A 72,089-nucleotide genomic window follows, 5' to 3' on the forward strand; every position below is an offset into this window, starting at 1 on the left:
CACGGAACACATCCAGACACACTTCGAGAGCCGGTCCGACCTCCTCAAGCAGAGGAAGCAGGTGCTGCCATCGGCCGCCGAGAGTAGAAAGGTCGCCGTGCCCCCGACGGTGTCAGAGAACCCAGAGGAGACTACTAAGCCTGGCAAGGAAGAGCAGACCACCAAGACCTCCACCCCAACCACGCCCGCCCCGGTCACCGCCACCATCGACGACGTCCTGTCGGCCCGGCCGGGCTCGGTGACGGAGGAGGCGGTGCGAGGAGCAGCCGAGGAGCAGAAGGAGAACAGGGGACAGTTCCTGTACTCCCTCCGCCAGGCGCAGCAGAGCCGACGCAACATCACCATCCTGGAGGACGAGCCTCACAGCAAGGACGAGACCGCGCTGAGCACGCTGTCGGACTGGCAGGACGCCCTGGCTCGCCGCTGTGTCTGCGTCTCCAACATCGTCCGCTCGCTGTCCTTCATCCCCGGCAACGACCTGGAGATGTCCAAACACCCAGGGCTGCTACTGCTGCTGGGCCGTCTGGTCCTGCTCCACCACCGTCACCCAGAGAGGAAACAGGCCCCCGTCACCTACGAGAAGGAGGAGGACGAGGACGAGAGGATGAGCTGTGAGAGGGACGAGTGGTGGTGGGACTGTCTGGAGGTCCTCAGGGAGAACTGCCTGGTCACTCTGGCTAACATCTCCGGCCAGTTGGACTTGTCCATCTACCCAGAGAGCATCTGTCTGCCCCTGCTGGACGGCCTGCTTCATTGGGCTGTTTGTCCTTCGGCCGAGGCCCTGGACCCCTTCCCCATGCTGGGGCCCCACGGGGCCCTATCCCCCCAGAGACTGGTGCTGGAGACCCTCAGCAAGCTGAGCATCCAGGACAACAACGTGGACCTTATCCTGGCCACGCCTCCATTCAGCCGGCTGGAGAAGCTGTACGGGACGCTGGTGCGTCTGGTCGGGGAGAGGAAGGTGGCTGTCTGCAGGGAGATGTCTGTGGTCTTACTGGCCAACCTGGCCCAGGGGGACAGCATGGCGGCCAGGGCCATCGCCGTGCAGAAGGCCAGCGTAGGTAACCTCCTGGGCTTCCTGGAGGACAGTCTAGCAGCCACGCAGTACCAGCAGAGCCAGAGTTCCCTGATGCACCTACAGGGGGCGCACTTTGAGCCCACTAGCGTAGACATGATGCGGCGAGCGGCCCGCGCCCTGCACGCCATGGCTAAGGTGGAGGAGAACCACTCAGAGTTCACCCTGTACGAGTCCCGCCTACTGGACATCTCTGTCTCACCACTCATGAACTCTCTGGTGTCCCATGTGATCTGTGACGTACTCTTTCTGATTGGCCAGTCATGACAGCAGTGGGGGCTTCAGCTTCGCTTTCTCTTTCTGTTCCCCCGCTCCATTCTCCCCTCCCCCCCTTTTATTTTTGTGTGTGTCTGTTGAGTGTGAGTGGAAGAGATAACTAAGAGCAAAACTGACTGTCCTTTTTTTAATTTATGCAAAATCACCTCGGATTCCACTGTCTACCCTTTCTATCCCCTGGTTCTCACTAAAGGACGGATTTAAGTAGCGGTGGAGTTAATCATTCTGGAATACGGAAACTGACGTGATAAGACCGATCAGATGGGACCCTGGGATGGATGTAGGGTCGGGAGGGAGGGAGGGAGGGAGCTGCCCTGCGGCAAACAACTTTTTTTAATGAAAATATAGAAGAAAACATAACTGTAACCAAAATTGCTGTCTCGTTTCTAGTGAGTTTTGGGGTATATACCCAGGTTCTCCTCCCTTGGGTTTGGCAGGGGGGTGAGCAAGGCGGGCATGGACGGGGGAAAACCTGTTTCTAGTTAATGTACGGTGAACCAGACTCCTGGACTGGTTTGGTATACTGCTGTATATACTCAGCCCTACATGACCCAGGTTATCAGCTGTGAACAGACAGACACGTCTTCAACGGGGAGGCCTGTGCAGTAGATTGTAGGACTTCTGTACTGTACACCTTAAAAACAACTGTAAACATACTGTAATGATACTGTTTCACACTGAGATACGCTGGCTTGGCAGCAAGCTGTCGTTTTTGAAAATGATATCAGTTAAATGTTGAACTGAGAGAGATGACACAAGGCTTTCCCCCCAAAGTATCGTGAACCTTACAACACCCCGACCTCTTCTCTGTCCCTCGATTGTATGACTTGACCGTTATGAAAGAAGCCACCTCTTAGGACTGCTCCTCTGCTGTCCCGACTGCAGTGTATATATGATGTTGTACATTACACCTCTCTCCCTTTCTCTCGAACCCTTCTGTTGAGCTTCACCATTTTTAATCTTCGACGAATTAAGGTTACACTCAAGTGGAAATTCGCCATGGGATTACCTAACCTTTTGACCCCTCACCCCCGACCCACCCGCCTGTCTCTCGCTACAGGGACTCCGCTGCTGCGACTCCCTCGCAATGCCCCCCCGCACCCCCACACACACCCCTGCGACACACACAGATCAATTTGTCTCCAGTACCCCTGAGTCTAACATGACTGAAACCACGTCTGCTACAGTTCCATTTCAGCTCCTACATAAACAACAAAGCAAGACCCCTGATGAAGAAATAAACCGTTTTGAATTTTGTTTTTCCAGTGATATGGATTCTGCATATTTGTATTTCAGACAATGTAGCTAAAGACTTGATGTAAATTCACATCTTTTTCCCTTTTCTTTTGGCTTAATGAATATAATTTCTTCAGTATGAAATCTTTATACTATATGTTCCATGTGTTAAGAATAAATGTACATTAAATCTTCGTAAGACGTTTGATGGATTTATTTATTATGGACTTTTGAAGGCGTCTTATTGGTGGAGCTGCAGTCATACCACCAAGGGTGTATTCACAAGTAACCAAACGGACGCAAACGGGCTGAAACCAGGCAGGAACGAGCTGAACTGAAACACTTGTTTCGGTAAACGTTTTGCCACTACGTCTTGTGGATGTAGTCAAGTTGACACATATATTCTTCCAATGCAACGGATTTCTCTGACATGTATAGGACATCTTCTCCTGGAGGTTGCTGACAGTGTTATGATATTGAGCATACAACTGTACATACAGTCAGTGTTATTTGCCTTCAACTCGAAGGCTTTGTTAGCTACCTCAAATCTGGGCCATTCATGTTAGAGTACCATACATGTTGCTTAAATGTCGATTTTGCCACAAGCAGCACCGGAGATATTGGGCTCGTTTTTTGAGTGGTAAGGCGAGATGAACGTCGAGGGAGGTGTGGACACTCATGGTTTTTCCAACAGCAGGGCTTAGTGCAACATGGCAGTGTTGCCATTGTTTAAAAGTTCTTTATAATGTTGAAATAAACATGTTCCCACATATCACACAGAGCCTCAAGTGTCATGTTCGTTTGTACACGGAACAAAAGTATAAATGCAACATGTAAAGTGTTGTTCCCATGTTTCATGAGCTGAAATAAAAGATCCCAGAAATGTTCCATACGCACAAAAAGCTTAAGCACAAATTTGTTTACATCCCTGTTAGTGAGCATTTCTCCTTTGCCAAGATAACCCATATCAAGAAGCTGATTAAACAGCATGATAATTACATAGGTGCAGTTTGTGCTGGGATAATAAAAGGACGTTCTAAAATGTGCAGTTTTGTCACAGATGTCTCAAGTTTGATGGAGCGGGCAATTGACATTCTGACTGCAGGAAGGTCCACCAGAGCTGTTGCCAGAGTATTGAATGTTCATGATTCTACCATAAGCCGCCTCAAGCTGTTTTAGAGAATTTGGCAGTACGTCCAAACGGCCTCACAACCGCAGACCAGGAATGCTCAGGCAGGTGCGGGCAGTGATCGGTTGAAGAGCATGCATTTAGTTTTGTTTGCATTTAAGAGCAGTTGGAGGCCACGGAAGGAGAGTTGTATGGCATTGAAGCTTGTCAGGAGGATTGTTAACACAGTGTCCAAAGAGAGGCCAGAAGTATACAGAAAGGTGTCGTCTGACATTTGATTTGATTTGTCTGCGTAGAGGTGGATCAGAGAATCACCAGCAGCAAGAGTGACATCGTTGATATATACAGAGAAGAGTCGGCCCGAGAACTGAACCCTGTGGCACCCCCATAGACTCCCAGAGGTCCGGACAACAGGCCCTCCAATTTGACACACTGAAGTCTATCTGAGAAGTAGTTGGTGAACCAGGCGAGGCAATCATTTGAGAAACCAAGGCTATCGAGTCTGCCGATGAGGATGTGGTGATTGACAGAGTCGAAAGCCTTGGCCAGGTCGATGAATACGGCTGCACAGTATTGTCTTTTATCAATGGGGGTTATGATGTTGTTTAGGACCTTGAGCGTGGCTGAGGTGCACCCATGACCAGCTCTGAAACCAGATTGCATAGCGGAGAAGGTACGATGGGATTCAAAATGGTCGGTAATCTGTTTGTTAACTTGGCTTTCGAAGACTTTAGAAAGGCAGGGTAGGATAGATATAGGTCTGTAACAGTTTGGGTCTAGTGTCACCCCCTTTGAAGAGGGGGATGACCTCGGCAGCCTTCCAATCTTTGGGGATCTCAGACGATACGAAAGAGAGGTTGAACAGGCTAGTAATAAGGGTTGCAACAATTGCAGCGGATAATTTTAGAAAGAGAGGGTTCAGATTGTCTAGCCCAGCTGATTTGTAGGGGTCCAGATTTTGCAGTTCTTTAAGAACATCAGCTATCTGGATATGGGTGGAGAAATAGGGAGGCTTGGGCGAGTTGCTGTGGGGAGTGCAGGGCTGTTGACCGGGGTAGGGGTAGCCAGGTGGAAAGCATGGCCAGCCATAGAAAAATGCTTATTGAAATTCTCAATCATTGTGGATTTATCGGTGGAGACGATGTTTCCTAGCCTCAGTGCAGTGGGCAGCTGGGAGGAGGTGCTCTTATTCTCCATGGACTTTACAGTGTCTCAGAACTTTTTTGAGTTTGTGCTACAGGATGCACATTTTTGCTTGAAACAGCTAGCCTTAGCTTTCCTAACTGCCTGTGTATATTTGTTCCTAACTTCCCTGAAAAGTTGCATATCAGGGGGGCTATTCGATGCTAATGCAGAACGCCACAGGATGTTTTTGTGAGAGGCAGTCAAGTCTGGAGTGAACCAAGGGCTATATCTGTTCCTGGTTCTACATTTTTTGAATGGGGCATGCTTATTTAAGATGGTGAGGAAAGCACTTTTAAATAATAACCAGGCATCCTCTACTGACGGAATGAGGTTAATGGCCTTCCAGGATATCCGGGCCAGGTCGATTAGAAAGGCCTGCTCGCTGAAGTGTTTTAGGAAGAGTTTGACAGTGATGAGGGGTGGTCGTTTGACCGCAGACCCATTACGGAAGCAGGCAATGATCGCTGAGATCTTGGTTGAAAACAGCAGAGGTGTATTTGGAGGGCAAGTTGGTTGGAATGATATCTATGAGGGTGCCCGTGTTTACGGATGTGAGGTTGTACCTGGTAGGTTCCATGATCATTTGGGTGAGATTGAGGGCATCTAGTTTAGATTGTTGGACGGCCTGTGTGTTAAGCATATCCCAGGTAAGGTCACCTAACAATACAAACTCCGAAGATAAATGGGGGGGTGGGGGGGGAGAAAGTCATTCACATATGGTTTCCAGGGCACAGCTGGGGGCTGAGGAGGGTCTATAACAAATGGCAACAGTGAGACACTTATTTCTGGTAAGGTGGATTTTTAAAAGTAGAAGCTCGTAGTAGAACTGTTTGGGCACAGACCTGGATAGTAGACAGAACTCTGCAGACTGTCTCTACAGTAGATTGCAATTCCATCACTTTTGGCAGGTCATTTTCCGCCAAGACAGAACTATCAGACAACTTTGACTTTTGAAATTCGATCTTGCTCTTTTACAGAGAATGCTGTCCACAAACGAGACATCAACTTTTCTGATCCAGGCGAAATCATGGATATAGCCAATTAATTGTAAATAAAAAAGCTATGAAAACAGACGAAAATTGAGCGTTTTCTGCCCTTCCAGCTGTAGAGTTTATAGCTTCAGTTGGCTAAGTGAGAAGACGTTGGCTTGCTGCATAGCAACCATTTTTGTTAGGCACAGCAACCAATGTTTTTGCAGGGTGTAAGTATTTTGGTTTTTGTCCTCAAATGGAAGGATTAAATGGTTACATTTACTTCTCAAAATAACTAGCGGAACGCATTAATACAGGCAGCACAAGCATGTGTAAAGTAAGTGACAGTGCAGCAGCGTTTGTGATTGGACAGTGAGCATTCCAGGCGGTGTTCTTGAGGTTTCACAGCCTGTTTTGGCCCCATGTTTCTGGGAGCAGGACGGAGCTGAATATCATCCGGTACCTCTCGCGGCATTATAAATGAATTGTTTCCCTGTTCGCACTGTAAACATTCTGATAAAAGCGATCAGCGTTAAATCATTAGTATTGCCAACTCGTTATTTCTCCTGGCCCCCAGAAAGACCATCATGTAAAAGCACGGTGATCGGTGTAATCATCCTATCCCGCCACACTGATTCCAGACCTGCTCTCTTTTTTGTACATAGAGGTTATGGGGAGGCCGATGGAGTAAGTAACTGATCTTGACACAGGTCTTGGTAGTGTTGGTCAGCTATTGAAGAGGTTCCTAAGTAATCACGTTAGGTAGCCTAGGCTAGTTGTCTCCCTACTGAATTTGAATCGTGGCAAAGCCAAATAAAAAAATGGATAAGAAAAGGCAATCGAACTGTCAGTCCCGGAGGAGAGGAGTGAGGGGCAAACTGTTCCTGGTGGTGATGCCTGAGCTAACAGCGCTGCTAATCCCGCCAGTTCAGCATCACCACCGGCACCTCCACTAGCTAGTAGACCTACTAGTGAGTCAGACTCAGCGGGAGAGGGAGACCGGGAGCTCGGAGCAGGTGCAATTTGCAGTTCAAGAACCAGCACAGTAAATTAACATCCTTTGCCTCAGACGTAAAAATAAAAAAAACATCAAAGAGCCCTCAGATTTTTAACATGCCTGAACCAATGTGCATTTGGTGGCAACAAGCCCAGTAAACAAGGCTAAAGAGGACACCCAGGTTACAGTTAACCCTCGAAATGAAAAAATAGACACTACAGCCAGTCTTCACAACAGCACATGGCTTTGAGCAAGACATTGACTTTCGGGAGTTGAATGGACATGACATGGGGAGAGTCATTGTAGGAGGTTCTGAAAACTACGGTAGGACTTTCCTTTACAAACGTGTTCTGTACGGTGAAGGTAATCTGACTGAACATGTGCTTCATATTTTCAGCTAGTCGGGAGGACGATATATTCTCATATGTGTGTTCTGCTGTAGTCTACAGTAATTCATTGTATTTGAAGTTATATTCTGATATTGTGATATTTGTTCTGCATTGATGTCTTGAAAATGATATGAAATTCTTGTAAACCCCACAGCTGACTGTGTGTGCATATGCATATGGCGGGTGTTCTGACTGCAGTGCCATCTAAAAATGTTGCTGTATATTGATGTCTATAAAATGAGGCTATAAGAAATGCGGCCTTGTAAGCCCCGTAGCTATACTCAAGTGTAGGTATACGCTTTGAATGAATCAGCACCATGGAGAGTGCTGTCCGTTTCACCACCATAGACAGCAGGCTACTTGGCTGTTTACTGTTTGCTGCGCTGCCACGTTGTGTTTGACACTTGTTTTCTCAATGTGTTCCGGGTACCTCAGAGCCCCCCGGATACAAATTAAGGACTGGAGCAGGCCCTGCTAGCCCTGGGCTAAGGTTGGTGCTAACCCACTTTAGAGTGTGAACAATCGCTTAGCCCCGGGATAAAAAGCGCTTAGCCCTGGGCTAACGGGCAGTGTGAACTCGGCTAACGAGAGTAGTAATTGTACACGCTGCTGTCAACGTGAAAACCAGTACATTATTATGCACTAGGGAAATAGCTAGCGAGTTGTTTAGCATGTAACACCCTCTAGCGATCATTTGGTGTCAGTGTCGCTCAGATCACACAACAACAACAAAACGGCCGTGTTCAAGAGGGATCAAAGCCTGTATCATGGGTCAATTGTGACTGACAGATGTGCAAGTAATAACGAGTAGTTTTATGATGCAAGGTCCTTTTGTAGATCAGTTTTATCGGCAGGCGCCCGTGGGAAGGTTTTTATATGACAAGCCTGCACGGTCGGCTGCTGTGTCCAACGAGCCCAGCCAGTTCTACTATGACGTCATAGTTAGGGGTTTATGGCGTACCAGGTGATGATGCGGGTTCTAGAATTGCAACTCCGATTCTTGTACTGTCTGTTCATTTTATACCCTGACATTTTTATATTTCATATCATAATGACACTGGAAATTATCCAGTTTTCTTCACCAGAATGAGAATTTGAATTTGATCAGTATGGAACATATGGTATGTAGGCTATTTTCTATAAAGACAGTTATATTTCAGCTGCTATAGTTATTTATTCAATATTCAACTGCTTTTTTTTGTGTCACTTTCTGATTTCTAATTAGGTCAGATGAGACCATGGCATTTGTACAGTGTCTTTAGTTTCATCAATAAAAGTAGTTTGAATTTGGATGTACTACTTACTGTACAAATGAAACCCCAGTAAGGAAAAACAGTGTCTTTATGGTCAGCTGCCTTCTTATCCTATATGCTACATTATTGATTGAGTGGTTTGGTATCCACTGCAGGGTGCTGGTAAGCAGACCAACCCTCACCCTCTGGACCTGCCCATCCGAGGAAAGATCCCTGTTGTTTCTGGGGTGTCCAATGTCTACCACACAACCCGGCTCTGTGAGAGGGTAAGCAGCACTAAGCGCTACTGTTAGCATCACTAAGCACCACTATATCTATTGCTAAAATAAGCTTGAAAATTGTAAAGGGTTCAAGCTATCATTTCCTGTGTATCTGCATGTTTTACAACCAATGCCTAGACTCATGAAATAGCCTACTATTATTGATGAGATCGCTCCAATTCCACTTGACTGGGAGAAAGATCAGAGAAACGCATCACTCATCATGTCATCATTTCAGTTGTTCCAGCCGAAGAGTGACTTTGACCTGACGGACCCCAACGGCTACCTGTTGAGCTCTGGGTACAGCAGTCTCCATGACCCCAACCTCAGGAAGTACCTGCACCGCAAAGACATCCACCAACGCCTCCTTGACCTGGGCTTCATCACCAAGGATGAGAAAGTCAGTGAGCTTTCAGCCTTTCACAATGAGCCCTGTTGATTCCTTTTACGAACTGTATCATAATGTTTGGTGTGATTGGAAGAGTTTTGGCGCACTTGGATAGTACTGACACCACAATATACCAGCCCTCAGGAAAAATAAAGTCATCCTAAATAGAAGTCCTTACCCTGAGACCCATCCATGTCTCTACCAGGTACACTACCTGTCAAAAGTTTGGACATACCTACTCATTCAAGGGTTTTTCGTTATTTGTACTACTTTTCTACATTGTAGAATAATAGTGAAGACATCAAAACTATGAAATAACACATATGAAATCACGTAGTAACCAACTAAGTGTTAAACAAATCAAAATATATTTTTGATTTTTTCAAAGTAGCCACCCTTTGCCTTGGTGACCGCTTTGCACACTCTTAGAATTCAAACCAGATGAGATGGGGTGTTGCTGCAGAATGCTGTGGTAGCCATGCTGGTTAAGTGTGCTTTGAATTCTACCGGTCTAATGTCCATTGCTCGTGTTTCTTGGCCCAAGAAAGTCTCTTCATCTTATTGGTGTCCTTTAGTAGTGGTTTCTTTGCAGCAATTCGACCATGAAGGTCTTATTCACGCAGTCTCCTCTGAAGAGTTGATGTTGAGATGTGTCTGTGGCTTGAACTCTGTGAAGCATTTATTTGGGCTGCAATTCCAGGTGACTACATCATGAAGCTGGTTGAGAGAATTCCAAGAGTGTGCAAAGCTGTCATCAAGGCTACTTTGAAGAATCTCAAATGCACATGTTTGGTTACTACATGATTGTATATTTGTTATTTCATAGTTTTGATGTCTTCACTATTATTCTACAATGTGTAAAAAAATAAAAACCTGGAATGAGTAGGTGTGTCCAAACTTTTGACTGGTACTGTATGTAGTCTAATTCTATGGTCTCGACACCTTATTTCCCATTCTTCAGATTATCTGTTCAGTCAAAGAGTTGAACCGCTATAGAGATCACCTGGCGGATGTGGAGTTGGACTGGGGTCGGAGATTCAGGACCGAACAGGTAAGTCGGGGCGAGTTCAGATTTCAGATACCAGGGCTTTGAGAGGGAGAAGGTAGAGAGAGTGAAAGAAAGAGACACATTCTAGCCATGTCGTCATCGACGGCAGTTTCAGTACCATGATCCTTCCCTTCCCGGTGTAAGAAGAACTGTTGCGCAAGTTACATGTTTAAATGTTTTTCTCTGTAATCCCAGAAAGAGTCCGTGCGTAAGTTCCTGACCCTCCAGCAGCAGGGTCAGATCCCTGAACACGTGACTCTATCTGATGTCACAGAGTGGTTACTGCACAGGGGAAGGAGCCTCTTTAGGAAGAGACAGCAGTCCAACAGGGCCAGGTGAGACAGAGAGGGCACAGACAGGTTGGCTGACAGGCTACTGTTACTGTATAAGACACAAGACATGAAAGATGCCGGCATAGTACCTGATGAGAATAATATGATTAAGATGAAGAAATGAAGTGCAAAACAAGTATTGTATGTGTGTCTTATTATACCAAAAACATAGCAAGGAAAAAATGCCCCATGGAAGTTGTGTTCATTGATTTGTTATGGGAGCTATGGTGAATGTGGCTGCACATGGAGAAAAACACTTGCTTACCCGGTGCTTTGATGTGTGAAAAACCCCCTTAGAAGGTTCCCTTCCAAGTATGGGCTGGAGGAGGACTGTTATCTTGCTAGACTGCCCAGTATTGCTATGGGGGGCAACATGGTAGATCTAGACTGCTGCTCCAGCCTCACCTGCAGGTCGGAACTGGTAAGACATCAAATCAAACATGAGGACTATTGTTATGAGGCCAACTAGAATGGCTGCGGGGGAATCAGTATCAGTAATGAAAGAAATACATAAAAGTGAATATACATCTCTATATTCCACTGGACAGGTGAAATAAAGTTGTGATATACTGTAGTATTTTGTAACAGAAAATTAAAAATCACTTTTGGTACATTCATATTCAGCCACTGACTTGAGAACCCTTTCTCCCTGGTCTTAGTTGTGGAATGCTAAGGGCCGTGCGTTGCTGCAGGAGGTCAGCAAGGAGGTGAAGAGAGAGATGAGGCTGGAGCAACGTTGGGTCACAAGCCAACAGGAAAAAGAGAAAATGGTATGGCTTTGGGTTTTAACATTGTGTTTCAACTCTCTTTAGTCGTACTCACACCACACTTACTAGTTGAACGTGCAGGTTAAGGACAGCCCTGGTCTAAGAGCATGCAGTGGGAGAAGCCCGTGTGTTTTGTGGCAAAAAGTATCAATGACTCCCCCATACAGAAACAAAATACATGGATCGCAACTTAAAATAGTATTGTTTTGATCACTTGCTCCTAGAAACGGGAGAGACAACAGAAGAGACGTCTCAAAGGCGGGAAGAAAGATTCTCCAGCCAAGACAGATTCACAAGACAACCCAGAGAGCATGGACAACATCCTGATATCGGTATCAAATCCTGACAACAACCAATGTGAGACTTTCCTACTGATGTTTGCTTTGAACAGACAACCAAGTCCTGAAGTATGGGGCAATACATAAGCTCTTTGTAAAGGAATTTAGCCAGTAAGAGAAGCTTTGATGTTTAGTCTTTGTTTTTATCCCTCCTCAGTCGACCCCTCTGATCATCACTCCTTACCTTCTCCAGTGGAACAGAAATGTGACGTAACGAGAGTAAGAATCTTAATTCATCACTTATAGTGGAGGTGATCTATTTCTGATCCAAACTAGGGCACTACGTAGGGAATAGGCTGTAATTTGTATGTGGTTAACATCTTACTTATGAAACGTCGTATTTGTGTTTATAGAAACTCTCGGCTCTGTGTCACAACATGGTCGAAGCAGTGAATCAGAAGTCCATCATCTCTGCCCACAACCTCTGTAAGTAGAAGGCTAGGATTCCTCTCATCTTCCTGTTTTAAATCAGCATTACTATGAAACGCCACACTGAGATTCAGGGGTGCAACTTTGGTTTTTCGAAGTGGGGCGGACATCTTTTCTGTATCCGGTTGGATAAACTCTCCTAACAGCCTGCCCGACCGCTCGGAGGCGTCATGGTCCTAAAGCACACCGTTGCCCCGTTTTGTATCACATTCCAATGATAAAACTTGGGGGGCCATTTGTTTATAACATGACAATTTATCTATAACAGAATTATTATTATTTATTTATTTTTCCCCCCCAATTTCGTGGTGTCCAATTGTTTAGAAGCTACTATCTTGTCTCATCGCTACAACTACTGTACGGGCTCGGGAGAGACGAAGGTTGAAAGTCATGCATCCTCCGATACACAACCCAACCAAGCCGCACTGCTTCTTAACACAGCGCGCATCCAACCCGGAAGCCAGCCGCACCAATGTGTTGGAGGAAACACCGTGCACCTGGCAACCTTGGTTAGCACGCACTCCGCCCGCCACAGGAGTCGCTGGTGCGAGATGAGACAAGGATTTCCCTACCGGCCAAACCCTCCCTAACCCGGACGACACTAGGCCAATTGTGCGTCGTCCCACGGACCTCCCGGTCACGGCCGGTTACGACAGAGCCTGGGCGCGAACCCAGAGTCTCTGGTGGCACAGCTGGCGCTGCAGTACAGCACCCTTAACCACTGCGCCACCCGGGAGACCTCTATAACAGAATTTTGACTGTATCTTCAATATAGAGTGAAAACCCATCATCATTTCTTAGGTGACTTTTAACTTACTCATTCTATACTTTATGTGTATGGTATAAAGAGTGTTTTGTTCATGTCTTGTAGTTGCTGAGGGCCCAGGGCTGGTTGACTCTGTATCCTCCACCTTGGTGACCTGTAGCAGTCTGATTGGACAAGCTGGCTCCCTTCAGTCCATCACCCAGCAACTGTCTGAAATGTAAGTCTGCACTTTCAAACATTTGTAAATATTTGCTTTTAAATGTATGGAATGTGCTGTATAGATATTCCGCAATTGATTAATTGACATATATGGTCCAGTGAGTTTTATCTGTAAAAGCTGTGGTTCGGTCCATTTTTTTTCAATTTCTTTTGTTCACTATAAATGGAAAGGCTGTGTATAGTGTTGCTGCAGTGAATTTGTATGTTTCCCACCACAGAGAACAGAGGCTACTGAAGGAGCATTTTAAAGGAACTGTGAGTTTTGATTTATATTCATTCTGCCACATGCATTATTAGTCACTTGTTAAGTCAAGTAAACGAGAACATCTAGGTATCAATATCAAATATAACTGTCATTCACGTCTACTGGAAATACAGTCTGAATGTGGCCCGGGCCCAGTCTGAACGAAGTTTGAATGGGTCTTGTGTATTAATTGTTCATGCCATGCTCTCCACATAGATCACCACTGAGGACCTACACACCATCATACACAGTGTGGTGGTGACCGTAGTGGAGGAGGTCAACGGGATCCTCATCCCAGCCATCATGGCCTTCGAGTATGAGCGCCTAACAGGCTCCGTCAGCTCCAGTGACATACCCAGCAGCGACGTACCCACCTACAGCAGCCCCTCCTCCTCAGACTACTACCGGACATCCTCCTTCAGCACTAGCCTGCAGTCTTCCTCCCCTCAGATAGGGCTGTCCAGCCCTACGCCTACATCTCCCATCATGCCGTTCAAACCTACCCCCGGTGTCATCAGACAGAGGACATTGACCGTGAGCTTTCCTGAAGAGGCTGATCGAGAGTCTGAGAGAGAAACTGAGGGAGAGGCATCTCTCTCAGTGGACCTGGCTGCCTCCAGTAGCCCAAGCCCTTCTGAAAACCAATCCTCGCTTTTGGAGACAAGTCCTCTGTGCTTGAGGTCTTCAGAAACCAGTTTTGAATCTGCTGGAACCCGTTTGGAATCTTCTGGATCCAGTCTGGGGTCTTTAGGAACTGACCTGCCGGTGAAGGTCGAGGCCGTTATTCAGGAGGTGATAAGGGGAGCCGTAGATAAACTAGAGGCCGAGAGGAACAACAGGCACGGAAGAAGGGTGAGAAACATGAGTCCTGAGGAAAAGGCTGAGAGTTTCTCCAAGAGGACTGAGGCTGCATCAAGAGAGAGTAGTGGTGAGAGGAGAGTCAGGGGAGTGGAGAGCAATGGCAAGAAGGTGGAGACTGTTGCAGATAGAGTGGCAAAGACAGAAGTGTCGACTATTGCAGACACAACGGCCAAGACTGAACTTCTGACTATTGAAGATACAATGGCTAAACTGGAGATAAAGAAAGTCGAGATTATTGCTGATGTGATACCCAAGACTGCAAGTAAGGAGGTGGCCACTACGATGGAAAAGGTGGAGGCTAAGGAAGAGGATACTCTTGCAGATGTGATGGCAAGGACGGCATTTACTGAGGTGCCAATTATTGCAGGTACAACTGCCAAGAATGAAGTTCAGGAAGTGGAGACTATTGCAGATGTAAAGGAAAATACCAAAATTAATGAAGTAGTTGAGATTAACAAGAGGGACACCCAAGAGGCAACGGTAAAGGCTAGTTTTGAGACAGAGGTCGAGCTGACTAAAAGGTTGGACATTGACACTAAAACGGAAGAAGAAGCCAATGCTGAGATGAACGCAGATGAACAAGACAATACCATATCGGAGAATAACAACAGATGCTTTGAGCTTATTCTAACAGCTAGAGAAGTCCGAGATGAGAAAATAGAATGCAAGGTAGAACTCAGGGATGAGAATATTGGTGCAAAGAATGAAACTATGGATGCAAAGGATTCTGTTGAGAATGCACATGCTGAGAAAAGTGAACACAGCCACGTAAGCCCTGAGCTATTTCAGTCATCATCAGACAATGATGAAGGTGGTCCTTCGATGTTCCCCATGACCAGCATGTTGAAGAGCGCTGCCCTGTCCTCGGACCAGGTTGATGAGATCCTAGACAAGGTAATGTATTGTACAGTCCCTTGTTTTTATGCATAGACGACATGTACTGTACTTGTTCCATCAGTGCTCGGTTTATGTGTTCTGATGCATGCATGTGTATCAAATAAAGTGTATTCAATTCAAGGTGATCGATGTCCTGACTGGGGAGGGCCACAAGTTCATCTTCTCAGAGTACAGGCCAAGTATGACCTCAAGCCCAGACTCCACGGTGTGTATTGCCTCAAGCCCAGAATCTAGACCAGGTCTTACCTCTACTCCAGTGGATAGAGCAAGCAGTTCCTCCATCCCTGAGGCCAGGCCAAGCAGTTCCTCCATCCCTGAGGGCAGGCCAAGCAGTTCCTCCATCCCTGAGGCCAGACCAAGCAGTTCCTCCATCCCTGAGGCCAGACCAAGCAGTTCCTCCATCCCTGAGGTCAGGCCAAGCAATTCCTCCATCCCTGAGGCCAGACCAAGCAGTTCCTCCATCCCTGAGGGCAGACCAAGCAGTTCCTCCATCCCTGAGGGCAGACCAAGCAGTTCCTCCATCCCTGAGGGCAGACCAAGCAGTTCCTCCATCCCTGAGGCCAGGCCAAGCAGTTCTTCTGCCACTCCAGGGTCTAGCCCCAGCAGTGAGTCTCTGTGCTGCATGTCCAGCGGCCACAATCAGGAGATCAATGTCCAAAGCCCATCTGACCCACCTGGTAAGCTCCTAGGAGGCCAGGCCAGCACCCCGAGGCCTCAAAACCCACTGCTGCTCAGTGAAGAGGATCTGTCAGACAGGGAGCTAATGCCCTATGCCAACAGCATTATCAACATTATCATGCAGAAGATGCACCATGACGATGACCTTTACGAGTCCGTGGGTGGCCAGAAACCACTGTCCCCAAGAAGGCGATCACGTCCAGCTCTTCTGTCACAATACTCTCCTCAGGACAACTCTGAGATCCCTGTGCTTTACATCCCCAAGAGGGCTGATCAGAAATCACTGAAGTCAGTTGATCCGAAGGCCCTGAGAGTAGTCAGGTGGGTGCTGCAGACCATCCATAGACGCCATGGGTGGCTGGGTCAGGCTAATGACCACAGCAGACAGGCCAAAGAAAGCTTGCTGCTTTGTGATGTCATCCAGGTCTTGCTTGAGAAGCTCGACCACAAGATGGCCACTACTGGAGACCTACAGGTGGCACCTACCCAAACATATGCCCTACATACTGACGAACGCTTCAAGACGAAGTTGCAGGAGGCTACAGTTGAACCCATCAGCGATATCATCGGACATCTGTCCATCAATCTGCTGAGGTCCGAGTCATGCTTCGTGCCTAAGAAGAGATGGTCGTCGTCAAGCACCCTGGCTAAGAGCGTCTCAATGACCAACCTGGGGAGCCGAGCTGCGGCTTCGGCTGTGGCCATGGACATCAGCTCCAATGTGGTTGAGAAGCTCAAAGAGGCCTCAGGTAGCAGCAAGACCACCTGCTCGATGACTAGCCTTCGGGACTTTGTCAGAGCCATGATCGTCAGCCAACCAGAGCTCAGCCAGCAGGCCACCTCGTCTGGGTCAAAAATTCACAATGTCTACAGGGAGGTTCTGGAGATCGTTGTGACCAAGCTGAGGAGTTTTGTCACCAAAGGGGGATCTTTTCACAAGCCCACAGAGCACTTAGCGCAGAAGATGGCGGAGAGCTGCCTCGAGGTAGAATGTGCTTTCATGGAGATTCTGCAGACACTTAAGAGTCACGGAACAGGCGATGAGGCATGCAGCGCCTGGGCAGTTGACTGCATGTCCACGACTATCTCTGACACCATGTTTAAACGTGTGACTGAGGGGGGCCATCCTCCTCATCTTACTCATGTCTCTGGGGCAACGGTCACAAACTGTGGTCCAATCAGAATCAGTGATGTTAACCAGAAGCGGCCTATCAAGATCAAGGCTAGAATGTCCAGGTCCTCCGTGAACCTCCTACAAACCACTGTGGAAAAGTTTGTGCATAAGCTGACGGATGAGCGGGTGTCCATCCCAGAACTAGGAGAAGGAATGTCTACTTCTACCAGTCCCCAGCAAGGAAAGGATCCTGGTAAGATCGACAGAGGAATTTCTCTGTTTTTTAATTCTTGTTATTTTTATTATAAAATGCATAAATAAACAAATAATTCAGCCTTCTTCGCTATTAATACTATGTAATGTTTCCTAATTGTAAATAAAAATAATTATCTCTTCTCTCACAGAGAACCTACGTAGGCCACAGAGTGTTCAGAGGAGATTCACTACTGAGCCTCCCTCCGAGCTCTCGCCACGGAGCCAGCTGAAACGGGAGGAGCTAATTAGTATGCTGTGTGCATTGATGACCAAATCCATCATTAGCTCCTTGTCTCTGGATAGAGCTTTTCAGGTTCCAGTTGACGCAGTCTCAGGTAGGAGTCCTGAATACCTTTATCGCTCCTGTATGATGTTCATAACACCTCATATTAGATTGAATTTGGTGCTAAATATGCCATAGGCTACTGTATATTATTTAATAAAATCCTGATGTATTTTTTTTTTCACAGATACAAAGGAAAGCAGAGCTTCTGCTGTGAAGTTGGGTAGGAATACCAGAACACTGGTGCCGACGCCCCCTCCTCGCCCCACCCACACTAACAGCCAGACGGATAATAAGCCTGTCCAAGGGGACAGCAGGAGGAGAATCCGACCTCTCCGTACTCTTCAGGCTGCCAAGAGGTAAGAAAAAAACGTTGGAACTGAAATTAGGGCTTATGGTTTCAGATACATTTTTGAATATCCTTTGCAAGATGGACTAATAAAGTTCTATATTTTTATTCCCTTATTCTCTAAAAAAAGGGTGGTCAGCTCCATGGACTTGGGCATTTCCAGGACCACTAGTAGAAGCAGTGGGGTGGTAGGTCAGCTGGCGTGTCCAGCCAAAAGCAACAACAATCTCTTCAGCGAGCCGCCAAGCCCCTCTGGAGCCATTTCAAACACATCCCTAGTAGCCTCTGAGATCACTGAGAATTTGGTGTGTCAGCTCCTCCAGGGTGATTCTCCAGACTTCATGTCATCCAGCAACCACACCAGCCCCAGAGGAACAACATTCAACTAATGGAACAGCAGAAACATTGTTTTCTAAATATCTAGGCTTAATAAAAAATAATTTTGCAATGACATTATTTGGTCACTTGTTCATGGTTTTAATATGATCATTCAAAGTAGCCTACCAGATTTTCACATTTTGAGGTGTAAGCAAAAATACTGGTAAGTAACCCACTAAAGGTTTCCTCATGTGTCCGTTGTGTAAGCATAGACAATAAAAAGAAAAGGGTGTAAGGGAAATATTGACTTCATTCCTTGCCAGCAAATCATGAACGCTGTAAATGTGTTGTAAACATTTCATAGCAATCATAACCAACGGTTATCTATTATATTGACAAGATAGCCCTGTGACCGCTCTAACAACAATGGAAATACATGTCCTCAATTAGTAAAGGCGAGTGAGGTCAGGTGGGACCACTTTAGCCCATAGACAATGAAACCAATGTGTGCGCGTCCTCCGCTATCATTACCACCAGTTGGCCAGCGCCTCAGAGAGCAGATACTTCTTGTGCCTGTTGTTCACACGGGTAAGAGGTTGTGTTCGTAAATTACATCTGGAGTGCCATGGTGCGCACTCGAGCTTGCAAGCTACTTCGAGAGACAACCGAGAGCACCCCTCACACCCGACCGGAGTCGTTTTTCTCAACGTTGCTGGAATGCCACGTGCATCCACTTATATCAGAACAATTAACAGCCTGAACATTACGAAACTTATTTAAGATCAAATAAGCCTCAAGTAATTCGACACTATCATAAACCTCCATATTAAAAAGGGTTTATCTCACGCAAGCAGATTTTGGGCGGAGTAAATTCTCACTCCATAAGGGCTGGACCATACGATATAAGTACACCTGACCTGCACGCTTTCCTGAATTTAATAGACTGCACAAGACCAAGACAAATCATATTTCGATAAATGTATATGTTTAACAGACTGTCTGCAGTTGGTTAGTTAGCGTCGATTCGTAGCTACGAAAACTCCCTCATCTGTCAACATCACCACCGGGAAATGTGACGTTACTTTCTGCCTGGAAGTGTAGGAGTTGGTGGGCTCATATAGGATCAAACTGTCCGTATCAGACCCCTGGTATGGTACCAATAGATATGCTGTGATATGTACTCTACTATCCACTCGTCTGCTCATCCATGTTGGGCTCGTTAACCAGTTTAGCGGTCTTCTGATGAAATGGGTCACACACACAGCTGGTAATTAGCTAGATCGGAGGGATCATTTAAAAGTCCAGTTCTCTTCAATGACTGTGTATTTTGGGGACATTATTTTAATACACTGGATAGTGGATACGCTTGGTGGTGTTGTTGAGTCAATGACGACATGCTCCACTAATTTCCCGGCGCTGTAACATGTTTGTAGTTAAAGTTCCTGGCAACGCGCTAGGCTGTTAACTACATAAGCATCTAGCTTGCTAACTAGATATCGGTGACTGCTCATCTGCTCCGGACGCCCAAGACTGGGGGAAATAAAAGTAGTCACAGTTTTTTCGAAAATCATGAACAATTGCGAATACCAACAAATCGAACCGCTGTCACTTCCGACCCCGCAACCCGCAGCTGTTGAAGAGGAGGAGGAAAAGGCACGGAGAAAATGGGAAGTTTTCCCCGGAAATAATCGCTTCTACTGCGATGGACGGTTCATCGTGGCTCAACAAAGCGGTGTCCTGCCACTCACCCTCGGCCTCATTCTGGTCACCACCGTACTGTTCTTTGTATTTGAGTAAGTACAAGTTCTTTTTTTTTTTTTTTTGCATTTCTTTGACACAAAATTATGTTTGCCATAGCCAAGAAAACAATGGCACAGGTTTCAACAAACCATGGTAAATTTGGTTGTGTCTGGCACTTTAACACAGCAGATTCTGGAATAGAATAATCGTTTTAATACCGGGAAGTCATTACATCTTCCTGCAAGTGTCTTGCTGAAATGCGTTGCATCTCCTGAGACTATGCTACAGTGGTGATTAAAAAGTGAGTTGTCTAAAACCAGATCCCCTCTGGGTGGTTGAGAAACTCTATTGTACTATTTGTGTGTCAGTCTGGTTTGACAGCATTTTCAGTTCCTCATGTTGAAAATGAGAACTAGTCCTTCATGTGGGTAATCGGTGGCCTGTTTGTTTCTGCACTCAATCTTGACCCCTTTAGTTTCCGGGTGAGAGGGAAAAAAATGCTACACTGCGTTTATACAAGCAGCCCAATTCTGATATTTATTTTCAGTACCCACTGAAACGTCACGCACGGGTAGTCGCCCATCAATCAGCATGTAATAATCAGCCACTGAAATAAGCTCTTTAAAAATATATATATATATATGTATTGACATTCTCATTCGTTTACAATGTTTTGATTATTGCTTGAACAGTCCCTAAGATTATATTTGGTTGTGTTCGTTGCAAAATACCTATTTTAGATGCATCAGTTGTTAGCTAGAATGCTAACTCTCATAGACATAGGCTGGTATCGAAGCTAGCCAAAGAGCTATTTTACTGGTTGACGTGTTTTTGAAGTGTAATGCAGTTGAGTGGCAAAGATGACACAATTTATATTTAGCAGAACATTCATACAATACTCATAATCCAATTTTCTAATTGAAAAGTTGTGTGTGTGTGTGTGTGTGTGTGTGTATGAAATGCACTCATAATCAACATGTAAATAGTTTTATTCATGTTGGCTGTCTGAATGCCCTGTGTTTTCCCCTATGGTTGGGATATTGGGAATAGCAACTCTTAAGTATTGCTGAATGTGATTCTTCTGGAGAAGCACTCCTGATCTTGTGCCAATAATGCTCAGTAATGTTCGGAAGACATTGTAAAAAAAAATAATAATAAAAAAAAAACAATACTTAAGCTCACCATTTGAGCTCCACACATATTATCTGTAATTAGCAGTGTACGTAACTAGCGGTTAACATATTAGCAGGGAGGGGTTTCTGCAACCAAATTGTGTGCACATCGCCCCATGCGGGAAAGTTTGCAAACACAAAGTGGCCTATTTAGTCTTGATCAGATCAGCTTTTTTTTGCCAGTAATTGGGCAAAAGATCAGAATTGGGATGCCTGTGTAAACACAACCTTAGTTTTAACATAAGGTAGTCCACTTCAATTGTTGCTGAATATGGTCTTTTTTTCTTCTTTTTGTCCTGTCATCACAGCTGTCCCTTCCTGGTGAAGCACCTGACTGTGTTCATCCCAGCGATTGGAGGAGTTCTGTTTGTGTTCGCTGTCATCTCTCTCCTGCAGACCAGCTTCACTGACCCTGGCATCCTGCCCCGGGCCACGCCGGACGAGGCCGCGTACATTGAGAAGCAGATCGGTAAGGGCAACAAGTACACACTTGAAAGAACATTCTTACTTTCCCACTAACTTTTACAGCTTTTTGCACGTATTCACCTACACTGCCCAAGTGACAGCGTTTGTTTTCCTGTTCCATATTCTGGGCTGTTTGTTTTTGCACTGGTTTTGAGACACTGTAGCAGCAACATGTACATTAGTTTCCTGTTTTTTTGTTCGACGCCATGCATTATTCAGCCAGCAAATGGTTGAACCTCCATAATTACAGGCTTCCTCCTCCCTTGAGAGAACCACACACAGTCCCCTCTGACAGAGCATGGCGGGAAGGATGGATGGCTGGAGGTCTTTGAACTGTTAATGACTGCTTGTTGCGGTGTGTGGTCAGCCCCCTGGGCTAATTGCCTTTGCTGTTTAATTGTGTGAAAAATAAAAAAACACTGGCCAAATTGCAGTGGGATGCCACTAACGTCTCTCGCTCTCTCACATTCACACCAGTAGTGGTAAAATCAATGGGGAAGCCAAGCTATCTGTGAACATATCGGAATCGGCCGATATTAGCTAAAAATGTCAATCGGTATCGGACGATATTAGCTAAAAATGGCAATCCGTATCGGCCGATGTTAAAAATAACAACACCACGTAAAATGTTGCGCTACACAGCATTCCTAACCTAGCCCACAATGTCTGCTGTGTGGATCGAGCAGTCAACAAGTCCAGCAGTCATTTGTTAGAGTAAGAAAATTTTAGCGAGACAACTTAAAGCCGAAATCTATTAACGGACAAGAGAATGGAATTCATTACCCTTGACAACCAACCGTTCTCTGTCGTGGGGGATGTTGGCTTTCACCGACTGGTCGAGCATCGGTACACACTACAATGTGCTCTATTTTTCCGATTTTGCCCTACCGGAGTTACACAGTAATAGCGTCACTGTTATTAGCTTCATGACATGCTATGGAACGCCATTTGGGTCTTTGCGTGTAAAAAAAAAAATACAGTAGCACTGTCAAAGCTGTACAAAAAGTCTGCAAACACCGGCCACGAACGATGTGTTTACAATACCGCGTTGGTAATAAAGCATAATTTGTTTGACCGCAACTTCTGGAGTAGCTAGCTTTAGCTTGGTAGCTAGTTTTAGCTTGGTACCTAGCTAGCACCAATACAACCAGCCTGAAAACAGTAGAAACTGCAGTCATTTTCATTATTCTTAGCAATGATTTAGGAATCCTTGTAAGTATTAGCTAGGTAGCCACTTGTTGTTCGCCTATTGAAATTGAACTTCAGTTCAGGAAAATAAATAGCTAGCCATCTACCTAACCCTGTTGCCCAAAGCAGCCAGCTAGCTTCATCTGGCTAGGGAGGCTCAACCGGACTGGGTTATGTGTTGTGTAGCTAGCCACAATAAGGTTTAGGCACAATAGTGGAATTTGCAGTTTGCCTTCAAAATAAGAGTATGTAATAGACTGATGCAAGTGAATACAAATAGTAGAATTATGCCATACTTTTATTTTGAAGGCTAACCGCAAAGTCCCCTACTGTGGACTAGCTAACTATAGCTACTGAATTGGATTGTTGTGGTGTTTGATATGTCAAATAGTGTTATTTGGCGTATCTTTTTTGACACGCAATGACCCAAACGGCGTGCCATAGAAATCCTGAGAATGAAATGACTGAACAGCGAGAACAGCACAGCAAGTATGTGAAATAATCAAAACCTATGTTTTACTGGTATTGGGGACATACCAACATAACCTTTTGGTCGACGTGTGTGTAACCTTTATTTATCTAGGCAAGTCAGTTAAGAACAAATTCCTATATACAATGACGGCCTGGACGACGCTGGTCCAATTGTTGCCAGCCCTATGGGACTCCCAATCACGGATGGATGTGATACAGCCTGGATTCGGACCAACTATAGAGATACACTGGGTCATTGTCAGCGTTGTCCCAGTGGTTGAGTCCATGCTCATAGTCATCCCAGCCACGGCGGTGTCTTTCATCTTCCATTCTAACAGTCTGGACAGTGTTGTCATATGTCCCTTGAAATGTCATCACTTCTGATGGCATACACTGTACTATTAACCAGTACACAATAATGTCTTCGGTCAAGAGATTTGCTCTGCAGGGCCTGAAACGGTGATTCTGTGAGTCCAAAAATGGCCACAAACAGTGTATTTTTTTAAATGAGCTCCTTCAGTTTCAGTGCATTGCTCTGGGCGATCACATCTTTATCCTAGCCGGGCTCAGTAATGATCCGATCATAAACGATATCCAATGATCTCTGGCCTTCGTGCACAGCATGCACATCTCTACTTTTGAAGTTCCAAGGAGTGGCACAGCCTTCAGTACCTGACTGGTATTGACAACCTCAGTAAGCATTGCTGTGGTTTGCATGATAGGGTTTGCATGACAACTGTCAGTGGATGTCCAAAAAAAACTTTGCGTCGTGACTATTGCTTGTCTCCTGTGCTAAAACGTAAGTTTAGTTTGTGGGCATAACAATGAATGAACATGGCATATTGAAAGTGGGTTTTCACGAGTTCCTGAACCCCACCTCACTGCCCACTCATACAGCTTGCCCCGTCGTAAGTCTGAGTTAGGCTGCTCGGTTGAATTTCCAGTACAACAGTGGTGATCACCTCTGTGTTTCTCTCTGCGCTCACATCAGAAAACCCCAGCAGTCTCTCGCATATAACACCCAAAGCATGCTATGATTGACATTGTCAGGATATGTCTTGCTTTGATCCAGAAACTCCATATTTGCATTCATAGCTAGCTACTGCAGGACACAGCTAACGGTGACGTTTTGCTCTGGTGTGATTTGCCAAATCCAAACTGGCCTCCTTTTGACTTGTTTTTTGTTGTTGCTGCACCTAGACCATTCAGAGTTGAGCGTTTGGCTTCCATTTTTATCAATTGATGCCAGACGCTAGCTGGCTTCCTTTGCTGTTGAATTCAATGCTATGGGTGGCAACATAAAGTTATACTCTTTTTGACCAGACATATGCATGGGTTACACACAGGCTACTGAGACAGAGGGGTGCTGTTTTCCTCGCTCTGTTTTCTCCGTTGAGATATAGATTCAGCCTGGCCACTTGCAAATTGAATGAAAATGATGAAACGCACAGAGATGAAAAATACATTTTCTATCTATTTTTTTATGGGGAAGGCTGGCTTCCCTTGGCGTCCATGAATACACGCCACACACACACACACACACACACACAGCTCAGAGTAGCCAAAATTGTTTAAAAAATGTGTCACTCTCTGCAACATGGTTTAAGTCTAATGTTTTACATATCTGCTGGTTAGGCCTATCTTCCTAAACCAGATGACTACACCCAGAAAGTTCTTATCAAGAGTATCATACTTAGTTCTGACTAGCTGCCTAATATTCAGATGTCATTGTGACGCAAAGTTGTTCTCTTGAGAGTACCTTACACTTTACTGTGAATGAGCTCATGCCATGGTGTGATCGAGCCAGCCTATTAATACATCAAATTGCCTCTCATCTGAAACTTTCTGCTACTATGGCTGCGTTTACACAGGCAGCCCAATTCTGATATTTTGCCTAATTTATTGGCAAAAAGATCAATTGGTGGAATAAAAATATCAGAATTGGACTGCTGTATAAACGCAGCCTATGGGTCTGCTAGGCAGGCATCACACTTTCATACACATTACACAGAGCCTGAGTTGATTGACTGCCACCCCTTTGATTCCACCTTAATGGACACCACTCTGCCAGCAATTAGGCCTAACGCCACTGCCTGGATCACAGCATGGACACACACACACACACACACACACACACACACACACACACACACACACACACACACACAGCATAGGTTTTACTATCTTTGTGGGGACCTAAAATGTATTTCTATGAAACATCTTATTTTACCTAACCCCTAATTCTAAAATAGGACAATGTTCCTTGTTTTACTATCCTTGTGGGGACTTTTGGGGATTTACAGTACCCACAAGGATAGTAATACACACTAATATACACACCTTGTGTACTATGTCTCTTGATCTGTCTTTCTCCTCAGATAACTCTGGCTCTTCCACCTACCGACACCCTCCCCGCACCAAGGAGGTGGTGATCAACCAGCAGGTAGTGAAGCTCAAGTACTGTTTCACCTGCAAGATGTTCCGGCCACCGCGCACCTCCCACTGCTCCCTCTGTGACAACTGTGTGGGTAAGGACCGGAGACCGAGGGGGGCGTTCAGCACGGAACACAGGGGGGGATCAACACACTGACATTTATGAGACTGAATTATTTAGGCTACACTACACAGCCTGTTACTGAGATTGTTTTGTTGAACAGTCTGCCGGTCTTATAAAGAGGATTTATTAGTTCTCTCCATAAAGATGATGGTCAACTCTGAAAGCAGGGTCTCTTAAAATGTTTGGACTTTTCTACAAATGAATTTTCCAACTGAAAGGGGCTTGAGAGCTTGGCCTCAATGTCAATAAGATGTCCTTTGTAGATATTTGTTCACTTTCTTCCCCCGTCTCGCTTCCTCTCCTCCAGAGCGATTCGACCACCATTGTCCCTGGGTGGGGAATTGTGTTGGGAAGAGGAACTATCGTTTCTTCTACACCTTCATTGTCTCTCTGTCCTTCCTGACAGCCTTCATCTTCGGCTGCGTCGCCACACATCTAGCACTGAGTACGTAGTCGACACATCTAGCACTGAGTACGTAGTCGACACATCTAGCACTGAGTATGTAGTCGACACATCTGGCCACTGCCCTGGCTTGTGATGTTGTACGAAACTGCTGAGTGGATCCTGATATTATCCTGTCATGGTTTTCTGTAACAATCTTCAATTGCTCTGTCCTCAGGGGCACAAGGGGGGAGAGGCCTTATTTTTGCTCTTCAGGAGAGTCCAGCCAGATATCCTTTTACCAAGACTCTGTGTGTCTAGGGTAACCTACCTGATCCCCTCATAATACCACTCCCTGCCTCGAGTAGTGTGGTGTTAGGGCACCTAAACTGTCATTCACTTCACTTTCTTGGCTGTATTGCAGAATAAGAATGAGTCTCTTTGTCCAGCTGATGTCTCTGATGATATTTAGATACTCAAACCATAAATGTTGTCTTTGACTTTTCTTCCTGCACTGCTGTGGAGCTGGTGATTTGCTTCTTATCAGTTTGGTCCATATTGGGCCTCTCAGGCTTCCATACCTACCTGGTTGCTTCTAACCTGACCACAAATGAAGATGTGAGTAAATAACAATGAGTGTGATGTCTTTGTCACCTCTGGGATATGTGTAATACACTTTAAAGGTCGAATGCAGCTGTTTTAATCTCAATATCACATTTCTGGGTAACAATTACTTATCTTACTGTGATTGTTTTCAATTAAAATGGTAAAAAAAACAGAAGCAAATAGCTTCTTAGTAAAGGGCATGTTCTCAAGCAAGAATTTTGCTTGGACTGTCTGAGTGGAGAGGAAAACTGAATATGGGATTTTATTGACAGAGGTTTGGAACTCTTTCTTATTGGTCTATTCATTAATTTACTGCATGGTGATGTCACCATGGAAGGCAAACTCCATCCCACCAAAACAGGCAAACATTTCACTAAAAGACCATTATCATAATTTTTAGTCACAGCATTATTCCAGCCTTATAGTGTGGAAAATGTATACATACACACACATACATACACACACATACATCTACTTTGTGAATGACACAAGTCATTTTTCCAACAATTGTTTCCAGACAGATTATTTCACTTATAATTCACAGTATCACAATTCCAGTGGGTCAGAAGTTTACATACACTAAGTTGACTGTGCCTTTAAACAGCTTGGAAAATTCCGCAAAAGGATGTCATGGCTGTAGAATCTTCTGATAGGCTAATTTACATAATTTGAGTCAATTGGAGGTGTACCTGTGGATGTATTTCAAGGCCTACCTTCAAACTCAGTGCCTCTTTGCTTGACATCATGGGAAAATCAAAAGAAATCAGCCAAGACCTCAGAAAAACAGTTGTAAACCTTCACAAATCTGGTTCATCCTTGGGAGCAATTTCCAAATGCCTGAAGGTTCCACGTTCATCTGTACAAACAATAATATGCAAGTATAAACATCATGGGACCACGCAGCCGTCATACCGCACAGGAAGGAGACTCGTTCTGCCTCCTAGAGATGAACGTACTTTGGTGAGAAAAGTGCAAATCAATCCCAGAAGAACAGCTAAGGACCTTGTGAAGATGCTGGAGGAAACGGGTACAAAAGTATCTATATCCACAGTAAAACGAGTCCTATATCAGCATAACCTGAAAGGCTGCTCAGCAAAGAAGAAGCCACTGCTCCAAAACCGCCATTAAAAAAGCCAGACTACGGTTTGCAACTGCACATGGGGACAAAGATCGTACTTTTTGAAGAAATGTCCTCTGGTCTGATGAAACAAAAATAGAACTGTTTGGCCATAATGACCATCGTTATGTTTGGAGGAAAAAGGTGGAGGCTTGCAAGCCTCCAAACACCATCCGTGAAGCACGGGGGTGGCAGCATCATGTTGTGGGGGTGCTTTGCTGCAGGAGGGACTGATGCACTTCACAAAATAGATGGCTTCATAAGGAAGGAAAATTATGTGGATATATTGAGGCAACATCTCCAGACATCAGTCAGGAAGTTAAAGCTTGGTCACAAATGGGTCTTCCAAATGGGCAATGACCCCAAGCATACTTCCAAAGTTGTGGCAAAATGGACATTATGAGCGTTATGATGGCTGCGTGGTCCCATGTTGTTTATACTTGCATATTATTGTATGTACAGATGAACGTGGTACCTTCAGGCGTTTGGAAATTGCTCCCAAGGATGAACTAGACTTGTGGAGGTCCACATTTTTTTTTCTGAGGTCTTGACTGATTTCATTTCCCCAAGATGTCAAGCAAAGAGGCACAGAGTTTGAAGGTTGGCCTTGAAATACATCCACAGGTACACCTCCAATTGACTCAAATGATGTTAATTAGCCTCTCATAAGCTTCTAAAGCCATTACATAATTTTCTGGAATTTTCCAAGCTGTTTAAAGGCACAGTCAACTTAGTGTATGTGAACTTCTGACCCACTGGAATTGTGATACAGTGAAATAATCTGTCTGTAAACAATTGTTGGAAAAATGTCTTGTCATGCACAAAGTAGATTTCCTAACCGACTTGCCAAAACTATAGTTTGTTAACAAGACATTTGTGGACTGGTTGAAAAACGAGTTTTTATGACTCCAACCTAAGTGTTTGTAAACTTCTGACTTCAACTGTACATGTGGTGACGTGTTTCTTGTGCCTGGTCCCTGACAAATGAACTAAAACTGGTCTAGGATGAGGACTGATGGTCCATCTTGTGTGTCTCTTTTGTTCCCAGATCAAAGGGTCGGGGAAGAGTGAAGCGGAGGACACCGGTAACCCCTACAGCTATAACAACATCCTGACTAACTGCTGCTCTGTACTCTGTGGGCCCATGCCTCCCAGGTGAGACTCGGCCTGGTTTATAATGGATCTTTGATAAGGTTTGAGTCAGTCCATTTAGGATGTGATTTATTTATTATTTTTTACTTTCTGAATAAAATATACTCCATTGTGTTCTAAGGATTTTTCTATAAATTAATGAATTCAATTTGTATCTACTCCTTGAATTGACTGAACAGGAAACTGAATTCACCCTAACATGCTGACCAGACCGCATGTTGATTTTTGTCCACCCACACCAGATGCGATCAGGACACGAAATATCAAAAACCTTATTAAACCAACTATATTCATTTGGACAGGTTGAACAAAATTAAACATTTATGGCAACTTAGCTAGCTTGCTGTTGCTAGCTAATTTGTCCTGGGATATAAACATTGGGTTGTTATTTTACATGAAATGCACAAGGTCCTCTACTCCGACAATTAATCCACAGATAAAGGGGTAAACCGAGTTAGTTTCTATTAATCTCTCCTCCTTCAGGCTTCTTCTTCAGACTTTATATAGAGGTTGGCAACCAACTTTTTAAGGTGCATTACCACCACCAACTGGGCTGTTGTGTGGACCTCAGTTCATATTTTAGTTACCTACGTCGGTGTATGCTCAAAAAACCAATGAGGAGACGAGAGAGGCGGGACTTGCAGCATGTCAAGCGTCACAAATAGAACCAAGTTCTATTTTAGCGCCTGACTACGCAGACGCTTGCGAGCAATGATTGAATAGTGTGTGTATGTGTGTGTGTGTACATTTGTAACGCTTCCGCGAGCAGTGTGGTCAGCATGTAACCCTGAAGCCTAAACTTTCTGTCTAACCTGTTTCCTCCATGTTGTTCCGTGTCAGTTTGATTGACAGGCGAGGCTTCGCGCCAGTGGAGCAGTCATCGCAGACAGTTTCCATGGAGATGGTGCTGCCCATGCCAGCTGCTAAAGAGATTAAAGTGGTAGTAGGGCCCACGCCATCCCAGCTGCCCCCCTCCCGTGCCTTGCAGGTTCCCTCCTCCCCTCTACCTGCAACCCCCCTCAGCCTGACTGGCAGACCCCAGTTTAGTTGCCTGTTCTAACACTGTTTGGCTGTTGTGTATGGGGTCACCCTCTCATGACAGTCTCAGACCAGTGTACTGTATTACTGTTCAGGATCCAGTACAGACCAGTGTACTGTATTACTGTTGGTCAGGATCTAGTATAGACCAGTGTACTGTATTACTGTTGGTCAGGATCTAGTACAGACCAGTGTACTGTATTACTGTTGTTCAGGATCTGGTATTCAGGACATTACATATGGTGGTGTTTCCTGTTCCTGGTAGCCCAGTCTACACCAGACTGTTCGTTGTTTACCGCTGAAAATACCATCTCTGGAACAAGGAAGTGAAACCGCCTGCTAGGCCATGTTTGACCTGGGTGTAGCTCAACCGTTAGTTACTCACATCATTCCGTGCCTTAACGTTATAACCAGGCAACTCGGTGTTATGTCTTTCAGTGAAAGGGGAACCCAGCCTATATATCTGAATCATCCACTTCCTAGCTTGGTTAGAGGTTGAGCCGTTGTTTTGAGGTTCAGGAGAAACGTAAATACTAGGGAGTTTATTAGAACATGTTTGTTTCCAAAGTGTGACTGCCACTGGGCTATTTAGTTCAGTCTTATGGTAGTGGCTCTCTCCAACCCGTCAGACTGTCTGCCTCTTCCAAACCAACAGGCCTTTTTGCTGTTTACGCTCAAGCAATATACAGACAAGCTGACCTAACCTTGGTTTACTTTAAGGATACAAGGGCTCAGTCTTGTCTGCTGGGAGTTTGCATATTATATATATTTTTGCACAGAAGGAGTTAGACCATAGACTATGTTCAGTATTTATACTTTTTAGCAAAACACATGTTGGTAATGGAAGTGGTTACTGCTGAGAATGTACCTGTAACACATGTTGGTAATGGAAGTGGTTACTGCTGAGAATGTACAGTGCCTTGCGAAAGTATTCGGCCCCCTTGAACTTTGCGACCTTTTGCCACATTTCAGGCTTCAAACATAAAGATATAAAACTGTATTTTTTTGTGAAGAATCAACAACAAGTGGGACACAATCATGAAGTGGAACGACATTTATTGGATATTTCAAACTTTTTTAACAAATCAAAAACTGAAAAATTGGGCGTGCAAAATTATTCAGCCCCCTTAAGTTAATACTTTGTAGCGCCACCTTTTGCTGCGATTACAGCTGTAAGTCGCTTGGGGTATGTCTCTATCAGTTTTGCACATCGAGAGACTGACATTTTTTCCCATTCCTCCTTGCAAAACAGCTCGAGCTCAGTGAGGTTGGATGGAGAGCATTTGTGAACAGCAGTTTTCAGTTCTTTCCACAGATTCTCGATTGAATTCAGGTCTGGACTTTGACTTGGCCATTCTAACACCTGGATATGTTTATTTTTGAACCATTCCATTGTAGATTTTGCTTTATGTTTTGGATCATTGTCTTGTTGGAAGACAAATCTCCGTCCCAGTCTCAGGTCTTTTGCAGACTCCATCAGGTTTTCTTCCAGAATGGTCCTGTATTTGGCTCCATCCATCTTCCCATCAATTTTAACCATCTTCCCTGTCCCTGCTGAAGAAAAGCAGGCCCAAACCATGATGCTGCCACCACCATGTTTGACAGTGGGGATGGTGTGTTCAGCTGTGTTGCTTTTACGCCAAACATAACGTTTTGCATTGTTGCCAAAAAGTTCAATTTTGGTTTCATCTGACCAGAGCACCTTCTTTCACATGTTTGGTGTGTCTCCCAGGTGGCTTGTGGCAAACTTTAAACAACACTTTTTATGGATATCTTTAAGAAATGGCTTTCTTCTTGCCACTCTTCCATAAAGGCCAGATTTGTGCAATATACGACTGATTGTTGTCCTATGGACAGAGTCTCCCACCTCAGCTGTAGATCTCTGCAGTTCATCCAGAGTGATCATGGGCCTCTTGGCTGCATCTCTGATCAGTCTTCTCCTTGTATGAGCTGAAAGTTTAGAGGGACGGTCAGGTCTTGGTAGATTTGCAGTGGTCTGATACTCCTTCCATTTCAATATTATCGCTTGCACAGTGCTCCTTGGGATGTTTAAAGCTTGGGAAATCTTTTTCTATCCAAATCCGGCTTTAAACTTATTCACAACAGTATCTCGGACCTGCCTGGTGTGTTCCTTGTTCTTCATGATGCTCTCTGCGCTTTTAACGGACCTCTGAGACTATCACAGTGCAGGTGCATTTATACGGAGACTTGATTACACACAGGTGGATTGTATTTATCATCATTAGTCATTTAGGTCAACATTGGATCATTCAGAGATCCTCACTGAACTTCTGGAGAGAGTTTGCTGCACTGAAAGTAAAGGGGCTGAATAATTTTGCACGCCCAATTTTTCAGTTTTTGATTTGTTAAAAAAGTTTGAAATATCCAATAAATGTTGTTCCACTTCATGATTGTGTCCCACTTGTTGTTGATTCTTCACAAAAAAATACAGTTTTATATCTTTATGTTTGAAGCCTGAAATGTGGCAAAAGGTCGCAAAGTTCAAGGGGGCCGAATACTTTCGCAAGGCACTGTACCTGTAACACATGTTGGTAATGGAAGTGGTTACTGCTGAGAATGTACCTGTAACACATGTTGGTAATGGAAGTGGTTACTGCTGAGAATGTACCTGTAACAAACACATGTTGGTAATGGAAGTGGTTCTGCTGAGAATGTACCTGTAACAAACACATGTTGGTAATGGAAGTGGTTACTGCTGAGAATGTACCTGTAACAAACACATGTTGGTAATGGAAGTGGTTACTGCTGAGAATGTACCTATAACAAACACATGTCGGTACTGGAAGTGGTTACTGCTGAGAATGTACCTGTAACATATGTTGGTAATGGAAGTGGTTACTGCTGAGAATGTACCTGTAACAAACACATGTTGGTAATGGCGGTGGTTACTGCTGAGAATGTACCTGTAACAAACACATGTTGGTAATGGAAGTGGTTACTGCTGAGAATGTACCTGTAACAAACACATGTTGGTAATGGAAGTGGTTACTGCTGAGAATGTACCTGTAACAAACACATGTCGGTAATGGAAGTGGTTACTGCTGAGAATGTACCTGTAACAAACACATGTTGGTAATGGAAGTGGTTACTGCTGAGAATGTACCTATAACAAACACATGTTGGTAATGGAAGTGGTTACTGCTGAGAATGTACCTGTAACACATGTCTGTACCCAAGTGCTGTTTTCATTTCTCTCAATCTGGACACTGACATGCAGTTGGTCAGCAGAAAGAGTCAGAATGTTTTATTGACACATGGAGTTGTCTTTGTTTACGGAGTGTGGACACTTTCCTCAATGTTGTCTGTATTTGTCTCTGACGTGAGTCTGTTAGTGTAGTTGTGTGTCATAGTATAATGTAATGGTCATGTGACAGAAGCTACATACATTTTTACATTTGAGTTATTTAGCAGATGTTGTTTTTCCTGAGCGACTTACAGGAGCCAATAGGGTTCAGTGGTTTGTTGTAGTGTATTCTAAACCGATGTTAACTGCTCGGGTACCTGCTGCCCTCCAGTCTTCATCTCTTACTGTTTTCTTATACTTTTACATTGTTTTATTTGTCTTTTAAATATTTGTCATTTTGGAATATATTAAGTCCATCTGAAATGTACTGTATTAAACATTGCATTTTAAAAAATAAAATAAATGTACTTATTCCCAAATGAGTTGTTCTCAATAGACACATTATTTTATTTTTATGTTTTCTGTGTTAAGACCAATTTTAATCGGCCAATTTGATTTATTTGTAATAATGACAATTACAACAATACTGAATGAACACTTTTTTATTTTAACTTAATATAATACATCATTAAAATCAATTTAGCCTCAAATAAATGACATGTTTAAATAATGCAAAAACAAAGTGTTGGAGAAGAAAGTAAAAGTGCAATATGTGCCATGTAAAAAAGCTAACGTTTAAGTTCCTTGCTCAGCACATGAGAACATTTGAAAGCTGATAGTTCCTTTTAACATGAGACGTCAATATTCCCAGGTATGAAGTTGTAGTTATCACTATTTGTCTCTATACCATTTGTATTTCATATACCTTTGACTGACTATTGAATGTTCTTCTAGGCACTAGTATTGCCAGCCTAATCTCGGGAGTTGATAGGCTTGAAGCACAGCGTAGAGCTTCTGGCAAACGCACTCATTTTCTGTTTGAGTGCTTACGAGCCTGCTGCTGCCTACCACCGCTCAGTCCGACTGCTCTATCAAATCATAGACTTATATAACACACACAAATACGAGCCTTCGGTCATTAATATGGTCTCATCCGGAAACTATCATTTCGAAAACATTTATTCTTTCAGTGAAATACGGAACCGTTCCGTATTTTATCTAACGGGTGGCATCCATAAGTCTAAATATTCCTGTTACATTGCACAACCTTCAATGTCATAATTACATAAAATTCTGGCAAATTAGTTCGCAACGAGTCAGGCGGCCCAAACTGTTGCATATACCCTGACTCTGCATGCAATGAACGTAAGAAAAGTAACACAATTTCCATAGTTAATATTGCCTGCTAACCTGGATTTCTTTTAACTAAATATGCAGGTTTAAAAAAATATACTTCTGTGTATTGATTTTAAGAAAGGAATTGATGTTTATGGTTAGGTACAATTGTGCTTTTTTCGCAAATGCGCTTTTGTTAAGTCATCCCCCGTTTGGCGAAATTGGTCTTCACACAGTTTGCAACGAGCCAGGTGGCCCAAACTGCTGCATATAGCCTGACTCTGTTGCACAGAACGCAAGAGAAGTGACACAATTTCCCTAGTTAAAATAAATTAATGTTAGCAGGCAATATTAACTAAAAATGCATGTTTAAAAATATATACTTCTGTATTGATTTTAAGAAAGGCGTTGATGTTTATGGTTAGGTACACATTGGTGCAACGACAGTGCTTTTTTCACGAATGCGCTTGTTAAATCACCCGTTTGGCGAAGTAGGCTGTGATTCAATGATAAATTAACAGGCACTGCATTGATTATATGCAACACAAGACAAGCTTGATAAACTAGGAATATCATCAACCATGTGTAATTAACTAGTGATTATGTTAAGATTGATTTTTTTACAAGATAAGTTTAATGCCAGCTAGCACCTTACCTTGGCTCCTTTCTGCACTCGCATAACAGGTAGTCAGCCTGCCAGGCAGTCTCCTCGTGGAGTGCAATGTAATCGGCCTTGATCGGTGTCCAAAAAGGCAGATTACCTATCGGCCATTCCAATTAATCGGTCGACCTCTAGTTCCTATGTAGTCCTTGTCACACAGTCTTACCCCTGTGTGCCTATTCCATAGTGTCAGCTGGGAATGTGTCTCTTTGTATTTGTGTGTGAACTGAATGTCCCATCACCACCCCCACACTAGGAGGATAACTGTCTGGACTTTGCTGTGTTCTGTGCTGGCTGATGAGCCAGGCAGGTTGGTGAGATGGTCCCGGGGAGAGGTAGAGCGCAGTGCAGGGTGTTTGGCTGGCCTTATCCATCTCTGTGGCTGCTGTGTCTGCATCCGGGTCAATTGATGAAGTGAATTTAATGTCAATTCACTTATTTGACATTTCTAGGGGCCCTTTTTCTGCGTCTCTTTGCAGTCTGTTTTTATTGGTGCCTGTCTGGCTGGCTTCTCACAGTGCTGCTATGTTTCTTCCTTTACCCCGTCAGGCTGCATCCCATCACACACCAACTCAATCTCCAGACTTGTGAGGTTTGGAGTATCAGACTCTCAAACTGAGGAAAGGTATAATGGGACACTCGTTGTACTTTAATTGCTATAGTTTCCTTTTAAGCTTTGCCTGTGCAGATACACTCATGCTTAAATGCACAGATACACTGAGCTCAAAGTATTTGAACAGTGAAATTGTTTTGACTCTGTACTCCAGCACTTGAGGTTAAAGTGCAGACTGCCAGCTTTAATTTGAGATTATTTCCATCCATATCAGCTGAACCGGTTTTTAGAAATCACCATACTTTTTGTACATAGTCCCCCTGTTTTTAGAGGACCAAAGGTTTTGTGACAAATTCACTTGTGGATTAAAGAAGTCAAAAGTTTAGTATTTGGTCCCATACACCTGGTACGCAATCAGTACATCAAGCTTGTGACTCCACAAACGTGTTGGATGCATTTGCTTTTTGTTTTGGTTGTGTTTCAGATTATTTTGAGGCCAAAATAAATTAATGTTAAATAATGTAACTTCTTATAAATAAGAATATAATCTTTCTAATTAACGTGGATGGTCCTATGATTACACATAGTCCTGAATAGTTAGTAAGAAAGTTAGATGCACAACTATCACCCCCCCCCCACCCTCCCCCGACCCCTGTTATTGTAACGGTGAAAGGTTAGCATGTCTTGGGGAGGTATGATATTTGTGCGACATCTAACTTTCTCACTCAACATTATTCACCGTTCATTCAAGACTAGCCTTAATCATGGTAGCATCCACATTAATGTACAAGTGTTTAGAAACATGTTCCATTCTTATTTACAATAAGTGATTCCAAAATACACTTGAGTGTATTTGTCCCAATACCCTAGTCCCCAATTTCTAAACTGGTCACCTGATATGGATGACGATACCCTCAGATGAAAGCTGACACTCTGCACTCTAAACTCCATAGTGATAGTGTCATTTCAAATCTAATGCTGTAGTACAGAGGCAAAACAGCCAAAACTGTCACTGTCCCAATACTTTTGGCGCTCATTGTATATGTGCACACCAGACAAAGATCCAAAACCTTTTCATGCAGTAAAATTGTTAATAGCTTACAGCGATTGTCTTCACACCTGCTTCTTTTTTAAAAATCTCTTGATGCATAAATGACAGAATTGTTTCAGAGGAGAATCGTTGGGGGGATTTCTGTTCTTAAACTCTGCTTCCTTTTTAGCTTTCAGCTGAGCCAACTGTTCTTGCTTCTGTTATTTTCTGCTCAGCTGTTTCTCACGCAGTCTTTTTTCCAACTCCTCAAACCGTCTTACTTTTTTATTTTCTGTCTTCCCCCTTACCTCTCTCGCTCTGCCCCTCTCTCGCTCGCTCGGTCTGCCCCTCTCTCGCTCTCTCGCTCTGCCCCTCTCTCGCTCAGCAGCAAGCAGGCCGCTCTACACATCTCCAACCCGGCTTACAACGTCAGCCTCAGCCCCCCCCCCCCATCTCTCCAGGCCTGGGGCCTAGTCATGGTCACAGAGGACCACAGAAGAAAGGAAAGCTTTGCCGCTCTGCACTGACTCACTCACAGCTCTAAGCTCTGCCAGTGAGACAGTACAGCTTCCTATCAGCAGAGGGCGCTACCAGCTATGTGAGATGCAGTGAGCGGGTGAATGTAACGTGAACAGTTATATCGGTCACACAAACCTCAATTTAATTGATCTGAATAGCTCCTTTTGTTTACAGGGAAAGAGCTGCTGTTTTGTGGAGTGAACTTGTGTAGCTACTTAGTCCTTCTTTTGACACAAGCAGAAGAGACCTAGCCAACACTACCGAGCCTCATACAGACATGGTTGTTATTATGGTTGGCAGGCAAAACACTAGACTAGCATCCAAACTAATGTCGCCTACCTTTTTAACTACTCTTGATCCACTTCGTTACACCTACCCCTGCTATACCTGCACATAAAATCCCATGAACTGAGCATGAAACATGACTTCACTGAGTAGTAGGTTACACACTGATCACTTAACACCGACGCTCCATTTCCTGTAGTCCACTTGGACCTACAGTGTTCTCATTCACTAGAGAAGTGAAGTCACTGCATATTTTGTATTTTAAAAAGTGTTTCCCTTCATCACAGCAACTTAGACATATTGTGGATCGGTGGTCATTGAAGGGCAAAACACTGCATTGTGGAGGTTGGTTTCAAATTGTATTCTAAAGAGCTTTTTTTCTGTTATTTCAGCCAATGTTCCTCTCAAAATGAAACTTCTGACTAAAAAGCAACGACTTGATAATGGTTTATTTTATCTTAATCGTGGATCCAGAATGGTTGGTCTTTTGAGCTCTTTAGTTTTGTTCAACATCATTGATTTATTTACAGAAACCCGTCAATTTGTGTGTTTATAACCTGTGTGATATGCAGTAACTAGAATTGATGCACTCTGTTCGCGTGTTACACACCAAGACCACCAGATGGTGACAGTTACAACCAAATCTAGATTTGACATGTTTACACACTTACAAAAGAGCTCTCAGAATGAGTACAATGTTTGCTAGTGAAGTAGTGACGGAAACATGGTCTTTTCTTAGAGTATTTGTTTGTTTCTATTTCTATTATTTCGATTTGCTGCCAAAATGGCCTAAACATGAGTGCACAATTCCCCCTTCGGATTGTTATAGTTTTACACTACATCATTATTAAGCAATTCAAACAGATGGCCAGTGCTTATATTGTCCATTTTCAAAATATTAGAATGTAGGCTGACTGAATTGTGGAGAGTGTTGCACAATAAAATATGAAATTGATGATATTTCTTCCTCCTTCAGCAACAGGCCCCTCATGCCCCTTAGTTGTAGTTTGCCTGTGCTGTCTGAATGATGTTGAGGGTTACACAGGTCACATGTATGTTTGACAGGGTCCTACCCTTACCCTCTCCCTGTGTATGTACAGTATGTTTGCCTTGGAATGTCAGGTTGGCAGCCTGAAGCCATATCTTTCCATCTCGTTTAAGAAGAAGAACAAACCCGTTTATGGAGAGACAGCAGCTAGGATCAGCTATCATATTTAGAACTTAGCAGACACTTTCATCCTAAACATCTTACAGTACGGGAAGGGCATACAGTTGTATGTGATTCCTGAGGGAATTGAACCCAAACCCTAGCACCAGGATGACTTATTTCATCCCCAGTCTGTGTATTACAGTGCCATGACATAAAGAGAGCGTTATCAGGCATGTAGGTAGGGAGATCCCCACTTCAGCTGATTATGAGAGGTTTTCTTTTTGTCTTAGGCTGCAGGTCACAACATTTCATCACTGTTTACTTCACAATCTATCTGGCATGGGGTCATACCTCTGTTTTGAAATGATAAGATCACTGATTTGATAAGTCTGGTTTTCAATCAGGAAATATTGATGACAGGTTATTGCTGACCAACCCTAATAACAGGTTACAGTATCTGTAATGATGATGATAACCTGTGTCCTATTTCAGTGATTTTGTGGCCACATCAATTGTTTGTGGAGAGAATGATTGCAGACAATTACAGTGATTCCCTTTCCACCGGTCCATGCTACAAATAGAGTACCATTCAATACTGCCACCCATAGCAGTAAATAAGTACCTCTTCACTGGAGGATCTGATGGGGGATTATTGGTGAAACACTGTAATTTATCCACTCCAGGTCTCACACACACCTGACAACACATTGTATAACACAGAGTATTGTAGCGACCCGCTTGCTCTATCATGTGGGGGGTGAGTTCAGATATATGTTCAGAACAACAGATTTCGTGCCAATAAGATTAACTCACTCGGTGGGAATTGTAATGAGGCTCACACAGTGAGGATTGCTACATTGCCCCCTTCTGACACCAGTGTGGCATTAGAGGGTCCACTCCTTAGTTAACTAGCTAATTAGAAGAATGAGATGGTAGCTCAAGTTGAACCGGCAAACCAGGTTAATGCCCTGGAAATACAGGCTAACAGAGGATTATAGAAGGGTTGCCCAAAACAATAAGCGTTTCAGACTCACTGTATAACTTGGTGGAAGTCGGAGATGTTATTGTGATCCATTCAGTCTCGCTCTGACACCCCTCAACCCCCAAAACTAGTGGCCTATCAGCTATCCCGAGGCTTCCGATTGGTGCCGCGGTCTAAGGCACTGCATCTCAGTGCTAGAGGTGTTACTACAGACGCCCTGGTTCAATTCCAGGCTGTATCACAACCAACCGTGATTGGGAGTCCCACAGGGCGGCGCACAGTTGGCCCAGCATTGTCCGGTGTAGGCAGTCATTGTAAATAAGAATGAGTTTTTAACTGACTTGCCTAGTTAAGTAAAGGTAATAAAAAACACAAGACTGTGTTCGCGTGTTGAGTTGAAGCCTCGGTCACTTTACTTTCATCACACAAGTGTGGTTCACTAAACCATTTCTAGAATGACGTAAGTAACAGCCAACTTTCCAGGACATTGACATGTCTTTTATATGTGCAGAAAGCTTAAATGCTTGTTAATCTTACTGCACTGTCCAATGTACAGTAGGTATTACAGTGAAATAATACCATGCTATTGTTTGAGGATAGTGCACAACAACAACACTATTATGATTATGGTTTGATACATTCACCTCTGAAGGTAAAACATTTACTTACATTCAGTAAACTTGCTCTGATTTGTCTTCCTGAGGGTCCCGGAGATAAAATGTAGTGTAGTTTTGTTGAATAAAATATATTTTTATATTAAAATGTAGGAACTGGGGTCTACAGTTTGAACCCATGCTGGCTGTCTGGCTTTTTAAAAGATTAGGCAGGTAAGGCAATAAATAGGCCATAGTGGCGAAATAATTACAATTTATCAATTTAACACTGGAGTGACAGATGTGCAGAAGATGAATGTGCAACTAGAGATACTGGGGTGCAAAGGAGCAAAAACAATATGGGGATGTTGGGTGTGCTATTTACAGATTGGCTGTCTGTGTACAGGTGCAATGATCTGTAAGCTGCTCAGACAGCTGATGCTTAAAGTTAGTGAGGGAGATATAAGACTACGGCGTCAAGGCTTTTTGTAATTCGTTCCAGTCATTGGCAGCAGATAACTGGAAGGAAAGTCAGCCCAAACAGGAGTTGGCTTTAAGGGTGACCAGTGAAATATACCTGCTGGAGCGAGTGCTACGGGCGGGTGGTGCTATGGTGACCAGTGAGCTGAGATAAGGTGACCTGGAGTCAGTGGAGTCGGTGGGTTTGGCAACGAATATGAAGCGAGTGCCAGCCAACGAGAGCATACAGGTCGCAGTGGTGGGTAGTATATGGGACTTTGGTGACAAAACGGATGTCACTGTGATAGACTGCATCCAATTTTCTTGTTGGAGGCTATTTTGTAAATGACATCGTCAAAGTCAAGGGTCGGAGTAATAGTAGGACAGTCAGATTTACGACTTGACACAAATATTGTGCAGTATTGCAATACTTCACTGGATCAGTCTGAAACTTTGCACAGACACTGCTGCCATCTAGTGGCAAAAGTCTAAATTGTGCCTAAACTCCTATATGATATTATGGCCTTTCTCTTGCATTTCAAAGATAATGGGGAAAAAAATGCATGTTTTTTTGTAGGTATTATCTTTTACCAGATCTAATGTGTTATATTCTCCTAAATTAATTTCACATTTTCACAAGCTTAAGTGATTCAGGTCCTGAGCTACAGGCAGTTAGATTTGGGTCATTTTTGGCTAAAAATAGAAAAAACGGGTCCGATCCCAACTTCTTGTAACTAGGGGGCAGTATTTTAATTTTTGGAAAAATAACGTTCCCAAAGTAAACAGGCTATTTTGTCAGGACAAGATGCTAGAATATGCATATAATTGACAATTATAAGGATTGTCCTATCCTAAGGATAGAAAACACTCTAACGTTTCCAAAACTGTAAAAATATTGTCTGTGAGTATAACAGAACTGATATTGCAGGCGAAAGCCTGAGAAAAATCATTTCTGTCGATATTACGGAGCTAATTTGGATTATTTTTCGGCGTTGTCGTGACCTCAATTTCTGGTCAATTTCTCAGCCAAACGTGAAGAACAAACGGAGCTATTTCGCCTACAAAAATTTGCTATCTAACTGGGAATCTCGTGAGTGAAAACATCCGAAGCTCATCAAAGGTAAACGATTTAATTTGATTGCTTTTCTGATTTTCGTGACCAGGTTGCCTGCTGCTAGCTAGGCATAATGCTATGCTAGGCTATCGATAAACTTACACAAATGCTTGTCTTGCTTTGGCTGTAAAGGATATTTTCAAAATCTGAGATGACAGGGTGATTAACAAAAGGCTAAGCTGTGTTTCAATATATTTCACTTGTGATTTCATGAAGAGGAATATTTTCTAGTAATATTTATATCCGTTGCGTTATGCTAATTAGTATCAGACGATGACAACGCTCCCAGACCCGGGATGGGTAGTTACAACATTAAGAGGTTTAAACTGATTTGGGCTGAGATTAACTGTGGCTATATCGACCTTATGTTACCCCTTCATACTGCCATCCTTTCAGCATTTACGGCGGCCAGTTATTTAATTACAGCCCAAAAATGGTTAATTACAGGGCAAAGATTTTTGGATGGCAGAGATGACATTCAGAAATATTAATGAATGTATTTGTCTCTCAGGGCCATGTTAGGTATAAAAGTTGTGACCCACACCCATGTTCTCAATGGATTGACCCCTGTCATACAGACATACACATACTCACACTCTGTATATGCAAACATATACTGTATAAACATATAATGTCCATGTATATACAAACGCTTTGTGTGGAAACTATGAGAAGTTGTGCTTTTGTTTCGTCTTTGTTTGTTTTTTGGTGCCCTGTGCTTGTGGAAGTATAAAGAGGGTTCCATGGGTTCACTTCCATACCTCTTCATGCTGTAAAATTATACACCTCCATCGTCCTTATTTCCTGAAACGTCCAACCCTGTTGGCATGAATTCTACCTCACTGCCATCCAGCATGGCTGGCTCGGCCATTGCGCAGTACTCTCTTCTCTCTCGCTCCCTTTTTCTCCTCTGCCTCCGGGTCCTCTTGATGTCCCACATCCCTCCATCTCTCCATGGCCACAGTCTCTCTCTCTCTCTCTCTCTCTCTCTCTAGCTCTCTCTCTCTCTCTCTCTCTCTCATCCAGTTTTGTTACCTAGTGAAAACAGTTAATTACACATGGTCACTGATGTGGAATTCTTTCTGTCTGTGAACAAACCCTGCGGTTCTTTGCAAGCTGCCTATTTGACCTTCTCCTCTCCTTTCTCTGGCACTCGTAGCACCACTATACATTGACAAGTGCTGGGAACCCAGTGCCAGGGATAAGCAGAGGGGACAAGGCCTTTCCAGTACAGGGACACAAAAGCCTCCTTGACCATATTACAGTTTTTCTCAATTGCTAAAACACCATTTCTGAAACCTTGCTCCATTTCCTGAAAACATTCAACACAAAACCTCATCTTCAAGCACTATTTACATAACCTCTGACTCCTCTTGCAAAATGAAACATTCGCCTCAAAACAGTTTTACCTGTGTTCAAAATCAAACACTGCTCTCAAATCATAAACAAAGTGATCAAAATGATATACACTCTCAAGCAGTCAGTAAACAATACACCGAAAAATAGAAAGCACATTGTTCAAAACATACAATTTTCAGAATGAAGTACATTTTTAATCTAAAAAAATATTCATATTTTTCCGTCATTGTCTTTTGATGAAAGAAAACATGTTCTATCATAGTAGCTCAAAATCTATTGAGCAGTCAGTACTGTTAATAAATGGAAAGCACAATGTTCAGGACCAGCCTACAATGCACTGTACTACAGTATCCATTCTCAGACTTTCTCCTTCCCACCTTCAACAACCTGTTTGCTCTCTGAACTGGCTTATATTGGTTGTGTCGCAGCATTTGAAACAGGTTAAATCAATTTTGAGTGGTTGTGTTCAATCAATGACATACAGTATGTTCTCTATTTGTATTTGATTGTTGCCACTTGTGTTTACCAGTATGGACGACATGTGCATTAGAGTGCAGAATGTGTTTTGAGAATGAGAATGTGACATCTGCAAATTGTGTTTTACCATGTGAAATGGTTTAAGGTATTGACAACAGACTGCATAATTAGCTAAATGAGTCCAGGCAACTGAGAACTTTGTTCAGCCAATGGGTTTTAGTGTTTTAGCAATTGAGAAAAACTGTAACTTCTGCCCCACAGCCAAGAGAAGAGTAGCACTGGTCTGAAGGACTCTACCATGCATAGCCAGTATTGTGCTTCTTCACACTCTTCTGTACTTATTCATTGCACAAACACAGGGACAAGGACCAATGGTGGAAAAGGTACCCAATTGTCATACTTGAGTAAAAATATACCTTAATAGAAAATAACTCAAGTAAAAGTCACCCAGTAAAATACTGCTTGAGTTAAAGTCTAAAAGTATTTGGTTTTAAATATACGTGGGTATCAAAAATAAATGTAATTGCATGAATATACACTACCGGTCCAAAGTTTTAGAACACCTACTCATTCAAGGGTTTTTCTTTATTTCTACTGTTTTCTACACTGTAGACTTATAGTGAAGGCATCAACACTATGAAGTAACACATATGGAATCATGTAGTAACCAAACAAGTGTTGAAAAAAAATCACAATTTGTTATATTTGAGATTCTTTATATAACCACCCTTTGCCTCGATGACAGCTTTGCACACTCATGGCATTCTCTCAAACAGTTTCATGAGGTAATCACCTGGAATGCATTTCAATTGACAGGTGTGCCTTGTTAAAAGTTCATTTGTGGAATTTCTTTCCTTCTAAATGCGTTTGAGCCAATCAGCCGTGTTGTGACAAGGTAGGGTGGTATATAGAAGATAGCCCTATATGGCAAAATACCAAGTCCATATTATGGCAAGAACAGCTCAAATATGCAAAGAGAAATGACAGTCCATCATTACTTTAAGACATGAAAGTCAGTCAATACGAAAAATTGTACGTTTCTTCAAGTGCAGCCGCAAAAACCATCAAGCGCTATGATGAAACTGGCTCTCATGAGGACCTCCACAGGAATGGAAGACCCAGAGTTACCTCTGCTACAGAGGATAAGTTCATTCGAGTTACCAGCCTTAGAAATTGCAGCCCAAATAAATGCTTCACAGAGTTCAAGTAACAGACACATCTCAACATCAACTCTTCAGAGGAGACTGTGTGAATCAGGCCTTCATGGTCTATTTGCTGCAAATAAACCACTACTAAAGGACACCAATAATAAGAAGAGACTTGCTTGGGCCAAGAAGCACGAGCAATGGACATTAGACCGGTGGGTCCTTTAGTTCCAACTGCCGTGTCCTCGTGAGACGTGGTGTGGGTGAACGGATGATCTCCACATGTGTATTTCCCACCGTAAAACATGGAGGAGGAGGTGTTATGGTGTGGGGGTGCTTTACTGGTGACAATGTCAGTGATTTATTTACAATTCAAAACACACTTAACTAGCATGGCTACCACAACATTCTGTAGCGATACGCCATCCCATCTGGTTTGGGCTTGGTGGGACTATAATTTGTTTTTCAACAGGCCAATGACCCAACACACCTCCAGGCTGTGTAAGGGCTATTTTACCAAGAAGGAGAGTGATGGAGTGCTGCATCAGATGACCTGGCCTCCACAATCCCCTGACCTCAACCAAATTGAGATTGTTTGGGATGAGTCGGACCTCAGAGTGAAGAAAAAGCAGCCAATAAGTGCTCAGTATATGCGGGAAGTCCTTCAAGACTGTTGGAAAAGCATTCCAGGTGAAGCTGGTTGAGAGAATGCCAAGAGTGTGCAAAGCTATCATCAAGGCAAAGTGTGGCTATTTGAAGAATCTCAAATATAAGATATATTTTGATTTGTTTAACACTTTTTTTTGGTTACTACATGATTCCATGTGTGTTATTTCATAGTTGTGATGTCTTCACTATTATTCTACAATGTAGAAAGTAGTAAAAGTAAAGAATAATTTTATAGTGCTTATATTAAACAAACCAGGCAGCACAATTGTCTTTCTTTTTAAAGTTTACGGATAGCCAGGGGCACACTACAACACTCAGACATCATTTACAAATGAAGCATTTGTGTTAAATGAGTCCTTCAGATCAGAGGCAGTAAATGTGTGAATTAGACAATTGTCCTGTCCTGCTAAGCATTCAAAATGTAAAGAGTACTTTTGAGTGCCAGGGAAAATGTATGGAGTAAAAAGTGCATTATTTTCTTTAGGAATGTTGTGAAGTAAAAGTTGTCAAAAATATAAATAGTAAAGTAAAGTACAGATACCTCCAAAAAACAACTTAAGTAGTACTTTAAAGTCTTTTTACTTAAGTACTTTACACCACGGACAAGGAGGTTTAGATCCTTTCACACACTGACAAACTAATACATATGTAGATATGCAAGTAAATTCAGCAAAATAATAGCTGTAGGCTGCTCACTTGTTCACGCTGTTTATTAAAACTCACTCATGGACACATGAGACAAAGGGTGTATAGTCTATCTACTGGTAAGCCAGTGGAGAGGGGCTGAGAGGAGCTGTGTCACTGTGTTAATAACTACTTGGTCTGGTTCCCCCAGGGTGGCCTGGGAGGATGAGTAGCTAATCCACCAAAGGATAATAATAACGATCCTCAAATAGTACTTCCCGTACGGTTGCCAAGTCAGTCACAAGGAGTTGGATCATTGATTACGTTTGATTTGATTACACCTAGTCCTTTATTGATGGTAGCTCATTGAAAAGTGTAAACCGTTGGATTTTGTTGAGAAAGATAAAAAGCTATTCGGGAACAGGGGTCTTTGATTAGGATGTCAGTTTGACAGTTTCTTCTAAATAATATCCACAACAGTCTATTTGATTTTGTTTGTTTAAAAAGTTTTGGGGAGGTTACCATTACCACAAGCATAATGGGAGGATACTGATGGGATAGTGACCTAGGGCCTCATTTATAAAACAGACTTAGGGTCTGATCTTAAGTATGACTTATGCAGAAAACCACATAAGTAGTTATTTATAAAACCTTACTTTGACGTGGAAATGATCTTATCTCTACGCAAAGTCCCGACTTGAGTGATCACTTACTCGCAAAGTCCCGACGTAAGTGATTTTCCTGCTGGTTGTGTAGGGTATTGCAGTTCGGGACGCATCTGAGTCCAAGCCTGTGGGAAACTTTGCATCAGCTTTACGAACAATTTGTTAGGAATGATCAATTAAAGGTGTGACTAGTTAATTGCTAGACGCAAGGTGTTTTGAATAAAAAACAGGATGAGATGTTCTATAAATAGTGTGTGAAATTAGAAAGAAGTGATCATGGCTGTTCTTGCGTTATTGGAAGACATTGAAAACCGTGCTGAACATGTATATGTTAACAGGAAGAATTTCCATTCATTGAATGTTCAGATCATCTGCGGTGCCCGAATGCAACTTTGCTCCAAGTGGCCAGGGTCTACGCACGACTCATTCATTCTGCGCCACAGCAGAGTAGGCCTGCGTCTAGAAGCTGGTGAGAGTGGCGCTGGTTGGCTTCTCAGAGTTTTTTTTTTCACTGTATGCCTATTAACCGTGCAAAAATAATGTAACAACGGTTTTACCCTATTAGGTGACCGGGGCTATCCACTGAAAACATGGCTTCTCACTCCCTCTGCAGAACTCCGAACAACAGAGGAAATGTGCTAAGATTTGGCGCATGGCAGAACAAGTTCGGTTGTGGAGCGCACCATCAGACTGCTGAAGGGCCCTGATGCATCAGGTGGAAAACGCCTCTACAAGACAGAGAAGGTAACTTCATTTAATAAAAATACAAAACTTAAATTGAGTTTTAAAATGGTCAACTTAAAGCAACATATACCAACATTTTATATTTAGCATTTTATTGAAATTGCACACCCAAAAGTCCTGGCCAAATAGCTGACAGCAGTTTTTAATTTGGCCCTACAGTTACTGAGATGTCCCCTTGAAGCTTGTTCATTTTGTAGCAATGCTGTTGTAAAAGAATGGAATCAGCTGATTGCTTTAGTTTCAACTAGCATTGCAATAAAATGTGAACAGATTAAGATGACATCTCAGTAACTGTAGTGCCCATTAGTAGTGCAAGTTTGTTTGACAATAACATTAGGGTGTGCAATTTCAAACCTAAATATAAAATGTTGGCCTGTTTTAAGAATTCATTCATTTCCCTCCTCAATCAAAGGTAACACACATAATACTGGCATGCGGTGTGCTCCACAACATGGCACTGAGGCTTGGTATTGAAATGGATGCAGAGATTAGACAGGACCCCCAAGAGCCTCCTAACCCACCACCAAATGGAGCACCTGCCCCGGCTGATGCAGTGAGGAGGAGGCGGCAGCTCATGCAGAGATTGGTGGTTAGAAACAGAATGCCAGACAATATACAAAGGTTTTTTATTCACATATTCTTCTGAGTTCAGTCACAATCTGCCCATCCAATGTGTTCAACTCGTTCTGGGTTTGCAGGACTGAGGCGGTCAACATGTGGATGCAGACGTGGATGGACCCTCGACCCTGTGGCCAAACCTTGCCCCTCACTCCTGGCACCTGCTGATTTGGGAACCCTCCCTGGGTGGAGGGGGCACACTCACCCAGTGCACGTCTTGTATATTAAGTTACTGACAACCAAGTTTCACATTCTCTTAATTACTTACCGTGATCCGGTGATGCAGTCCTGGGGGTTTCGCGCCGACTTCACCGTTTCCAATGTTACTGCTAAACAATGTAAACATTGGGATTAAACCACATGAAAAATATTGCTAAATAGAAGAAACTCGCCTTTTTTAAACATTCACTGTCGCCGTTGGAGCATGTGCCAGTGATGTGCTTTCCCCAATGATGGCGCTGGTCCATTTGGGAGAGCTCCGGCGTGCCAGGCCCCCCTCCTGTTGCCTTAATGCTGAGGTTATGTACGGCTATTATTTCATCCATTGCAGTTTAAGGTCAGGCCATTTCTTTTTCACATCAGCCACAGTTCTGTCTTGCTGCTCCACCTCGTTCACTGCAGCAGCAACACTCCCAAGATACCTGTTTGGCTTTGTTTGTCAACCCACTGTTTAGTCCACTGACTCATACGTGTTGCCTGTCTTCAATCTCCTCTACCATCGCAGTGATCTCGTCTTCCAAAAAGTTAGCTTTTCTCTTTTTGTCCATGGCTATCCCTAACTAAACCCTGATTTGTGCCTTCTGTAAGGGGAAATTGCTGATTGTAAGGCACGTTCATAATGTATCCCTGGCCGTGTCTACTCTTGACACTTACATGCTACTTCTGCTATCATAATACAAAGATTGCGTTGAAAATACAGGTCTAGACGCACAAAAGTCGCATTGAAATCTGCACACAATGCATCCCTGACCATCTGAAGTGGCCAGCCAGATCTGAACACAATGCGACTTTTGTGCATCTAGACCTGTCTTTTCAACGCGATCTTCGTATTCTGATAGCAGAAGTCGCATGTAAGTGTCAAGTGTGCACACAGCCAGGGAGGCATTGTGAGCAGATTTCTTCTTAGTCTGGACACAATCAGGCTACCGAAAGCACATACAATTGGGCGGCGTCATCAGCACTCTGCTCACAAGTCTCCAGAAAATGTGCGTTTTGTGTGTTAGAGGCAAACGTAGATGTAGAAGCATTACGTGTTGGGAACTCCATGATCAGCACTCCATGATCAGAATACAAAAGCTGCATGAACTGTCAAGTCTAGACGCGGCCTGTCTGTGTACTAAACATGTGAGGAGCAAGGGGATTTTCAGGTGAACAAAAAGGTGTGATCGTTGATGACATCAATGAAAAATCTATCCTGTTTATTACAAGTTTCGACAGAGAGACATCTCCAGACATCTCCAGAACAAAAGCAGAGAGAATGTCTAATGGACCTCTGAAAAGGTCGTTCTGTATTAATCACACAGCACCGAATGTTCTGTAAACACCAGCCTGAGAGGTTTGTAGGAAGTCACAACCTCCGCTGCTGCAGAATCAGTGTCACAGATACATTAAGGTCCTTCAACCAATTCGGTGGCTTTTGAGATGTGTAACTTTGTGATTTTTGTTGTTGATTTTACCTGCACTTGTACAACAAAAAAAAAGTTTTCCAATTTTGAGGTAAAAAAAAAAGATTATAAAGTGTGTGTGTGTGTGTGTGTGTGTGTGTGTGTGTGTGTGTGTGTGTGTGAGCGCGCGCGCGTGTGTGAGCGTGCCTACATGTCTGTGCTTGTGCATACGTTCATGTGCGTCTCACATTTTCGCCTCTCGATTCCGTTTCTTTGAAACGTTTCTGCTAGTGGAGTACGAAGTTAGTAGATGAATCTCAGAAATACGTATGTGCAGAGGTGAAAGATGAGAACAAGATCAATTAGGTCTAGGATCACGTTCATGACCTGGCCTGCGTCCCAAATGACACCCTATTCCCTATAGACCCTGGTCAAAAGTAGGGAATAGGGTGCCATTTGGAACACACTCTCTGTCCCGCCAGGTGGTCTCTCTGAGAGATAACAGAATCACATCGGTATGTTCTGGGATCTTCCTATCATCAGGATGCTATGGTCATTGCGCGTTATAAGTCCTCAGGATCTGACAGTTACAAAAGTCCCCAGCTGGAGTGTTTGGGTTATAATACGTCTGCGGTGTAGATACTGTAGCAGATTGTGTGTTCTGCACAGTCTAGCCATCATATCAGTCTTCCACATCACTTAGAGCATAACAACTCAGATATGCTGTTACTCTCTGTTTATCATATATGCATAGTGACTTTAACTATACATTCATGTACATACTACCTCAACTGACCCAACCAGTGCTCCCGCACATTGGCTAACCGGGCGATCTGCATTGTGTACCGCCACCCGCCAACCCCTCTTTTATGCTACTGCTACTCTCTGTTCATCATATATGCATAGTCACTTTAACCATATCTACATGTACATACTACCTCAATCAGCCTGACTAACCGGTGTCTGTATATGTAGCCTCCCTACTTTTATATCCTCGCTACTGTTTTTAGCCTGTCTTTTTATTGTTGTTTTTATTTCTTTACGTACCTTTTGTTCACCTAATACCTTTTTTACACTATTGGTTAGAGCCTGTAAGTAAGCATTTCACTGTAAGGTCTACTACACCTGTTGTGTTCACTGCACGTGACAGAAAAACTTTGATTTGATTTGATGTCTACATAAGAGCTTGAGCTGGATGTGGAACCAGATGTGGGTCAAATACAAACAGTATGTCAAAACATACTATGTGCTCCTGATTTAGCGTGGAGTTCGTATTTTGGTAACACTTAGTTTGGATAGTCCATCTGTAGATGCTCTACAACTATCACTAACACTTCGTTTGGATAGTCCATCTGTAGATGCTCTACAAACTATCACTAACACTTAGTTTGGATAGTCCATCTGTAGATGCTTTACAACTATCACTAACACTTAGTTTGGATAGACCATCTGTAGATGCTCTACAACTATCACTAACACTTAGTTTGGATAGTCCATCTGTAGATGCTTTACAACTATCACTAACACTTAGTTTGGATAGACCATCTGTAGATGCTCTACAACTATCACTAACACTTAGTTTGGATAGTCCATCTGTAGATGCTTTACAACTATCACTAACACTTAGTTTGGATAGTCCATCTGTAGATGCTCTACAACTATCACTAACACTTAGTTTGGATAGTCCATCTGTAGATGCTCTACAACTATCACTAACACTTCGTTTGGATAGACCATCTGTAGATGCTCTACAACTATCACTAACACTTAGTTTGGATAGACCATCTGTAGATGCTCTACAACTATCACTAACACTTAGTTTGGATAGTCCATCTGTAGATGCTTTACAACTATCACTAACACTTAGTTTGGATAGACCATCTGTAGATGCTCTACAACTATCACTAACACTTAGTTTGGATAGTCCACCTGTAGATGCTTTACAACTATCACTAACACTTAGTTTGGATAGTCCATCTGTAGATGCTCTACAAACTATCACTAACACTTAGTTTGGATAGTCCACCTGTAGACGCTCTACAACTATAACTAACACTTAGTTTGGATAGACCATCTGTAGATGCTTTACAACTATCACTAACACTTAGTTTGGATAGTCCATCTGTAGATGCTCTACAACTATCACTAACACTTAGTTTGGATAGTCCATCTGTAGATGCTTTACAACTATCACTAACACTTAGTTTGGATAGTCCACCTGTAGATGCTTTACAACTATCACTAACACTTAGTTTGGATAGTCCACCTGTAGATGCTTTACAACTATCACTAACACTTAGTTTGGATAGACCATCTGTAGATGCTTTACAACTATCACTAACACTTAGTTTGGATAGTCCACCTGTAGATGCTTTACAACTATCACTAACACTTAGTTTGGATAGTCCATCTGTAGATGCTTTACAACTATCACTAACACTTAGTTTGGATAGACCATCTGTAGATGCTCTACAACTATCACTAACACTTAGTTTGGATAGTCCACCTGTAGATGCTTTACAACTATCACTAACACTTAGTTTGGATAGTCCATCTGTAGATGCTCTACAACTATAACTAACACTTAGTTTGGATAGTCCATCTGTAGATGCTCTACAACTATCACTAACACTTAGTTTGGATAGTCCATCTGTAGATGCTCTACAAACTATCACTAACACTTAGTTTGGATAGTCCATCTGTAGATGCTCTACCATCTATCAGTAACATTTCAACTAACTATCTATTTTTATATTTTTTATATTTTTTATTGAACTTATAGTTAAATGCCTATTTAAATATCTATTAACCATATCCCTAATCTTAACCCTTACCCTAACCCTAAACTTAAGCCTTATTTTAGCGCTAGCCCTAACCCTAACCTTAACCCTTATCCTAAATCTAACTGTAACCGTAGAAAACAGTTGCTTATCAACAGATAGTTTGTTGATAGTATGACAATCTATAGAGCATCTACAGATGGACTTTCCTGACTGTCCAAATAAAGTGTGACCTGTACTTTTGGGACTTATATATAGGACCCAGGTACAGGGCCTTCAGAAAGTATTCATACCTCTTGATTTATTCCACATTTTGTCGTGTTACAACATTTCTCACCAATCGACAGATGACACCCCATAATGATAAAGTGAAAACATGTTTTTAGAATTTCTTTCAAATTTATTGAAAGTGAAATACAGAAATATCTCATTTACATAAGTATTCACACCCCTGAGTCAATACTTTGTAGAAGCGCCTTTGGCAGTGATTACAACTGTGAGTATTTTTGGGTAAGTCTCTAAGAGCTTTGCACACCTGGATTTTGCAATATTTTCCCATTATTATTTTTAAAATTATTCTAGCTCTGTCAAGTAGATTGTTAATCATTGCTAGACATCCAGTTTTGCCATAGATTTTCAAGACGATTTAAAACCTCTACAGGATCAGTGGGTCCCCCGCGGGACGGTTAAGCTAACGTAGGCTAATGTGATTAACATGAGGTTGTAAGTAACAAGAACATTTCCCAGGTCATAGACATATCTGATATTGGCAGAAAGCTTAAATTCGTGTTAATCTAACTGCACTGTCCAATTTACAGTAGCTATCACAGTGAAAGAATACCACGCTATTGTTTGAGGAGAGTGCACAGTTATGACCTTGAAAATCTATTAATAAACCAATTAGGCACATTTTGGCAGTCTTAATACAAAATGTTGAACAGAAATGCAATGGTTCATTGGATCAGTCTAACATTTTACACATACAATGCTGCCGTCCAGTGGCCAAAATCTAAATTGTGCCTGGGCTGGAATAATACATTATGGCCTTTCTCCTGCATTCCAAAGATGATGGTACAAAAAAAAGCACATATACAGTGCACTATATAGGAAATAGGGGTCCATTTGGGATGCGACCGGAGATTGTGATTACTGGAGATTTCCTCTGTTTTCAAGCAGAGGCTGTTTTATGGTCGCGTTTCAGCATTTTACGAGCATGGAAAGTTCCTTCTTAATTAGGGGTGCGATTGGGGAAAGTCTCTGGGAAACTGGGAAAACTGCGAGCTGGTCCACATTCTGTTCAGAATCTGATGGCGTTCCGACTTCAGCCACAGGAGGGGAAAGATCTGAGGTTTTCCTGGGAACCACTGATGCATATCACGGCTGTATAAACTAGACTGGTTTATTGGAGGGTGGAATGGTTTGTTCTCGTTCTGTGTGTGTGTTTGTGTGTGTATCTATGTGTGTGTGGACGGAGAACCAGTTCAAAATGAGAGGAATTTTAGGAGATGACCTCAGATTAAGAAATGGCTAGACTAGCCAAACATGGCTGCCACTGTGGTTGTCTGTTCTACAGCCCTTAAGGGCCCTTAGGGAAGCGTTTTAATAAAGGCTTGATGTATGCCATCTAACACACATTCTGTCTCTTTCTCTGTAACACGGATACAGACAGTAATACAGACATTTATAGAGGGTTAGAATGGCTCCAACAGTGAGTATATTAGCCATGTCTTTTGCCTCCTGTCCAAAGTCCAGTGAGTGTCAATGGAAACTCTCTGGCCACAAATGTTGCTTACCCTGCCATCCACTCTCATTATGAGAAACCTTGGTTACGGAATGAACACAGGGTGGCTGGGAAGAATACAGCCGGGCAGAGGATGTTGCTGGGTAATCGTGACCCTATTGAAGACAGGTATTAACAGCTTGAGTGGAGAGTAGGAGAGGTGGAGGGTGGAAGGGTGGAGAGGACAAGAGGAGAGTAGGAGAGGTGGAGGGGTGGAGGGGTGGAGAGTACAAGAGGAGAGTAGCGGAACAAACAGCTATGAGGGGTCATAAAGTGACCCTGTGTGTCCAGACTGTCCAGAGCTTCACACAGCTTCCATCAGGAGATGAAACATCTCTCCATTCATTTCTGTGTGATTCTCTCTTCTCTACTCTCTCTCTCTACTCTCTCTCTCTACTCTCTCTCTCTACTCTCTCTCTACTCTCTCTCTCTACTCCCTCTCTCTACTCTCTCTCTCTCTACTCCCTCTCTCTACTCTCTCTCTCTCTACTCTCTCTCTCTACTCTCTCTCTCTCTTTTTCTCTCTTTCTTCCTCTCTCCATTCCTCTCAGGGTTTGTGCGTGTGTGCATATTTCCGTGCCTGTGTGTGGGTGTCTTGATGAGGACGGGGTTAGGTCTTGACATTCCATGGCCCCTGGGGCCCTCAATGATGAATGGATATGAATGGTAAACAGTCAGAGAAGAGCCTTAGTCGCAGATCAGTGCAGGGAGAGGATAGCACTACGGAGAAGGAGGACAGGGAGAGGACTGTTCCTCTCCCACCAGGTTCACTATTACCCTACAGATGGTGGACTGGGGCTGGGACAGGAGCTAGTGGAATTTGCCACTGTGGTGGTGTAGGCCTTGTCTGGGGCTTTTCCCAGCCAACTGTCAAGTCTACTTATTAAGTCTGTCCTTTTTGATTTTTGAGTTCTTTCTCACATTAAGGCATCATCCATTTTACATTAAAGTAGAGGCTCATTCGAGAAAGTTTAAAATATCTAAATTAGCGTCAGGTGGGTTCTTCTACAGTCTGGCTTCCTAGAAGATGGAGTTTTTTTTTGTATGAAGCAGGGTCAGGGTTGGTCTGTGGGTCAGGGTTGGGCTGCTGAGCGATGGTCTTGGCTTGACAGGGTCACACCTATCTATGTGACATACAGGCCAGTGTGAGTTAAACACTGAAATACTCTACTACACACTACTACACAGATCTGCTGTGACCCTACACTAACCTGGTCCAATATCCACACTCCTCAGAATAATTGCCCAATACAATGCTTCATTCTAAGTTGTATGCTTGTATGGACATTATAATCTAACCTACAACCTGAACGTTAGGACGTAGTCCTTAGGCTAATTGGACATGAGATTCAACTTAGCTACACCCCCCCCCCCCCACCTCCTCCACTTCCACTCCCTATGGTTGGAAAGGGCCTTGGTGAGGATTTTACAGCAGATGGAATTTACCTTTGAACACAGTTGAGACACAGTGGGGCTTATTTAGCAAATGTTCTGGGGGTGTTTCACACATCCAAAACCGTTACCACAAGCTAACAATTATCAACCGTGCCCAATAAATATTTTGCTAACTTGAAATTCTATAGGCAATAGCTTCAGTATCTTAGTGAATCAACTCCAGTACGCTGATAAATCACTGTCATCAGCGAGAGAAAGCATGAAGAAACCCAAAGACACTGTATGGAAGACTTGATGGATGAGCTTCAGAATACGGGCTTGGATGGCGGTACTGTTGGTATTCTGACTGAGGGTGACAGTTTCCAGCGCCTGTGAAGCAGCAGAGAGACAGGGGTTAGCTTTGTGTCTCCTGCCCAGCGGTGTTGGTGCCAGGGGTTAGCTGGTCAGCAGTGTGGTGCCTCTAGTCCCCTCACACTCAACTGAGATGAGGCAGTACCAGTAGCAGTGTCGAATCGACAGGCGAGGGGACATACAACCAGGGCAAACAGGACTGTACACACCATCCAGGCACTGCCTAGTCCCTGTCCTTAGTCCCTGTACCTACTCCCTGTCCCTAGTTCCTGTCCCTAGTCCCTGTGCCTAGTCCCTGTACCTAGTCCCTGTCCCTAGTCCATGTGCCTAGTCCCTGTGCCTTGTCCCCTATCCCTAGTCCCTGTGCCTAGTCCCCTGTCCCTAGTCCCTGTGCCTAGTCCCTGTGCCTAGTCCCCTGTCCCTAGTCCCTGTGCATAGTCCCTGTGCCTAGTCCCCTGTCCCTAGTCCCTGTGCCTAGTCCCTGTCCCTAGTCCCTGTGCCTAGTCCCTTGTCCCTGTGCCTAGTCCCCTGTCCCTAATCCCTGTGCCTAGTCCCCTGTGCATAGTCCCTGTACCTAGTCCCTGTCCCTAGTCCCCTGTGCCTAGTCCCCTGTCCCTGTGCCTAGTCCCCTGTGCCTAGTCCCTGTCCCTAGTCCCCTGTGCCTAGTCCCCTGTCCTTGTCCCTGTGCCTAGTCCCCTACTTGTCTGCCTGTCTGAGTCTATAGGGGCTCGAGCTGAAGCCCATATTAGGAAGGATTATTACTATGGGCTGTAGAGCTGCTGTGACACAGGGTTGGGTTGCAACCCAATGACACAGAGTCAAGGGCAGACTAGGTCATTGGTGGGGAGTTCAACTGAGGATGTTCCGTCCTTTGAGCCGACTGTATCCACAGTAAATACAGGCTTGGATGTCACACAAGTAAGACATCTGGCTTTGTAGAAACCATAAAACACACTAGGAGGGATTGAGAGAGAGAAAGAGGTAGAAAGTGAGAGAGGAGAGGAACGAAAGCAGCCTGGGGGACTGAGAGGATCAGGATCTTTCTTGACGCTTGGAGTTGTTTAATGAGTGTCATGTGAGCAATTAGACTGGGGGTTTCTTGGGTTTGTTGGACAGGAACTACATTACATTATATTATTTGCAATATTATCACCTACACCCGAAAATAACTTTAGCATATTAAATCGGCGTTCACTCATCAGAAATTCGACTTCCATGACCTAAACCCTTTGTTAGAAATTCCCAATGCAACCCCACCCTCATCCTGGGTGCCAGACCAAAACGTCAATGCTGGAGACGAGGGAGGAGAAGTGGGGTTTTGGTCAAAAAGGCAGCGAGCAAACCATCCACCACTTGTATATTACTCTCTAACATTCAGTCCCTGGGCAATAAAGTAGATGAGCTCAGGGCAAGGATCTCCGTCCAGAGAGACATATCCCGCTGGGCAAAAGTTGGTTGAATCAACATTGTTTCCACATAATTTAAACCAAAAAATTGTATGTGATGACGTTGAGTCAATGTGAAAATCTGATTGAGTTTTAGTTTATTTTTACAGGGACAGTGCACAATAATCAATGTTTCAGTAAAAGTGCCGGTTTTTGCCAGCCGGCTAATTTTCAACCGCAATCCCTGGTCAGGTTATTAAGAACAATTACAAAACAGACAATCGATAAGCAGTGAGCACACGTAGAGCAACATAGAACAAGCAAGACATAGCATACAGACAGAGCAACATAGAACAAGCAAGACATAGCATACAGACAGAGCAACATAGAACAAGCAAGACATAGCATACAGACAGAGCAACATAGAACAAGCAAGACATAGCATACAGACAGAGCAGCATAGAACAAGCAAGACATAGTATACATACAGAGCAACATAGGACAAAAAGCAACAAGACAAAATCCATAAAAGCAACAAAGTGTTTCCACACCTCACAAGCTACAGACAACAGACAACATGGAAAGTGGCAATACACAGCTAGGGACCATGTTCACAAATCTGATTGACATTTAGCCATGTCTTCATGTTTTTTGTGAAAGTGTGATAGGTGGTGCAGTTATGTGTGTCTGATGGCAGTGTATTCCAGACATGGGAAGCGCTCACAGAGAAAGCAGATTGATTAAAGGTGCTTTTCCTTAAGGAAACTATACAGTCACCTCTCATGGCAGACCTTGTGGATCTGCTGCCATATGTTTGGGTTTTCTGTTTAACAAAAGTACTGAGTGGAGGGGGAGCCACGCCATTTAGGATCTTGAATGATTTTCAAGTTTGTATTTAACCTACAGTGCAGTCGGAAATTATTCAGACCCCTTGACTTTTCCCACATTTTGTTAAGTTACAGCCTCAGAACGACAGATTTGTACCTTGTCAGCGCAGGGATTTGATTCAGCAACCTTTTGGTTACTGGCCCAACGCTCTAACCACTAGGCTACCTGCCACCCCACCAACCCTACCTACTGATTGGCTCCAACTGTAATGCCCAACGCAGGAGATGAGAAGCAGGAACAAGGAGTGAACCATTTAATATAGACGGACATACAACGGAACAAGACCAGCGTCTGGACATAAACACGACACAACAAACAATACTACTACAGAGAACGACACAGAGGAGCAGACATATATGCAGGGGAAATCAACAAAGTGATGGAGTCCAGGTTAATCCAATGAGCGCAGCTGTACATAATGGTGGTTACAGGTGCGTATGAGGATGGGTAGCCTGGCCCTCGGGTCTAACGTCACCAACAAAACAAAAAAACTAATGGACCAGCTGAGGCATAGGAGCCCGACGAGCCGGCTGAAGAATGACGTACGATGGGAACCTGCCGAGCCAATCGGGAAAAGGAAACCACTTGAGCCAGCTAGGGCATGACAGCCCGACGAGCCAGCTTAGGGCATGACAGCCCGACGAGCCAGCTAGGGCATGACAGCCCGACGAGCCAGCTTAGGGCATGACAGCCCGACAAGCCAGCTTAGGGCATGACAGCCCCCGACGAGCCAGCTTAGGGCATGACAGCCCGACAAGCCAGCTTAGGGCATGACAGCCCCCGACGAGCCAGCTTAGGGCATGACAGCCCGACGAGCCAGCTTAGGGCATGACAGCCCGACGAGCCAGCTTAGTCCACTTCCTTCGATGGCTGTGACAGAAGGCGAGGTCAGTACAGGTGCATCAAAGCTGGGACCGAGAGACTGAAAAACAGCTTTTATCTCTTGGCCAATAGCCCTCACTAGCACATTTGAGGCTGCTCCCCTATAGACATAGACTTGAAATCACTGGCCACTTTAATAATGGAACACTAGTCACTTTAGTTTACACATTTTGCATTACTCATTCTATTCTACTGTATCTTAGTATGTGCCACTCTGTTCGCCCAAACATGCATATATTCTTAACAGCGCGATTTGCCAAGGCAAGAAACTCTGAGAGCAGCCCTCCCTATCCAGAGATGGCAGTGGCTTCTGATTAAATTAGATTTTCACAGAACCGCTTGTTCAGATATAGGTAAGTGGACTGGAAGCAGGGCATGAAAGGGATAATGAATCCAGTTGTCCATTTTGGTAAAGTACCTGCGTAATTGAGAACCCAGCTCACTCAGGTGCTACGCTGTATCACATTTGACATTGTCCGTGAGCTTGAGTTCAATTGGACACAAAATAAATCATACAATGATGGAAAGACCTGTGTGTTGTCCTTGTTAATGCAGACAGAGAAGAGCTCCAACTTCTTAATCATAGCCTCAATTTTGTCCCGCACATTGAATATCGTTTCAGAGAGTCCCTGTAATCCTAGATTCAGATCATTCAGGCAAGGAAAAACATCACCCATATTGGCCAGTCGTATGAGAAACTCGTCATCATGCAAGCGGTCAGACAAGTGAAAATTATAGTCAGTTAAGAAAACTTTAAGCTCGTCTCTCAATTTAAAAAAAAATGTGTCAATACTTTGCCCCTTGATAACCAGCACTTCTGTATGTTGTAAAAGCGTTACATGGTTGCTGCCCATATCATTGCATAATGCATAAAATACACGAGAGTTCAGGGGCCTTGCTTTAACAATGTTAACCAATTCCACTATAGTGTCCAAAACATCTTTCAAGCTGTCAGGCATTCCCTTGGCAGCAAGAGCCTCTCGGTGGATACTGCAGTGTACCCAAGTGGCGTTGGGAGCAACTTCTTGAACGCGTGTTACCACTCCACTATGTCTCCCTGTCATGGCTTTTGCGCCATCAGTACAGATACCAACACATCTTGACCACCAAAGTCCATTTGATGTCACAAATCTGTCCAGTACTTTAAAAATATCCTCTCCTGTTCTTCTGGTTTCCAGTTGTTTGCAGAAGAGGATGCCTTCCTTAATTTACCCCTCATAAATGTAACGGACATATACCAGGAGCTGTGCCAGGCCCCCTATGTCTGTTGACTCATCCAGCTGTAACGCATAGAATTCACTGGCTTGCGAAGCAGTAATTGTTTCAAAACATCTCCTCCCATGTCACTGATGCTCCGTGAAACAGTGTTGTTTGATGAAGACATTGTCTATATAGTTTCTTTGACCTTTTCCACCATCACTGTCCCAGCCATATCTACGGCAGCAGGAAGAATGAAGTCCTCCACAATAGTATAGCCCCGTTGGAAAATAGAAATGTATTGTTTGAAAATGTGAAGATAAAAAAAATGGTCACATTTATATTTGGCGTACTCCCGACGACTTTGCGCGTACCCCAGTTTGGGAATACCTGCTCTATGTGTATGGTCTATTAACATTACACTCTTGGTGCTATAGTGTACCTGTGCCAAGTTCAATAGCTTTATGTTTGACCTGGATCACAAGCATGTGAGAGAAGATATGTTGAATCCCAGGTCTGAGCTCTGATAGGCCAGCCACCACCACATGCCTCTGTGGTCGCTGCCAAGTTCAACAGCTTTGTATCTGATTTGACCAGAATCCCATTTGAGCCTAGACAAACACGTGACGGACGTGAGCCGAAACCAACATGGTCTGGTTCCAGTACGTTCTCCAACTGGGGTCAGACATCAAGACAATGTCCAGGGTAACCCTTTATTAGGATAATCCTCTACAGATGGTGTATACAGTAGATGTTGAACTATCAACAAACTGTTTAGCAAAATATAACCCTAAAAAGTTGCAAGTCAACTGAGTTGCAGTTGATAGGTTGTTGGCAGTTGGAGCATCTTTAGACCACGGAGGCATGTGGTGGTGGCTGGCCTATCAGAGCTCAGACCTGGGATTCAACATATCTTCTCTCACATGCTTGTGATCCAGGTCAAACATAAAGCTATTGAACTTGGCACAGGTACACTATAGCACCAAGAGTGTAATGTTAATAGACCATACACATAGAGGAACCCCACATAACTAAAGGAGAGGAGAGCTGGCTGGAGCCCAATACAACGGACGCTGAGGAAAGGCAATGGGCTTCTTAAAACACAAATTATGTGTGTGATTTATGTGGTTCATTAGCAGTAATGGCCAGTTGGAATGGGCCCAAAGCCATGGAGATAAAAACCTGCCACATGGTTCAGACAGGGTTGGGGAGTAATTGATTACAAAACTGTAACTGTGATCAGTTACATTACCAGCAACAATATTGTAATCAGATTACAGACCCTTTTGAAAACTAGATGCTTACTTTTAGGATTACTTTTAAAGGATGTTTGGGGATAATTACATTAAATTCAGCATTGAAAAAAGGCACAAGTTTAAGTTTGTTCCACCTGATTGAGTGTGACCACAAGTCCGAGATCACTGATGACAAACCAAATGTGTTTAATGAATCCGTTTTGTCTATTTCTAATGCCTCGTAAAGGGAAATAAATCCTAAAGTAACTCAAAGTAATCAGATTACCATACTGAGTTTGGGTAATCCAAATGTTACATTACTGATTAGAATTGTGGACGGGTAACTAGTAACAGCAACGGATTACATTTTGAAATTAATGGTTTCGGATCAGTTAGCACCATAGGACAGGGTTAACAGACACCATTAGTAACATCCACTACAACTCATAGCATGTATCAGCAGTATTTCAGATATATTGTCTATTAAAGACAAAGAAAGGGAGCTGTGACTGGCTATGTACTGTAAATTGAAAACCTTATATCAGAGAAATTAACAACTTTTACACACCATTGGTAAATCTTAATTTCTGAGCCCTTTGTACTGTACTCGTGTTTATGAACGGACATTTGTGAATAAATGCTTTTATTTTGCTATCTACCAGGTCAATATGCTTTCCACAACATATTATCCAGTCCAGCATGGTCACCATGGTACCAAAGAACCACTTGACAAAAAAAACGATTTGTTTCCTTTTATTCCCCTGGACCATTGATAAGAGCTGTTACTGGAGGCATGGCCAGCCCTGTAGCCAATGAGAGGAGCCGTTACTGTGGGCATGGCTAGCCCTGCAGCCAATGGGAGCGGAGGACAAAGCTGTAATGGCTAAAGCAGGTGACCTGTAAGAGAATCACGATGTTGATACATTAAAAGACGTTTAAGAAGGAGGGAAAAATTTACTATTTGTGGAACTGTCTGTCTCTCTCTCTGTTTTCCTGACTTCTTATGGCTATTTTTTCTTCTTTAACTCTAAAAACCCATGTGAAATAACAGCAGAGGTCAGTTAGAAGGGTTCTAACCCATTGCGTCACGCCCCGGTGGAGTTAAAGTCAAATACAATATGTGATGAGAGAAGGGTTGAGAGTAGAACATGGAGTCCCCACAGTACATGTCTGTACAACACACGTTTAGACTGGGCCTTTTTGGCCTAAGTGCACATAGGGAAAATACTTTCATTTATGCCTATTTAGCCTCTCGGAATACTTTGGGGCGTATTTGAGAATACTCTCAGGAATTCATTAAAAATATACAAAAATTTGATTTGATATGTTTTCTTTGAGCAGGTCGAGGTGCAGAGGAAAAGTAAGAGTAATGTAATATAGTATGTGTGGAGACTCCAGGGAGAGGCTACTGTATAGAGGGCCCCTACAGTCAGCTCTATAACAGCCGTACTGTCACGGAAACCGGATACTCACACCAGCTCAGTGGCAGATTAAAGAATGGACTAATGGAGTACCCAGACTGACTGGTGATTTGGGTCAGCAACACTATCACATGTCAGCTATATGAATCATAAAGAGGCCTCACTAACAAGAAGGTGGGAAAATAACAGAAGAACATATTGAGTGCCATCCCAGTGGGCAAAACTGGTTGATATGACAACCAGTTTTGTTGCTGAGATGTCTCTTTTTGAATGAGCCTACGTCATAAATACTGTGGTGTGGCTATCATGCATATCTAGTGTGGGTGTTTCAATGGGGGACTATGTATTTAGTAAGCATTAGGATCACGAAGGCAGCAGCTAATGTTCCAGGGGTCCAAACAGGGTTAAAACAATTGCATCACAACAAAACCCAACAACAGCCTACGTCATAAATACAAATATACAGTACCAGTAAAAAGTTTGGACACACATACTCATTCAAGGGTTTTTCTTTATTTGTACAGTTTCCTACATTGTAGAATAATAGTGAAGACATCAAAACTACGAAAAAACACATATGGAATCATGTAGTAACCAACAAATCATAATGTATTTTATATTTGAGATTCTTCAAAGAACCCACCCTTTGCCTTGATGACAACTTTGCACACTCTTGGAATTCTCTCAAACAGCTTCACCTGGAATGCTTTTCCAACAGTCTTGAAAGAGTTCCTGCAAATTCTGAGCACTTGTTGGCTGCTGAGCACTTGTTGGCTGCTAAGCACTTGTTGGCTGCTAAGCACTTGTTGGCTGCTTTTCCTTCACGCTGCATTGCAATTCATCCCAAACCATCTCAATTGGGCTGAGGTCGGATGATTGTGGAGGCCAGGTCATCTGATGCAGCACCATCAATCTCCTTCTTCATAAAATAGCCCTTACACAGCCTGGAGGTGTGTTGGGTCATTGTCCTGTTGAAAAACTAATTATAGTCTCACTGAGTGCAAACCAGATGGGATGGCTTGTTGCTGCAAAATGCTGTGGTAGCCATGCTGGTTAAGTGTGCCTTGAATTGTAAATAAATCACAGACAGTCTCACCAGCAAAGCACCCCCACACCAACACACCTCCTCCTCCATTCTTCACGGTGGGTACCACACATGCGGAGATCATCCGTTCACCTACTGTCACGATTCTTCAAAATCGAACCCAGAAGCAGACCAGGACAAGGAGAGTAGGAAGAAGGTGAGTATTTATTTACAAGTGAATGTGAATGGGTAGATATATCCAGGTGGTGTAGCGGGTAGCGGTGGTGAGTTGATGGGAGTAAATAGGTGGATCCAATGGGGAAGCGGAATCCTCTGACGACCAGGCGGGAATGGGGTAAATGATCCGGGTGAGTAACTGAAGACAGAACAAACAGAGGTAAGTTCAAGGCAAGTAATACGTAACAAACAACAAAACAAATTCTATCCAACTTGAGGCTGATACTCTGGCAAAACATACTGTTCATGGCTAACGATCCGGCAGGGAATGGATGTCAGGTCAGAGCTTTTGAAGGGGAGAGGTGATGATCAGGACAGGTGTGCAGATTACTGATGGGATACAGGTGCGGGTGAACATCGATCTCCCAACAAGCTAATTCGCCCGGCAACCAGACAGGGTGCGTTCCAGGACACCGGAAACACACTCCAGGACAGAAACACAGGCAAACACAGACTCAGGAAGCGGGATTCGTGACAGTACCCCCCCTCCGACGAACGCCACCGGGCGGACTACCTGGAGCGCCAGGGTGCAGGCAGTAAGTCACGAAGCAGGTCGTCATCAAGGATCTGACGCCGAGGAATCCAACTCCTCTCCTCTGGACCATATCCTTCCCAATCCACGAGATATTGGAACCCTCGACCCCGCCGTCTGGAGTCCATGATGCGGCGCACCGTGTAGACAGGACCACCTCCAATCATCCGAGGAGGAGGAGGACGAGGAGGAGGGGGCAACAGAGGACTGAGGTGAACCGGCTTGAGGCAGGAGACATGAAAGGTGGGGTGTACTCGAAGCGTTGCCGGCAATTTGAGTCGGACCACAGCAGGGTTAATGATTCTCTCCACCACGAACGGACCAATGAACTTTGGTGACAGTTTCCTCGACTCAGTCCGTAGAGGAAGATCCCGTGTAGCCAACCACACCTTATCTCCGATGGTATAAGCGGGAGCAGGAATACGGTGACGATTCGCCTGGATCTGATACCGGTCAGAAACTCTAAGGAGGACCTTCCTGGCCCGATGCCAGGTCCGGTGGCAACGACAAATGTGGGCCTGGACAGAAGGGACCGAAAGATCCCTCTCCTGAGAAGGAAACAAGGGAGGTTGGTATCCGTACAGGCATTGGAAGGGGGACATCCCAGTGGCAGATGAAGGAAGGGTATTATGAGCATACTCGACCCAGGGTAATTGAGATGACCAAGAGGTGGGATCAGAGGAGACAAGACAACGCAGCGTGGACTCCATCTTCTGGTTGGCTCTCTCCGCCTGACCATTAGATTGGGGGTGAAATCCAGATGTGAGACTGACTGTAGCTCCAATGGCCAAACAGAAGGATTTCCAGACAGCAGAGGTAAACTGAGGACCACGGTCAGAAACAATGTCACAGGGCAACCCGTGGACCCTGAACACCACCCTAACCAGGATCTCGGACGTCTCAGTGGCAGAAGGCAGCTTGGAGAGGGGAACAAAGTGAGAAAACTTACTGAATCTATCCACAATGGTCAGAATAACCGTGTTACCAACAGAAGAGGGCAACCCCGTGACAAAATCCAGGGCCAGATGCGACCAAGGTCGCCGGGGAATAGGTAGGGGGTGAAGAAGCCCAGAGCTGGCCCGATTGGTACTCTTATTCTGCGCACAAACAGGACAAGCGGCAACAAACCTCCGGGTATCTTCTCCCATGGCAGGCCACCAAAATCGTCTGCGCAGTAGCGCCATAGTCCGAGCAACACCAGGGTGACAAGCTATCTTGCAGGCGTGGGACCACTGAAGGACAGCAGAACGAACCGACTCAGGCACGAACAACCGACCGGGTGGACCGTTACCGGGCCCGGGCTGTGTCCGAAGAGCCGCCATCACCTCCTCCTCAATCCTCCATGTAACGGCTCCCACGACAACGTTCTGGGGAAGAATCGTCTCAGTCTTGGCCTCACTCTCCTCCGTCTTGGAGAACATCCGGGACAGGGCGTCCGCCTTCCCAATCTTCGACCCAGGTCGGAACGTCAGGGAAAAATTGAAGCGTCCAAAAAACAAAGCCCACCGTGCCTGACGAGAGTTGAGACGTTTAGCCGATTGCACGTAAGCCAGATTCTTGTGGTCAGTCCAGACCACAAACGGTTGCTCCGCTCCCTCCAACCAGTGACGCCACTCCTCCAAGGCAAGCTTCACAGCGAGAAGCTCCCAGTTACCCACATCGTAGTTTCTTTCAGCTGGAGAAAGACGACAAGAGTAGAAGGCGCAGGGATGGAGTTTACCGTCAGTGGAGCTACGCTGGGACAGGATGGCGCCCATCCCCACATCAGACGCATCCACCTCCACAACGAACTGACGGGAAGTGTCAGGTTGAGAGAGAATCGGGGCGTTGGTGAATCGGCTCTTCAAATCTAGAAATGCTCGGTCTGCCTCAGGAGACCAACAGAACTTTCTGGTGCAAGACGTCAGTACAGTTAAAGGGGCGGCCACCCGGCTGTAATCACGGATAAACCTCCGATAAAAATTCGCAAACCCCAGGAATCTCTGGAGCTGCAATCTCGTACCGGGCTGGACCCAATCCCGAACCGCCCGAACCTTCTCTTGGTCCATCTTGATCTTTCCCCTGGAGATGATGTACCCGAGGAAGGACGTCGTGTGAGCGTGAAAATCGCACTTCTCAGCCTTCACAAACAGACGGTTCTCCAATAACCGCTGCAGGACCTGCTTGACATGCTGAACGTGGCTAGAAAGCTCCTTCGAGAAGATGAGGATATCATCCAGGTAAACAAACACAAAAATACCAATCATATCTCTCAGAACGTCATTCACCATACTTTGGAACACAGCAGGAGCGTTGGTCAGTCCAAACGGCATCACCTGGTACTCGAAATGTCCCATCGGAGTATTGAACCCAGTCAACCACTCGTCCCCCTCTTTGATCCGAACCAAATGATAAGCATTACGTAAATCAAGCTTCGTAAAAACCGTAGCACCCTGTAAAGAATCGAAAGCCGAGCTCATCAAGGGCAGGGGATACTTGTTCTTGACCGTAATATCATTCAAACCCCGATAATCAATACACGGTCGAAGAGAGCCATCCTTCTTGCTCACAAAAAAAAATCCTGCTCCCAGAGGTGATGACGAGGGCCGAATGAGACTTGCAGCTAGAGACTCCTTGATGTAGGTCTCCAAGGCCTCACGTTCAGGTCGAGAGATACTGTATAACCGTCCCTTGGGAAAGGAGGCTCCAGGAAACAGATTAATCGCACAGTCATAAGGTCGGTGGGGAGGAAGGGACTGAGCCTTCTGTTTACTGAATACTTCACCCAACTCGTGATATGTTTCTGGAACCAGGGACAAATCAGGAGGAACAGAGTCACTGACCTGACTGGAAATGGCAGGAGAACAGGCAGTCCTAAGACAGTTAGCATGACAATCAATGCTCCAACTAGTTACCTTACCCGTCACCCAATCAAACGAGGGATTGTGTTCCTTCAGCCAGGGGTAACCAAGAACCAGAGGAACATGGGGCGAGGACAGAATGAAGAAGGAGATAAACTCTGAATGATTCCCCGACAACAACATCTTAACCGGTTCAGTCCTCATAGTGATCCGTGCCAGACTACTGCCGTTCAGAGTGGTTGCTTCAATGGCTTCCGGCAATTGCTCCTTAGAAAGCCCCAGCTGTTCCACCAAGTCGGCATCAATAAAGCTGCCATCGGCACCTGAATCGATAAAAGCGTTCATCTCTAAGCTCTGATCCTTATTCATAAGGGTCGCAGGAAAACGGGGTCTGACAGGATTCTTGAGAGGTTGAATCTGGCTCGCTAAAATTCCTCCCAAAACTAGCGAGCCGGGCAGTTTAACGAGCGCTGTGGACAAGTGGAGATGTAATGTCCTGAGCTACCACAGTAGAGACAGCTGTTGGTCTCACGTCTACGTTGGCGCTCCTCCTTAGTTAGCCCGTGTCGCCCCACTTGCATTGGTTCAGGATCTGGTGGCAAGACCCCTCCACTAATCCCGTGTGGGTAATAACGATCAATACGTTCTGGTTCACTTCCTGAACCGAATGGTAACCGAGTTGCTGATTGATTGGATGGGCCCCACTGCTTCTCCCTCCTTCTCTCTCGGACTCTATTATCTACCCGAATAGCTGTCTAGGTCACTAGGCTCTGGATAGGATATCAGCTCGTCCTTGAGTTGCTCCGACAACCCCTGGTAAAAAGCCGCTTGTAGTGACTCCTCATTCCAACCACTCTCCACAGACAATGTCCTGAACTCGATCATAAAGTCGGCCACACTGCGAGATCCTTGGCGAAGAGTGAACAAACGTTTAGCTGCGTCCTTACCTCGGACTGGATGGTCAAAAAGCCTTCTCATCTCTCCCGTGAATTCCTGGTATGAAGCCATGCAGGTCCCCTGTCGTTCCCAAACGGCTGAAGCCCATTCCAGAGCTCTTCCACGCAGCAGTTCAATAACAAAGGCTATCCTAGCCTTGTCAGTGGCGTAAGAATGGGGCTGCAGATCAAACACTAACCCACACTGCATAAGAAACGAACGGCATCTTCCCAAATCCCCTTCATATTTATCAGGCGTCGGTACCTTGGGTTCACGGAAGGAAACCGCATCAGGCACGGCAGGTGAGATGGGTGAAACAGGTGGCGAATGAATCGCCAGCAAACTGAGCTGATCCTGGATCTGTGTCAAGCTAGCAGATAAGTTCTGGATTGCAACCGCTATCTCCTGTAGCGCCGTCTTGTGTTGTCCCAATGTCTTCCCCTGCTGGGTAATGGCATGGCAAACGGAATCCAGGTCCGCTGGGTTCATTCTTGGCCGGATCGTTCTGTCACGATTCTTCAAAATCGAACCCAGAAGCAGACCAGGACAAGGAGAGTAGGAAGAAGGTGAGTATTTATTTACAAGTGAATGTGAATGGGTAGATATATCCAGGTGGTGTAGCGGGTAGCGGTGGTGAGTTGATGGGAGTAAATAGGTGGATCCAATGGGGAAGCGGAATCCTCTGACGACCAGGCGGGAATGGGGTAAATGATCCGGGTGAGTAACTGAAGACAGAACAAACAGAGGTAAGTTCAAGGCAAGTAATACGTAACAAACAACAAAACAAATTCTATCCACCTTGAGGCTGATACTCTGGCACAACATACTGTTCATGGCTAACGATCCGGCAGGGAATGGATGTCAGGTCAGAGCTTTTGAAGGGGAGAGGTGATGATCAGGACAGGTGTGCAGATTACTGATGGGATACAGGTGCGGGTGAACATCGATCTCCCAACAAGCTAATTCGCCCGGCAACCAGACAGGGTGCGTTCCAGGACACCGGAAACACACTCCAGGACAGAAACACAGGCAAACACAGACTCAGGAAGCGAGATTCGTGACACCTACTCTGAGTCCCACAAAGAAATGGCAGATGGAACCTAAAATCTCAAATTTGGACTCATCACACCAAAGGACAGGTTTCCACTGGTCTAATGTCCATTGCTCATGTTTCTTGGCCCAAGCAAGTCTCTTCTTATTATTGGTGTCCTTTAGTAGTGGTTTCTTTGCAGCAATTCGATCATGAAGGCCTAATTCACGCAGTCTCCTCTGAAAAGTTAATGTTGAGATGTGTCTGTTACTTGAACTCTGTGAAGAATTTATTTGGGCTGCAATTTCTGAGGCTGGTAACTCTAATGAACTTATCCTCTGCAGCAGAAGTAACTCTGGGTCTTCCATTCCTGTGGCGGTCCTCATGAGAGCCAGTTTCATCATAGAGCTTGTTTGTCGTTGCGACTGCACTTGAAGAAACTTTCAAAGTTCTTGAAATTTTCCGCATTGACTGACTTTCATGTCTTAAAGTAATGATTGACTGTCATTTCTCTTTGCTTATTTGAGCTGTTCTTGCCATAATATGGACTTGGTACTTTACCAAATAGGGCTATTTTCTGTATACCACCCCTACCATGCCACAATAAAACAGATAGTTTCTCAAATGCATTAAGAATGAATGTAATTCCACAAATGAACTTTTAACAAGGCACACCTGTTCATTGAAATGCATTCCAGGTGACTACCTCATGAAGCTGGTTGAGAGAATGCAAAATTTTTTTTGCATTGCTGTCATCAAGGCAAACGGTGGCTACTTTGAAGAATCTACAATCTAAAATATCTTTGGATTTGTTTAACACTTTTTTGGTTACTACATGATTCCATATGTGTTATTTCATAGTTTTGATGTCTTCACTATTATTATATTATTGGGCTCCCGAGTGGCACAGCAGTCTAAGGCACTGCAGACCCTGGTTTGATCCTGGCCTGTATCACAACCGGCCGTGATTGGGAGTCCCATCGGGCGGCGCACAATTGGCCCAGCATTGTTAGGATTTGGCCGGGGAAGACTGTCATTGTAAATAAGAATTTGTTCTTAACTGACTTGCCTAGTTAAACAAAGGTTAAATCAAATAGTAACACATGATTTGTCAAAATGTGTGCTAGGATGTTGTTCTTATTTACCTACCATTGAAGCCCCTTTCAGCTGCCCTCAGCACATAAACCAGGTCTATATGACTGACTGACAACGTGGTGGAGGACGTGTTTTTGAAACATCTAACCATATGTAACACTGAAATACCTCCTCACCTCGTTAGTAAGCCCCCTTTCCCCATGGCGCATTACACTGTCACACATGCCGCAATTTATCCACACATTGGGACTCATTGTAGAGAGATCTGTCAACGTGCACACTTTCTTTGCCCCCCCCCTGTTCTCCCCTCATGTAAGGCTGACAGAACAGCCTCCTTGAGGTTCCAGGTGGAACACCAGGGGGGAAGAATTACAGGAGCCCTGTAGGACAAGTTTATATGAAACACCTCTGTGCCTTCTAGGCCCCTTACTTGTTAAACTATACCCCTCGAGCCTCGTCAACCCAAATCCCTAAATCCCCTAAACCCCTCCACCTTGGCTTCTAGCTTCCCGCTGAGGTCAGGGATGGAGGGAATGGAGAGATGGAGGGTAGGGGGGACGGGGGGACGGGGGGGCTTGTGGCGGAACCGGCAGGGGGAAGGAGGCTCAAGGAGGGTAGAGGAATGGGGGATGGAGTGATGGGCAACTGAGAAGGAAAGCCTTGGAACATAAGCCAGAATGGGCCACCATGGATCCAGCTATGTGTTCCATTCAATCTCATCAAAGCACTGTGTGTTTACTGAGAAAGGGGCCATGATGGGCTGAGGAAGGGGCCATGATGGGCTGAGGAAGGGGCCATGGTCGGGGGCTAAAGGGACTAGGGGGGCTGAGGAGGAGGGGAGTAGGGGCTGGGGCTGAAGGGGACTAGGGGGGCTGAGGATGAGGGGGCTAGGGGGTGTTGCTGAAGGGGACTAGGGGGGCTGATGAGGAGGGGGCTAGGGGCTGTTGCTGAAGGGGACTAGGGGGGTTGAGGAGGAGGGGGCTAGGGGATGTTGCTGAAGGGTCTAGGGGGGTTGAGGAGGAGGGGGCTAGGGGCTGGGGCTGAAGGGGACTAGGGGGGTTGAGAAGGAGGGGGCTAGGGGCTGTTGCTGAAGGGGACTAGGGAGGCTGAGGAGGGAGCTAGGGGCTGGGGCTGAAGGGGACTAGGGGGGCTGAGGAGGAGGGGGCTAAGGGCTGGGGCTGAAGGGGACTAGGGGGGCTGAGGAGGAGGGGGCTAGGGGCTGGGGCTGAAGGGGACTAGGGAGGCTGAGGAGGAGGGGGCTAGGGGCTGTTGCTGAAGGGGACTAGGGGGGTTGAGGAGGAGGGGGCTAGGGGCTGTTGCTGAAGGGGACTAGGGGGGTTGAGGAGGTGGGGGCTGGGGGTGAAGGGGACTAGGGGGGCTGAGTAGGAGGGGGCTAGGTGCTGGG

General features: G+C 44.3%; 2 protein-coding genes, 1 long non-coding RNA gene and 1 pseudogene across 6 annotated transcripts in view; 3 read left to right on the forward strand and 1 right to left on the reverse strand.

Moving 5' to 3' along the window:
- The window catches only part of LOC139373569 (AT-rich interactive domain-containing protein 1A-like), a 125,450-nt gene extending 122,162 nt beyond the window's left edge, over positions 1-3,288 (forward strand). For both annotated transcript variants that reach the window (XM_071114233.1, XM_071114234.1), the window contains exon 19: positions 1-3,288. This exon is cut by the window's left edge and continues 521 nt beyond it. In XM_071114233.1, coding sequence (XP_070970334.1) covers positions 1-1,342 — 1,342 coding nt within the window. In that variant the 3' untranslated portion in view covers positions 1,343-3,288.
- Positions 3,289-7,691: 4,403 nt separating this feature from the next.
- LOC139372672 (serine-rich adhesin for platelets-like) lies at positions 7,692-18,192 on the forward strand. Of its 3 annotated transcripts, XM_071112456.1 has the most exons (17): positions 7,693-7,748; positions 8,667-8,777; positions 9,010-9,171; positions 10,121-10,210; positions 10,403-10,542; positions 10,837-10,960; positions 11,199-11,309; positions 11,531-11,663; positions 11,802-11,863; positions 11,998-12,070; positions 12,945-13,056; positions 13,277-13,313; positions 13,519-15,057; positions 15,182-17,105; positions 17,257-17,442; positions 17,578-17,749; positions 17,870-18,192. In XM_071112456.1, exons 6-17 carry the CDS (start codon positions 10,901-10,903, stop codon positions 18,126-18,128), a joined length of 4,668 nt encoding a protein of 1,555 aa, XP_070968557.1. In that variant the 5' UTR covers positions 7,693-7,748; positions 8,667-8,777; positions 9,010-9,171; positions 10,121-10,210; positions 10,403-10,542; positions 10,837-10,900; the 3' UTR covers positions 18,129-18,192. The 3 variants fall into 3 exon arrangements, with proteins under 3 accessions (XP_070968556.1, XP_070968558.1, XP_070968557.1); XM_071112455.1 differs by lacking the exon at positions 10,403-10,542 and having other exon boundaries at positions 7,692-7,748; XM_071112457.1 differs by lacking the exons at positions 10,403-10,542; positions 10,837-10,960 and having other exon boundaries at positions 7,692-7,748.
- An 856-nt stretch (positions 18,193-19,048) lies between these two features.
- On the forward strand, positions 19,049-30,815 carry LOC139373571 (palmitoyltransferase ZDHHC18-B-like; annotated as a pseudogene).
- On the reverse strand, positions 30,771-32,824 carry LOC139373572 (uncharacterized). Its single transcript, XR_011627585.1, has 3 exons — positions 32,624-32,824; positions 32,483-32,574; positions 30,771-30,813 (listed from the first exon to the last, which is right to left on the reverse strand). It is a non-coding gene; the product is annotated as an uncharacterized lncRNA (long non-coding RNA).
- Between the last annotated feature and the right edge of the window lie 39,265 nt (positions 32,825-72,089).

This window comes from Oncorhynchus clarkii, chromosome 18, assembly GCF_045791955.1.
Source record: "Oncorhynchus clarkii lewisi isolate Uvic-CL-2024 chromosome 18, UVic_Ocla_1.0, whole genome shotgun sequence".
Lineage (NCBI taxonomy): Eukaryota > Metazoa > Chordata > Actinopteri > Salmoniformes > Salmonidae > Oncorhynchus > Oncorhynchus clarkii.

Bases quoted from the DNA above. Each gene is read 5' to 3' on its own strand.
- LOC139372672 (XM_071112455.1), top strand. From the start codon at position 10,170: ATGTGGAGTTGGACTGGGGTCGGAGATTCAGGACCGAACAG. The intron at 11,310-11,530 runs GTATGGCTTTGG...ACTTGCTCCTAG, and splicing joins AACAGGAAAAAGAGAAAATG to AAACGGGAGAGACAACAGAA. The intron at 15,058-15,181 runs GTAATGTATTGT...ATTCAATTCAAG, and splicing joins TTGATGAGATCCTAGACAAG to GTGATCGATGTCCTGACTGG.